Below are 60,948 nucleotides of genomic sequence, written 5' to 3'. Positions count from 1 at the left end.
GATATGCTGCTTTGTTCCCTATATTTGCACTGGTGGCGAACTTTGATGCCCAGTGGATGTAATATGTGTAATAGTCGTGATAGCCTAGCGTAAGTTGCTTGCTTATTTATTTCCTTGTTGTCTTGTTTATTTGTTTGCTTGTAGTCATTGCAGTTCTTTCTCCGCAGTTTGCTAGTGGCCGCAATAACCTATTTTTTAAAACTAGGCCACAATAACCATGGGCTACATATTTACTGTAGTTACCATGGGCCTCCTACGGGCCGTTGAAACAATGGGCCTTCTTAGGGCCGTGGAAAGAATGGGACTTCTACGGGCCGTAGCATCAGTGGGCCTTCTACGTGTCGTATGATCGATAGGCCAAACATGGGCCAATAACAGACTGCATTATGGGTCATAAACGGGCTAGATTTGGAATTGTCCGTTCATGGGCCGACAATAACAGGCCGTCGTTAATAGGCCGTATTTGATGACATTAGGAAAACAGCCCAACAAAGTAACGGGCCGCAAACGGGCCGATTGTAACCGCGCGCTGAATTTGGCCCACAGACAGAAAAGGCCAATGACGGGCCGTAAGTAACCGAATGCTGGAAATGAGCCCAAGAATAAATGGGCCCTGAGAAGGCTGAAAGATAACACGGGTTGGAAACGGCCCAATGGAATAATGGGCCGTTAATGGGTATAAAGGGGTACACTGTTCATTGCGGGCCAGATTCACCACGGGCCGTTAATGGGCCAAGAGTTACAAATGGTCTCGTATGGGCCGAAAGACATCATGGACCATACATGGGCCAGAAGTTACAACAGGCTGGAATCGTATTGTAAGGCCCAGATGAAGCTACTAGGCTTAATTCGGATAGGCTGTAACGGGTCGTGAGTTAGCGGGGCGTAAATGGGCTATATACGAATAGGTCGTTAACAGGCTTTCCGTGGGCCGGCCCGTTACCTTTTGGCCAAGTCAAACGGGCCGGCCTTTTCACCGGAATGGGCCTCTGTTGGGCCGTGCCATGTGTCGATGTATTATAGGCGCCTCCTGCCTAATGAATGGATGACATCTGTCCCAGCGGTGAGCCAACACGTGTTTCCTCCGGCCAATGAGAATTTTACACGTGGAAAATCCTCATTGGTCCGGGCTGTTAGCGGGTTATCAGATCCAAAACCGGACCCGATAGCTTAACGGTGTTCCGTTATGGTGGATGCCACGTGTCGGTCACCCTTGACGAAAGCACTTCCATGATGCGTGATTTATCATCATGGAAGTGGACACTTCCGTGATGATAATTTTGGTAATGCCATGGAACACCTCTACGACAGCACAGGTATGACTATCTTGATTCTGTCATAAATTTGTCATGGATGTACATGCATCACAGAAAACATGACCTACTGTGAAAAACACGTATCATCACGAAAGTGTCTTTTTTTGTAGTGTCGGCACTCAATAGTAACTAAGGGGTGATGTGCAGTGTCAGGGCCTGGACGTCGATCACGTTGATCGAGTCATCGAACATAAAGCAGGGGCAACTGGGACAAGGTGGGTGTCATTGATGAATCTCTAACCAACCTATACTAAGCAGCAGGTAAGGTATGAAAGCAGGTAACAAAAACAGGCTATGCATCAGAATAGGATCATACAAAAAGCAGTAGCAGCTCTAATGCAAGCATGAGAGGGAAAGAAATGGGCGATATTGGAATGCTCAAGGGGGGTTTGCTTGCGTGGAAGCTCTGCTGAAAAGGAAGATGTGTCATCGACGTAGTCGATCACAGGGGCAGCATCGGTCTCGGGGTCTACCGGAGAGAAGAGGGGGAAGAAACAGTAAATACAGAGCAGACAGATGCATCACTAAGCATGAAAAGATAATACGACGTGCCGGGTGTGACCTAACGTATGTCTACACGAATAGGTGAAGGGGGAATTCAACCGGGAATGTTTTCCTGGTTCCGGACCTGAGTCAGACAGATGACTGGAGGGGGAATGTTCCATGTTCACATAGTTAGAAGCATCTAATAGGTAAACGGACTGCATATTCAGATTAGTTGGATTTTTCTGAGCAACTTTCATGTAGAAAACATTTTCATCCGAGTTACGGTTTATTAGCTATGATTTTCTAAATATTTCAACATTTTTTGGAATTATCTAAATTAACAGAAATGGAATTATGACATCAGCATTGCATGGGGATGACGTCAGCAGTCAACAGACTCGCTGACCAGGGTCAAACATGACCTGTGGGTCTAATGGGACCCACATGTCATAGTCAGAGGGCTTAACTAAGTTTAACTAAGACAAAACAAGGTTAATTCACACCTGGACCCCACCTATGAGTGTCTTAACTAAATAACTAATTAATTTTAATTATAAAACCGGTTTAGTTAAACTAATTACGCGATGGGGCCCGCACGTCGGCGTCACAGAGAAGCCCAGTCAGCATGTTGAATGGTCAAACCAGTCAACGGGGACCCGTGAGGCCCAGCGTCAGTGGCATAGAACGCCCACCTGCCAGGCCACGTTGGCAACGGCGCCAGAGACAGCTCCGGCGACCCAAAACATGGCGACGCGTGCGGGAGGAGCTCGGGTTTTGTCGTCCGGTGAACAAATCAATGGCGGTTGGTCGCGTTCGAACGGGAACAACGTTCCGCGTCGATCTATGGCTTTAGCGCGACGCTGGAATCAGGCGTTGGTGGCTATGGCGATGTGGGGCACGATGAGCGATGCGAAGAGCGTCGTTGGGCTCCTACGAGCCCTAGGAGCTCGAGTACGAGCTCGGACGCGAGCTCTGGCCACGGTAGCCATGACGGTGGGGTGGTCTGCGGCGATGAGCTCACGGCAACGGCGACGAGCTAGCTAGGGGGAAACACGCGGTGCGAGGAGAAGAATGGAGGGAGGGAGGAGCTCACCGAGCGGCTATGAAAAGCCTGCGACAGCTTAGGAGCGCAAAGGTGGCTGGAGACTACGGCGGTCACCGGCGACAGAGAAGATGGGGACGAGCTCGATCCCGTCCGTGCGGCCATCCCCAAGCTCGATGGCGAGGCGTAGTCGAGGTAGAGGTCAACGGCGTGTCTCGTGGACGTGCTGGCGAGGCGCGGGGTGGGCAGTGGCCGCGACTACGGCACAGCCATGGTGACGGTGGCGCTCGATTGAGGTGGGGAGCGAGAGGGAGAGCGAGGAGGGATCTTGTGGGGAGAGGGAGAGGCGGAGTGGGCGAGGGGAATTGGGAGTGGCAGGGAGGAGGGGACCGAGGCGTCGGACGGTGGAGGCCTCATCCTCTCGCGGGGGTCGTCGCCGGCGAGGTGGTTCGGCGGCGACTAGCCTCCTGTAGCGACGCGCACCGGGGGAACAGTGGGGAGACGATCGGGGCGGGGAGCTGGGCCTGGCCGGTTGGGCCTGTCTCTGTGTCCTTAGGCCCAGGGGCAGGGGTTTCCCTTTTCTTTTTATTTTCTATTTTTTTGTTTCTTTTTCTTTTTCCAGCAGCTTTTGCATTTTCTTTTTAGCCAATAATGACTTTGCAAAATCATGCCACTGGACAAAACAATTTCGAAGAATTAATGTGCACTGCCACAAAAAGATTGTGAGACTTTTGAAATAGTTTGCACATTTTATAAATTAAAAAGGCATTTAATTTATTGCTTAGGTCACTGTTTTAAGTAGTTTAGGCCACTTAAACACTTTATAAAAATGTTGGTTCACTACCAATATTAGTTATGGATTAATTGGCACATGATGAACATTTTAGCTTTCATGTTTGAGCAATTTTGAATTTCATTCAGAATTTGAAATTGAATTCAACTTGAATTTAAAAAGAGAGAGAACCAAGGATGATCAAACACTTGTTTAGCAAAATGATTAACTTAACCCCAAGGGTTACTGTAGCGTCATTACACCGGGGTGTTACACATCATCACAAATAAGAGAAAAATACCGGAAGCTGAAATCTCCACTATGCTTGCTAATTATACTTTTAAAGATGGAGTATGAAGAAGTACCTAAAAACTTGGAGATCTGGGAATGCCAACTATACCTTGCTCTATCAAAAAGAATTATGTGAAAACTGCTTAATGTGATTTAGGAGCTGGTGTTAGTGTTATGCCTTTCTCTTTATATAAAAGACTTGACTTGAATAAACTCACACCTACTGAAATATCTTTGCAAATGGCTGACAAATCAACTGCCATACCTATCGGTATCTATGAGCATGTGCCCGTTGTTGTTGCTAATGTTACTATTTTGACTGACTTTGTTATACTTGAGATGCCCGAGGACGACAACATGTCGATTATCCATGGTAGACCCTTCTTGAATACTGCAGGGGCTATTATTGATTGCAATAAAATCAAGGTCACTTTTCATATTAATGGCAATGAGCATACGGTGCACTTTCTGAAGAAACAATTCCAAGTGAATGGTATTAATGTTATTGAAAAATCTCCAACAATCACTATTGGAAGTTTTCAAATACCTCTACCTACTGTCAAAAAGAAATATGAAATGCTTATTGTTGAGGAAATGCATATCCCCATTGAGGTAACCTAGTGATTTACGAAAGTTCTTCGCTTTCATGCTAATCGAAAGTGGTTGTTAATAAGACTTGATCAACCTTACTAATGGATCATTTTTGAACGGTATGAAGTTAATGAATTTAGTAAGCACTACTTTCGGTCCCTACTTTTTATTCTCTGTCTTTTAGTTAAATAAAATAAAATGCCATGTTTTGTCTGTTTTCTGAATTTCCCGTGCAATAAAAAATGACCCAAAAATGAAAGTTCTCAGAATGCCCTAAAAATTTAATACGAACTTTTTCTGAATATTTAAGAATTTTTGGTGCAATAAACATCAGAGGGAGGTGCACCAGGTGGGCACAACCCACCTGGGCGCGCCAGCACCCCTAGGCACGCCCTGGTGGGTTGTGGTCCCCACGTGGGCCCCCTCACTTACCTCTTTATCCCAAATCATCACTTACCTCTAGAAAAAATCTCCATTGCTCTCTCTCCCGTGTTCTTGAGCTCAAACCCGTGGATTTCGATCTCTTTGCTCGAAGCTCCATTTCCAAAACTGTTTCGAGGGATTGTTGCTTGGTATATGACTCCATCGTTTGTCCAATTAGTTTTTGCATTAGTGGTTTATATTTTGAATAATTAGCTACTCTTGGTGCTGCTGTAGATGTGCTTGCATGTTAAATTCTTAGTGTTATAAGTAGTTTGAATGCTTGCTATGGCTTCTATGTATCCCTATGAGTAGTTGCTACCAATCTTATAAAGATTTGTTGACAAATTTTTGTCACCCCCAAAAATTTTATTTCCAGAAAATTGTACGCGGACATGATGGACCTATTTGGAAGGAGTTCTTCGAGGAGACGATCCTCGGGGGCATCCTCTAGTGACAGTTCTGCTCGCCGTTCTTATGTTGAACCAAGTGAAAATTCCACACGAGATGCTGCCACCAAAATATTCTTATGGCCTTGCGACAAATATATGGTGCGTGTGGGCATTAAGGAGGAATTTGAGCAATATGTTCAAAATGCCGGCCTCGATCCCTACATTTCAGATAAGTGTGAACAACGCCAACTTCTCACTAAATCATTTGTCAAAGGATTAACATTTTTCCCTCGTGAGTCTAGGGTGTCTTTTATGCTTTATGATAAACCATTTACTGTTCCACTAGAGAATTTTGGTTACCATTGAAAACTTCCATTTTGGGGTTCTCTTGATGAGCCATCCAGGGTTGAGTTCGAATCCTTCTTGACTAGCCTTTGTTACGGTGAAAATAGGGGGTGAGACAAGGAAGAATAAAGAGCATTCACTTTCCCGCAATTCAGTATTTTGCATTATTTACGGAAAATGCATAGTAGGCAAGCAATACTGCAGCATACTTTGTGCGCCAGACTTGAGCCTCATTCGCACCGCTCTCACTGGTGAAAGGAATTATAACCTTGGAGCGATTATTGCATGCAGACTCCAGCATAATGCTAACAGTGGCTGGTTCTATGGTGAAATTTATGCCACGTGTTTAGCATGAGGGCTGGGTGTTTCACCTTTGCCCTTTGATCCTATCCTACCCACGTAATATTTAGATTTTGAAACTTTAAAAGAACATAAGATCCTTAGGGGAAAAGTTGATAATTTCACTTACAATCTAATGTTTAACCAAACATCTGTTGTGCACACATATTTGCCTGCGCCTACTCTTTTTGATTATCACAGTAAAGAAAGATATTTTGTTCTTGAGAGCGAGGCCCGAGCTCACAACGCAGCAGTGGAGGCAGCACGGTGGGCCGAGACATCCGCACCAAGAGCCTCCGTGAGCTACCACGCCAACTAATGTCCAGATTATTGATCGACTACCAAGTTAGGCCAAAATCCTAAGCTTGGGGGAGTACGTGTTTCTCACCGACATTACATTCATGCCCACTTATTCATCTTGTCTGTGTTGCTTAGATTTATTTTTCTTACTTTCTTCTTGTGTGTTTGAAAAACTTTAGAATACCCAAAAAATTAGTTGTAGCTAGTTTACTTTCCATGCATGCTTAGTTGTAATATTAATATTAAAAAGAAAACCCAAAAAGATTTTCTTGTTCTTCTTTTGCTTGTTGGGAGCTTTCCCGCGTAAATAGTTTTTCTTGTTTTTGCTTTTTATTTGCTTGTTCAAGAAAACCAAAAACTCAAAAATTATTTTAGTGTATTTCTCTGAATTTCTTTTCTTTTTATTCGAGTTGTACCGAGGAGAAGACCACGATGAAAATGTTGAGTGGCTCTCATTTGAGTAATTGTTGAACTAATAGAGAGCGCATTTTACCTTGTCTTCTTCTGTTGAATAAAATGTTTGTAGATTCCAGCTTAGTCCACGGCACTCATGCACTATTATTATTTTCGTATCATTCGGTCGTGCAAGTGAAAGGCAATAATGACGACATTTGATGAACTGGCTGTGGCAGAGAGAAACTGGTATGAACTCGACTTGTTCTGTCTGTGTAAATATGTTTAACCTATTATCTATGATTCAACCCATTATGATTAAACATGTTTGCAATGAAAATTAGAGATTATAGTTTCTCATGCCATGCATAAGTAGCTGGGAGTTGATAATGATTTATCTTGGATATCAACATTGTGTTAAAATGATTGTGATGTAGTATGATGATATGGTATCCTCCTCTGAATGTTCGAGTGGCTTGACTTGGCGCATGTTCATGCATGTAGTTGAATCAAAACCAACATAGCCTCTATGATATTTATGTTCATGGTGTTCATATCCTACTCATGCTACTGTCCAATGTTACTTATGCATAATGTACGGTTATGATCGTTGTTGCTTTATAGTTGGCCGCTTCTCAATCTAATTGCTAGCCTTCGCCTGTACTAAGTGGGAATTCTTCTTGTACATCAAAAACCTTGAACCCAAAGTTATTCCAGATGAGTCCATCATACCTACCTATATACGGTATTACCCTGTCGTCCTAAGTAAATTTGCATGTGCCACCTCTAAAAACTTCTAAAAAATTTATCCGTTTTGTGTGCCTGGATCGTTCATGGAACGACAGGAGGTGGTCGGTATCTTCCATGCTAAGCGGGTTATTCTCAGGTCGAGTGTTTATTCACTCGCCATCGCACGAGAAAAGGGCGGTATTAGGGATGCCCAGTCCCAAACTGCAAAATACAAAAGGAGTTAATCGCTCGAATAATCAAACAAAAACTCCCAATGGAGTCAAAACCTTTACTTTTATCGCTTGGGAACCGCCACTAGCTTGTTTAGCATGGGAGATATTGATAACTGATAGTCGTGAAGTAAATGAGAAGGGTGCATGCCTCAAAATATCATTTAACTCTGTTTTAAAAATTGAGCTCTGGCACCTCTACAAATCATTGCTTCCCTCTGCGAAGGGACTATATATTTACTTTTATGTTGTGTCACCACCTTCTAAAACAAGCGCCGGAAACTGAGGGAGCGCAACTGTCATGATTTATGCATTATGTGTAGCTAATGTTGGGTGCATCATGATTGGATCTTTTCTACCATGAATTACAATGTATATTCGCTGCTTGAACTTTGGAGGTCCTCTGCATTTATGTTTTGCGGTCTCAGAAAGGGCTAGCGAGATACCACTATTATCATATTATATCATGGTTGTTTTGACAATGTGTTGCTGTTTGAGATATCTTATTATTGCTCGCTAGCTGATTATGTCATTGATATGAGTTATTATAATCTTTAAGAGTTATTGTTGACATGGTTAGTTATAATGTTGGCTGAAAACCTGGGTGGGGCAAACAAGAGCAAAATAGTTCGTAAAAGTTTTTCTTTTTCACTTTCAGTTTATTAACTGAATTGCTTAAGGACAAGAAAAGGTTTAAACTTGGGGGAGTTGATACGTCTCCAACGTATCTACTTTTCCTAACGATTTTCCTCTTGGTTTGGACTCTAATTTGCATGATTTGAATGAAACTAACCCCTGACTGACGCTGTATTCAGCAGAACTACCATGGCGTTGTTTTTGTGCAGAAATAAAAGTTCTCGAAATGGAATGAAACTTTGCGAGGATTTTTATATCAATAATAAGAATTTATGGAGCCAAGACCTGCCGGAGAGGGGCACCTGGGTGGGCACAACCCACCAGGGTGCGCCCAGGTGGGTTGTCCCCACCTGGTGGCCCCACTGACCTTGAAACCAACGCTATAAAATCCTATTTTCGGAGAGAAAAATCAGGAAGAAAGAATTATCGCGATTCACGAGACGAAGCCGCCGCCAAGCCCTATTCTTCCTCGGGAGGGTAGATCTGGAGTCTATTTGGGGCTCCGGGGAGGGGATCTTCGTTCTTCGTCGTCACCAACCCTTCTCCATCGCCAATTCCATGATGCTCCCCACCGGGAGTGAGTAATTCCTTCGTAGGCTCGCTGATCGGTGAGGAGTTGGATGAGATTCATCGTGTAATCGAGTTAGTTTTGTTAGGGCTTGATCCCTAGTATCCACTATGTTCTTAGAATGATGTTGCTATGACTTTGCCATGCTTAATGCTTGTCACTTTGGGCCCGGGTGCCATGACTTCAGATCTGAACGGTTTATGTTATCATCATTATATCCATGTTCTAGATCCGATCTTGCAAGTTATAGTCACCTACTACGTGTTATGATCCGGTAACCCCGGAGTGACAATAATCGAGACTTCTTCCGGTGATTACCGTAGTTTGAGGAGTTCATGTATTCACTATGTGTTAATGCTTTGTTTCGGTTCTCTATTAAAAGGAGGCCTTAATATCTCTTAGTTTTCAATATGGACCCCGCTGCCACGGGAGGGTAGGACAAAAGATGTCATGCAAGTTCTTTTAATAAAGCACATATGACTATTTACGGAATACATGCCTACATTATATCGATGAACTGGAGCTAGTGTCGAATAGCCCTAGGTTATAACTGTCACATGATGAATATCATCCAACAAGTCACCGATCCAATGCCTACGAATTTATCTTATATGTTTCTGCTAAGTTACTACTGCTATCATCATTGTTACACTTGATACAAAATTACTGCTATCACTGTTACGGTTACTATTGCTGTTGTCACTACTATCAAAACTATCATATTACTATGCTACTGATTACTTGCTGCAAATAATTAATTTCCAGATGTGGTTGAATGGACAACTCAACCGCTAATACCTTCAAATATTCTTTGGCTCCCCTTGTGTCAAATATATAAATTTGGGTTCAATACTCTACCCTCGAAAACTGTTGCAATCCCCTATACTTGTGGGTTATCAGTATGGTGGATCATATGAAATAACTTTGGGTTTAAGGAAGTGGATGCACAAGCGGTATTCCTGCTTAGTACAAGTGATGGCTAGCAAATAGATTGAGGAGCGACCAACTAGAGAGCGACAATTGACATAAATATGCATTGAGATTAATCAACATTGAATACAAGCATGGGTATGATATAAAACACCATGAACATAAATATCATAGAGGCTTTGTTAGTTTTGATTCAACGACATGCGTGAACATGTGCCAAGTTAAGCCACTTGAATCATTCAGAGAAGGATACCATCCTATCATACTACATTATAACTATTTTAAATGCATGTTAACACACATGATAAACCATTATCCACTCCTAGATATTAACCATTATCCGGAGAAGAAGGGGCAGTCGACATGCTTACCACAGCGGAGAAGGAGCACGCCTACGCCCACGCTTGCCGCGGGTCAGTGGAGGCATTCCTCCTCGTCGTCAACAACTAAGCCACTGCCTCCCTATCTATTAGATCTAAATTTATCTATGTATGAACCCTGGTGTGTTGTGATGAACTTTGTAGCGCCAGGAGCTATGTATGATGTATATTTTTAAATTTGCAGTTTGCGATAGCAGATCTGTTATGTCAGGGCGCATCAATTCCTGCAAAATCGTTTTAGAAGGAACCGTAAAATGATTTTGCGGGACGAGAATATAGTGCCTAGAGTTGCGAGAGGGCACCCCTGCACCCATGGGCATATGTACCCATTTTTTTTTAAATGCATTTTAAGCATGTTTTAAAGCGTCGAAAAATTAAAAAAAAATCACGCATACATGTTCACAAATATATGCACACGGCACAAAGTTTTATGAAAAATGTCTTTTTGTTTTGTCTCCACAAAAAAGACGAATTTCAGTGCTTCTAAATAGTGTTACACAACACAATTTATTGTCTTTTTTGCACAGGTCACAAAAAAAGTTATTTTTCCATGAAACTTTATGCATGCACATAGAACATGGAGACATACCCGTGCAACTTTTTCCAGATTTTTTTAGCATTTAGAAATGTGTTTTTCAAAGTGGATTCATATGTATCCGGGTTCATCCATGCACTTCCCCTAGAGTTGCTCCAATACGAAACACAAGTGGACTATCAATTATACAAGTGGTTCTCGAATAGCTTTACACGGATGCAAAATTCATCCACTGATTTTTCTTGGCTAAAGCTGGCCCTCCCAACTATCCTAAAAATGTAGCCCTACGTTCTCGTATGATATGTTACAAGCAGCCACACCTCCCTACCTATGGCCAAAACCGAAGGGACCTACTACATCTCCTACAAAAATATATGGTTGTAAGCCAGGGAACTACTCCAGAACACGGACACAAAAGAATGGCCGATGTCAGAAAAAAATTGTGGCCTGTCAATTGTGATCAGAAACCATCCGCGAGAAGCTCTCTGGCTCCTCTTTCATGGATGTTCTCAAACTTGCCGTTAGATGCCAGCAAGCAGTAGCCATCAGAACATAGAAGATCGTTCACCCTTACTCGTTGCAACAGTTTCCTCGCTTTGTTTTCTGGAATTTGTCCCAGAGGCACATCATCTGCCTTGGCTCCTGGTAGTGGGCAACCACATACCCATCCTCACAGCCTTCCACCAAGATCCTTCCGTCGTTCTGGTACGTGACATCAATGCCTTCCTTCCTCATCTCATTGATCCATATTCCCATCGCCACATCCTCCAGCTTGAACATCTGCAAGTCAAAATCGCCGGTTAATATTCCGCACCACAGCAGGGACAAACGGCTGGAGAGCATGGTGTTTTCTCTAAGCTGCCTTCAAGTTTCAGACTGAAGCAACTGAAGAGAATTAATTATCTCTGCTGGAAAAGAGGGTGCCCTTTTACAAATTTTAGAAGGGTGCATACCTTTAGCTCCCCTCTTTTGTGTTTCCTGTAAACTTCTTTTGCTATGTCCTCAGATACAATGTACCCTGGTCCATGTGCCCATGGGGGATAACTTTCTTCAGGCCATTCCTACATAAAGGCAGGTAACAGCGGAAACATTTGCTAAGCATCTGCTACATGATAAATGATAATGCACAATATACATGGCCGTCCAAAACACAGTAGTGGTGAAGTTTCCATCATTGGTTTGAACAAAAACTAAATTTCCATCGCGCAGATAAAGACTTTCCCTGTGCTAAAAACACGCTTGCATAATTGTGCAATAGAAAAAAATATAATTTAAAATGTTACCTCTGAAGTTATGTACCACTTGCTATACGGATCTCGGTGAGGCTGAGAATCAGAATTGACACGACCATACAGCAGTCCATGGCTGATATTTACTTGATGTAGGGACGAAAGTATCTCATCTACACGAACAAAAGCGTCATCATCGGTTTTCATAACATACTTGGCTGAAAGTACATTTGTCTGCACAAGAAAAGTGATGTCAGAAAATGCAGGCTGCAGGCAGAGTTCCCAGGGTTCCACTGTACTCCCAAATAAAAATCTACCCGCAAAGAAATTAAAGAAATTCTCCTCAAAAAGTATATACATACCCCATATATGCAAATGGCAATCGTCTTCCAAAGAATCAAGCTGTAATAATCAACAAATGGCATCAATTGGATGTCTCCATATGTCCGTGCTTCGTTCCAGAGCTCCTCGTTCACCACCTCATTTTTATGCTTTTATTTATCAAAGAAGCCAAAGGGGTACATGAGTATTGACCATGAAGTGAAGAGCGGTAATTCTAGTATACAACAGGACACAAGAAGAGTTTTGACAAAATTTCAAAGATTGTTTCTTGTGATGAGGGCTAAGCAAGTACACAGTGAACGCAAATGCAATCAACAAAGGAGAAAGATCTTCAATAAGGTGGTCACTGCACAGGCATGATACCCCCCACCCCAACCACGCACAAAGTGAGGACTAAGCATGTTTGTTTGTGAGGAAAAACATGAATGGAGCCTTGTGGTATGCAGCTCTACACCTATTATTTGACAAATGTACACATATTGCATTTATGTAGGTATAACTACTATATGGCATACAAATTACTGTAAGATATAATATTATGTGCCTTTCATCCTTACCAGGCCAACAAAGAACCGAACTGCGACTTTTCCTGAACGGACAGCATCGTACTGCATCCACGTTCTTCGAACCGCCATTCTGCGTTTAAAATTATTTGCTGTAGAGAATATCCCAATAAAAAGATCAATGGATTTATTCGTAGGGACAGGTGGAGCCTTCAATATTTCCAAGTCAGTGACATGCTCAAAGTCCTCTGTTGTAGGCAAGCCACTCGCTAGCACAGACAGCAATTTAATATCTCCTTCAATCCTTACTTCCCCAACAAACCCAGGCTCCAAATCCTGGTCAAAATGTGGTAGATTAGTAATAAGAACATACTTTGAAACATGGACAGAAAATAGTTCGATAATGAGAGTATGGAACAATAACTTTCACAGACCATCCGAAGACACAACAACAAAATTGTTACCCTGGCAAAATCAGTTTGTCTAGACACTGTTACAAAATGCAATAGCAAAACAAATATCTTATACACAACTCACCTCTCGAAATGCAAAGGAAGTGACATGTTTCCCATCTACAGTCATATGGATCCCCTCTGCTCCAACACGAAGAATTGCTATAGCAAGATATCCTTGTTTGAAGGGATAATATTTTTTAGGTTCTGCAGTTGTTTTCCTTGTAGGTTGCATGCTTGAAAAATTAGAATGTGACTTTGAGGCCAAGATCTGTTTGTGGGCTTTGCCCACCATGCTGCTACATTTTTCCAAATCGTCCACTGAAAAACAACAGAAAACAAAACTATATGTCAAGCCTGCCATCAAAAGAAAATACATATTGTTTACCAAGACCCAAATCCATTTTGTTCAACAGGTCTTAAGGGTACAAATAAGAAGTGTGCAAAAAAATAGACAGACATAGTGATATCAGATAATACAATACCTCGACACAGTACATATTTATGGTGGTACATACAGGGGCAAGTAACTTTTAACAAGGTGGATAAAATTTGCTGATTACAGAACCAGATTCTAGAAGGAATAACTCACATGCAATGCCAATACCATGCCATGGGTATTCACCATGATCCTACTATTGCTGATATGTCGTCTTTTTTATATTCTTTCAATTTGTTTTTGTTTGGCTATGTGCATCTTAGTTATGCAGAGGCCGGGTGATGCTCATTATGTTTTGTATCCGCTTGATGCTACATTTTGAGTCAATAAAAATGCCCTTTATCAAAAAAAAGAAATAATGTAAGATATGGACCAGAGAAAGAATGGATACCTTTTACACTGTCCTTAGCATCCGAATCAGAAGATGGGCAACGGTCTTCAGAACCCCAATCATCAGCTATAGTCCATGTATTTTGGACAATTACAGGATCTTCTGTAAGTTTATCACCAAGAAGACGGACATTGTAATGAAGCACAATTGGAGGGTCTGGTTCACCAGGGACTGCAGCTCCAGTTAAGTCTATCTTAAAATTACCCAGAAGACCACCAGGAGTGCCAATAATAGTTATCGAAGAGCCCTGAATAAGCCCACACGGAATTCTTAAGACAAATCTATCACCCACCCTTGTAACATTCATTCTTCTAATGGAATATGGGCATTGCTTCTCTTTGTCCTTATGCTGTGTGCTACCATTGAATGAAACAACTGAGTCATCATATTCAAGGGCTGCATTTAGCTTCCTCCATGCAACTCCAGCTTCCTTGATTGCATCCAATCCATCTGGTAGGATGTGGGCATTATTTACAAGGTCCCTCAGATGATTCCAAGAATGCAATGTCTGTATTTCTCTATCAGAGAGATTTCTTGTTATGGAAAGGTTGGAAGCTAGCAATTCAGTTGATATGACTTGAGAGAAGTTCTGTGGATTCTGAAGTGCAGGTGGGTTTGGAACATCTAACCAGTGTAGCTGTGCCGTGCTATTTTGTTGGAAGACATACTGAAGAGATCTTTCAGCAAGCGGGCTATCCAATATCACATATCTTAACATCAAGATTAGGAACAAACATACTATGACAGAACCACCGTGCCATTTCTTCATCACTCAAAACTGATATGACAAGTTGGTATGAGGGTCACATTCACTGTATTTTCAGCCTAAAATATCACGCATCCATAGAATCTCAGTTCACAACTAACCCATCTAACTCAGCCAGTCAAGTCAATTCCTGCTGAACTGCCACCGTTGTTCAGTGCTCATCAACGCCTTGAAGGTCACACAAACGTTCCAGAGGTGTGATGAAAGCTTTATAACCGCATTAGCACACAGAAGTGTATCAGCGAAACTGAGGCGAGTCACTGTGTCCTGCAAAGGTAAAGGAGCGGTATAAAAAATGGACTCTATCCAGTAAAAGAACTAATGTGGTACTTAACCGCATTTGTATCCCCTTGTTGCTCCCTTTTGAGCTAATAAAATCCGGCCTTTATCGGGAAAAAAAAAACCGCACTGAGAAGTGAATTGCATCAACGGCGTCACATAACACAGCTACACAAGGCTTGGAGTATATGATCATCCATGTTGCAAATACTATGGCATAAATAACAACATGATTACAGACATGTATGTTATGTTTTTTTGTGTGAAAAGTATGTATGTACAATTAGGATGTCAGAATCGATCTCACGTGGCAAACAAGCCTCATCTACTTGTAAAATACTCCAGCATCCTAAAATGGCTACAATAGATATTTGCCTTCATGTCACGGTGCCGCCAACCGAGACTAGGACATCCCCTCGCCATAACATGATTACGAACTGGAATTTAAATAGCCGTATCTGAAATTAATACTAGCTCCCAGCCGATCTAACCAAATTATCCCCTTTCAAGGGGGGGGCGCAATTAAGTGCGAACCGGCAGCAGAAAACAGTTTCAAAACGAGGCTGCCAAACCATTTCTCACCGAGGAAATTCAGAGGAGACAACAATTTTATTTAGGAAAACGCGAAAAAGGAACTGCGTCAAACACTAGCTAGTTCCAATTATTACTGATTAAAAAGTAGACGCGACACGTAAATTAAGCAAGGCCCAATAAAGAAGTGCACTAGTGAGATCGCGAAAAGTCGAAAGAAATTGCAGCAAAAAAATAAAAGAAAGAAATTGCAGCAGCCAAAGAAATAATCCGACTGCGTATTTAGGAAAAGCTACCGCACGAAATAGGCAACGCGAATCTCGCGACAGCCCCCACTTACACCCACCGACAGTTCCCTTTCGACGGGGAAAAGAGAGAGAGAGAGAGAGAGATACTCACCGCCGGATACTGTCCAGCAGAGCAAATGCGCAGATCACCGGAACGGCGACGAATCTGGGGGCGCGAGATCAGGCGCAGCACGAGGACACTCCACCGCCGCCGCGCCGCGCCGCGCTGGCACCACCCGAGCGATCCCCGCCCGTCTCACAATGCGACCGGAAATCCACGAGGCGCAGCCGCAATGCGAGGGCCGCTCGGCAGGGGACGGCTCGGGCTGCCCGTCTGGCCTCTGCCGCCGCTGGAGCGAGCGAGCGAGGCGGACGGCGGAGGTAGCTCGGCGCGCCGCAGCAAGCGAGCGAGCGCAAGGTGGCGGGAGAGGGAGCGACGGGGAGGGGGGGAGAGAAGCTCGGTCTCAGCAAGCGGGCTTTGGAGCTTGGAGTTGGGAGAGGGATGGGGGTCTGACGGTCTGTAGGGACGAAGCGGAGCGAAGGAAAGGGAAGGATGCCTGCTGAGCGAGGCTTCGAGTCCACGCGACGAGCTGACCGACCGAGCGAGGGAGCGAATAGGCGCCGTGCAGGGAGGGGAGGGGGGCTCTCATTGATTATTTCTTTTCCTTTCGGGCGTGGCGGAGAAAGGGTCGCGGTCGTGGGTGGTGATGGTGGGTGGGGCTCGATTCGATGGGCTGCACCGCCAGCGGGGGGAGAGGAGATCTCACTGCTCGAGGAGGAGACTGGAGACCTCGTGCCGCGCGGCTGGCTTGGGTCGGCTCGGGGTTTTGGACGGTTTGGACGAGCACGAGCAGAGACAAATTCAAAACTAGGCCGCCACATTTTTTACGGTTTGGTACTACTACGGGGCAGGCACGTTGGTTCGCTGGACCGGACTGGAGGGAGGGGCGCGGGAGACCGGCAGAGGCAACCAAATCGGGTCTTTACGATAAGCACAAAGCTGATGCCGGTCCAAACCCGCTACCATACGGGACGCTTTGCTTTCAAACAAACCCGGTCATTTTCTCGGGTGGGCCCCGCTGTACTCCTGCGGACGCACATGTACGGTGCCGGTTGGTTGGTTGCGAGACCGCGATGTCCTCCGTATGACGTCGCGGATTTGCACAATCGACTCCACATTTGGCCATCGTTCAAAATTGACTTGTCGCTGGGCAAACAAGCCACGGTCACAATAGTTTTCCACAGGCACCCGCGCCGTTGGACGGCACAATGGACTATAGGGAAGTTATTAAGATACATCTGGCATTGAGATAGCTTATGATGATCCGGTTCCTTTGATCCATACGCTTTGTCGATCTTTTTCCGGCCGGCTAACTATTTTCATGACAAAGATGTGCGTGCCCGGCGTCGTGTTGACCCGGGTGACAAATGTGCAGCACATAGCAACACCGTGCAGTATGTGAACCCGTTCCATCCTACGAGAAATGATGCGCATACGCGTCCCTTTCTCGCTTACCAAACGGACGAGAAAAAATGAAGCCTCGGTCGCGGTTCCCGTTGGGAGATTGCGTCTTGTAAACCTAGTCTTTCCTGGGGCGGCTCGGCTGGTCCACCGGAGGGAGCTCCCAGGCCCCGAGCAAAGCCACGCGTGCTCTTTTGCTTTGCCTTTTTCTTTCTGCAAAGCTATTATCTAAGTAAAACAGACAGCGTCAGAGGAGGAAAATTCAAACTTGAAGCTCTCCATTCACGACGCACACACCCCACTGCCACATGCATGACACGAAACCATTTGACATGGCCGGTGGTTTTGATTTGAGCACGTCAAACTGCGCACTCGGCAAATTATTTGGAAAGAAAGAAAAAGGAACACACTGGGCCTCGTATTTGTCCGAACCCCGTGATGAGCATCGGATGTTCCAGCAAAGGTCATCATTGGCCGATTAGGTGTGCGTGGATAGTCTTTTCCGCGATGGTGAAATTCTGGTTCGCGTTAGGTGCACCAATCTGCGCATTTCGTGAAGTCTCTTCTTTTCTTTCGGTGCGGGCGGGGGAATGCGTGCGTACCAACTTCATATGCTGACACCTCTTAAAACATCTGCATCAGCTGCCGTTTTGCCTGAAGAATTAAACTGGAATCTATGGGGCCTAGCTCACCAGCAGCCAACTAATCTGATGTTTATGGTGCATCTTGTATTTCCTCGCAATGGATTAGAAGCACCAATCTCTATTGGGTCACATGATCTATACAAGAAACAATATACTATCCTCTTTCTAGAAGTACCATGGAATACTTTTTCCACAGAGTGCGTGGACCGTCAGAACTGACTTCTGCCGTTGCTCTGACATTGCGTAACTGAGAGACGACCTTTTTTACATGTAGACAAGTGTGCAAATTGCACCGGAAGTCAGCCCAACAGATTTGAATACGAGCCACGCCTTCTTTTTAAACAAGAACAGTATACGCTATTTTCACGTATATTAAAAAACATGTTTACAATCTACAAAAAAGAATAAGAAAATACAAAAGAGACTATACGATTCTCGTTCTGGATAGCATGAAGCAAAATTATCGGTGGCTCACAAAAAATTATCAACACATAGAACATCTCCAACAGCAGACCAAAAACGCAGCTGTGACCAAAAGATTGTTTCCACCTTGAACTCCGCCCCTCGGCGCCGTCTGTATCGTCCGCCCCGAACACCACCAAGCTCCCCATGCCGCCGCCCGGTCCCATCGACGTAAGTCCTTCCCCAACTGTCACTGTCGCCGCTCCACCCCAAGGTGATCACTCTCGGCACATGGGCGAGTTCCCATCGTCAAAATTGGTCGTCGCGTCGGATCCCTTGGCCTTCGGCCTCCTTCCCGTCACCATCCCCCACTGATTGGCATCCCTCTCGTCCCCGTTGAACTCAATTGGCCAGAAGTGAGCTCATCGCACCCAACATGTTCGGCGAGATGCTGCAAAGGAAATTATAATTTTTTTTGAGCATCAGTACAGACACAAGCGCTCATATACACGCGCATACACTCACCCCTATGAACGCACGCACGCACATCCTACCCCTATGAGCATCTCCGAGAGACTGAGCCGGCATATCATCTTGAGATTTACGAAGTCACCGTAGGCGCCTCGTCGTCGACGGGAACGTCTCCTCCCACTGAAAGCGCATCGCCGGAAATCCTGAAATAAATCTAGGAATACTGCGAGCACCAGGATTTGAACCCTAGTGGGTTAGGGATATCACTGTCCACCTAACCAACTCAACCACAGGTTGATTCGCAAGAAAATTATATTTTTGTATCCATTTTTATTGAATGTGATATTGCTAGGAATGTAGTGAATATAACATCTAAGATACATAATTTTACGTTGAATTCTTCTGATTTGCCATGAATATGAGCCAAATTTGACATATTACCTTCTCTCTCGGCACCTAAAATCAGTTTTTGGTCTTTAACTTTTTGGTCTATTGTTGGAGATGCTCTTAGCGAACTATCTTAGCGAACTTTTTGGTCAATCTAGTTCTCGAGGCAATTGACGTTCTTTTGTTTCACTCTATACCCCACAATCTTTTAAGTCATTCTTGAGTAGAATTCTCCATGATCAGACACCTAGGGATTCACTATCGAAGATTCTCATGCTACTTTGCATCTAGATGTTCCAACAACCAATGATACAATGTCGAGAACATTTTTTTTTTGCATCCAAATGTTCCAATAACCCATGATATAATGTCCAGAGCAATATTTATTTGGCAGATCCCTGCTACCGTGCAGAATTTCATCAAAGATGGAGATAGAGGTACCTAGATTCTTATGCGGCAAAACATTGTTCAACACTGTAAAGAAAACAAGCAGTTTTCTGGCAGATCCCAGCTACCAAGCATAATTCCATCAAAGGCCGAGGTACCCGTATTCTCCTGCAGAAAAATAGTGGCCGACATTGTAAAGAAAAGAAGCAGTTTTCTGATAGATCCACGCTAATCTGTAGGCCGAATTAATTGTCTGCCGCATTAATGATTTAGTTTTTAAATTGATTTGGACAAAAAAAATCCCTATTAAATGTACCTAATTAATTGCACATGTAATTAACTGCCTGACTAATTGATTGTATTAATAGTTTGATTTTCAAATTGATTTTACGCTATATTTTAAAAAATTCACACTAATGTCTGGGTGGTTGATTTGGTGTGACTAATTTCCTGCCTAATTAACTTGGCATACAGTTTTATGTCGATTCTGATAGTATGCTGAGTACAAAATAATAGTTTGGTCATAGAAAAAATGAAACAAAAAAGAAACATAAAAAAGAAACGAAAACTAAAAACGCGTGCACGCGTCAATTGGGCCGGTCAACTTTGATTATAGTTAATGTTTTGGTAAGATTTTATTTGAATATGAATAGTGGAAGGCAATTTTAGATTAGTTGAGATATTCATAAGATTTGATTTGACTGAATTAATGCACAACGTTGTTTTAGGAAAATGCCGATTTGATTGAGTTAATGCACGCGTCAAATTGGGCGGCCCATATTGACTGCTCTTGAGCGAAAGGTCGCCTGTAAGACGCTCATGAGCATAATATATGGTTGGTGGGAGGTGAGGCGACGTTACCAACTCCCCTTTAAAAGTAAAGACTGATAAATGTGTACGTGCAATGCATGCTATTATTAGGCAATTCAAGTTGACATTAGGCAAATAATACTTGCACGTTGATATTAGACAAACATTAATTGCACATAAATATTAATGTAATTATCATTGACATCAATATTTGGTGTGTAATTATTTGCACACTAAACATGTTGAGTGTTCACCATTGGAACAATGTAGGTCGTTGGATTGACCTGGTTTGATGCCCGTGATTAGTTGGATCTGCTCCTCTAGGTCTTTTTATATTGGTAAAGATATAAATAATTATTATTGATGTCAATATTTGATAGCATGCTAAACATATTTAGTGCTCATCATTGAAGCAATGTAGGTCGTCGGATTGACCTGGTTTGATGGCCTGCCCCATTGGGATCATCTTATATTTGTATATAGTATATAGATGATTGAAAAAAAAACTGAAAAACATTATGGGTTAATTAACTTTTGTTTCGTTTTTAATAAATTTTAAATGGTTTTTTTAACTTATCCAAATCAGTTTTTTCCGGAGATATCATAAGTAAAAAAAAATCAGTAAACTGCATTCTTTGGAGACTGAAATATGAGGAACACCTTCAAAAGAAAAGACTGAAATATCACGCATGACTTATATTTCAGAAAAAGAGGAAATGCTACGCAGCACTATAAATTATGTCGATGCTAGTCTAGAAATTTTTCTAGGAGAAGGGCCTTTTTCCTACTGTGAGTGTAGTACTTTTCCTAAAGAAAACACCTAGCTACCTTTAATCGTCCGGTAATCATGCTCAAATAGTCAAATATGCACTCCCTTCGTTTATAAATATAAGTCTTTGTAGAGATTCCACTATGAACCATATACGGATGTATATAAATGCATTTTAGAATATAGATTCATTCATTTTGCTCAGTATATAGTCCATAGTGGAATTTTTATGAAAGCTTATATTTAGAAACGGAGGGAGTAACTGTTTCATCTATTAACGCACCGCCCTGTGCGTGCCAATACCGGGTCCGGAGAAGAAGAACGAGACCCACGAGTCTATACGGAAAGCAACATGATGTTGTCTCCCTGCTCAGAAAGAAGAAAAATAAGAAAATTACACTACTGTCGTAGTACCCGTGTTGGGTGAGATTTTTTCTGTTTGTTTGTTTTGAGAACAATGGCATGGCCTATTGAACGCTCAATGCGTCCAACTGCGCCGCGACGCACAAGGACCCTCCATATTCGACCCGGCCCATGTAGCAGAAGACATTGTAGCAATGCGCATTTTACTGTATGATTCGGTTTATTCTTGAGCCTTCATTCTAAAAAAAACATCATATGATTTGGTTTACTGTAGGGATCGCTACACTGTAGCAGCCGGTTTCTTCTTAAAATAATGAATACTTTTAGAAATGTGAACGAATTTTGAAATTTCTGGACATTTTTTGGATTGCAGGAATCAAAATTGAAATTGCAAACATTTGTAAGCATTCCCAAATATTCTTTAAATTGTGAAAAAAAATTGAACATGCAAACATTTTTTTGAATTTGTAAATAATTTTATTAAACAGGAACAATTGTTTGATATTCCAAATAAATTTCGAAACCGCAAGCATTTTCTGAAATTCCTGAACTTTTTTTGAATTTGTGAGAAATTCATAAAATACAAATATTTTTTGAATTTTTAAAACATTTTAAAAATGGGAACATTTATTAAAATTCCTACAGATGAAACCCAGGCATTTTTTAAATTCGGAACAACTTTAAAAGTTTTGAACATTTTTTAAAAGGGAACTTTTTCAAAAAACAAAAAAGGAAGGGAAATATTAAAAGGAACAACATAACAGAGGTAAAAGCGAAAAAGCGAAACCGAACCGGAACCAACTAAGATGGGCCGACTTGTTTGGGTGCTAGCTCGAGGCTGCGCTTTTCACCGGCATTTCGCGATAATGTGCGGCGAATAGGAATTTGCTAGCCTGATGGTGGCACTCCATTTCCTTTTTCACTAATAACGGGCCGAATCAAGCCTTATGGGCTAAATCGCTTGATTTGCGCTGCGTGTTACAGGTGCTTCCTGGGTGCCCCTATTTCTCGTTGTAAGTGAGACAGAGGACAGCCCGAAATCATTAATTAATGAGTCTTTCAAAGATCACTCTCACATTTCTTGGTTGTGACAAGTGGTGTGCTGCATGTTTACCATTTGTCGTAACTTGTGAGTTTTTTCTTTTTTCGTAGATCCGTTTATTCAAAATGTTTTATCTCTTAAACCGTATATTCAAATCTTGAAATTGTTTTCAAAGTTGGATTCCTCGTGTCGAGATCTTCAAATATAGATCACATGTTAATATGTTTTGCTGAAGTCATGAAAAAATCGGATGAAAACACCAAACCGGAAGCACTTTTTTCCCTTTTCGGAAGCTGTTTCCGAGAGGCACCTCTCATGGAAATAAAACCGCGCCTCTCACGAAAGAAAAAATAAAATAAAAATGTATTTTTTAGTTTATGAGAGACACTCGCGGAAGCAAAACCGTGCCTCTCACAAAAAAACCCAGAGAAAACGCGTTTTTTTCCATTTCCGAGAGGCACGGGTCGTGCCTCTCGCAGAAGCAACTCCATGCCTCTCACAGAAAAAAAAAAGAGAAAACTTGTTTTTTTCATTCCCGAAAGGCACGGCCATGCCTCTCGCGAAAGCAAAACCGTGCCTCTCACGAAAAAACGTGTTTTTTTGGCACAATTTGTTTTTCTAATATTTTTTTGTCGAAAAGTTAAGAAACACCGGTGGAAAACCGAAAAGTCGAAAAAAAACCTGAATATAATCATTTAAAAAGCAGAAAATGTGTGGAAAAAAAATCCGGAGAAAGCGCCTAGAGCGCGACACTTGGCGGCGGCTGAGAGCGCGCCAAGTGATGCGCTCTCAGCCCACCCAATATGATCGTTGGGAGGCTTCCAAAGGAGCGCTCCTCAAATAGTGCTCTCAGGGCAGCCTCTCCTGTTGAGGGAGCTCTACATGGGCCGTGGTCTAGCCACGCGGAAAGCTCCAACCTCCTTTTTCTGTTTTTCTGTCTGTTCTCTGTTTTTGTTTTCTTTTTTTGTTCACTTTTGTTTATACTTCAATATATTCTAAATATATATATCAGAAAGAAACTCTATAAAACATTTGAAAAAGATTGAAAAAGTATTTGAGAAATGTTGAATATGAATTCCAAAAATGTTAAATAAGTATTTGAAAATGTTGAATAAGTATTAAAAATGTTGAACGAGTATATGAAAAATGTTGAACAAATATTTGAAAAATATTGAATAAGTATTAAAAATGTTTAACAAGTATTCTAAAATGTTTAATAAGTATTTAAAACTGTTAAATGAGTATTTAAAAATATTTAACAAGTATTTGAAAAATGTGAATAAGTATTGAATTGTTGAACGAGTATTTGAAAAAATATTGAATAAGCGCTCGGGCAATGTTGAACGTGTATGAAAAAATGTTGATCACTTATTAAAAAATTTACCATATACAAAAATATACAGTGAAAACGAAATAAAATATAAGAAAAAAGAAAACAAAACAAAAAAATGAAGAAGAAAAAGAAAATCAAACAAAAAAATGTGTAATTTGTATTGAAAAGCTATTAGTCGTGTATTAGAAAAATGTTGTTGACATATATAAAAATATAGAATACTAATAAAAAAGAACAAAGAAATCCGAAAAGAGAAAAAAAGATACAAAATGCAAAAAAGAACGAAAAAGGGAGAGGAATAAAAGAAAACCAAGAAAACCGAGTCGGATCGCGTCAAGTAGTACGTGCCCCTATCACTTTCCACGAATGGCATTCTGGTGAAGTGGCTAGCAGCGCTAGCGCTATCCATGAAGACAAGCGTTTGAACCTGATTCTCCCATTTGCTCAGTTTGCTACAATCTCGCTTTTTTTTTTGCGGGTGGATCAATCTCGCTTAATGCGAGACATAGCACTCACGGTAATTCCTATTTGCCGCATAGCTTTCGTAGAGGGGCAAGCGATTTGGAGTGGCTCATTTTGTACAGGAAATCTGGTTTTAGGAACGTTGTTGTTCTATTTTCTATCTGTCTTGGGACACTTCCGAATATTCTTGTCCGGGTTTTTCTTCTTTTCCTATTCTTTTCTTACCATTTTGTTTAGTTTTCATTTTTGGAAATTAGAAAAAAAATATGGAATTCAAACAATTGTTTGTGTTTTTTAAAAATTGTTCACATTTTCAAAAAAATAATGCTTCCAAAAAATATTTGCATTTAAAAAATGTTCTCCGCGTTTTCAAATAATTAAATGAATTTTAAAATTATTGTTTTTGTTTTTATAATGTATATTGTTTTAAAAAATAACAAAGAAAGAGCCATCCAAAAACCAAATAATCGCTCACTACTGCATCAGGTTGAGCTGCTACAGTACCCAGCTTAAAATGAAAGTCGCTACAAAAACCAAAAACCAAATAACTTATCTTTTGTTGTCAAAAGAAAATGTATAACCTATCTTGTTGATTTAATCATTCGAAAATTTTAAATCTCTACTATTAAAGGGGGATCGAACGTCGTGATGGTTCGACCTCGTTCGATCCCCCACCCCCTTTGTACGACTACCATCAGGCGATGGGCCACGCCCGCAGCATCCCAAAAATCAAAGGCCAACTCAGCCCACGTACAAGATCCACAGCCAAAAAAAAACGGCTCAACCCACGAACGAGGTCCATCGATCAACAAACCAGCCTAAAAAACAGTTCAGCTCAACCCACGAACGAGGTCCATCGGCAAAAAATAAAACCACCTGCGAGCTCCATCGACCCACGAACGCACGTCTGCAGGGAGAGAAACGCCAGTTCTTCCTCGCGTACGAGCTCCATTGACCCACGGACGCACTACGTCAAGGAGAGAATCGCCAGTTCACTCCCCGTCCGGCCACATCGTTCTCACGCGAGCGGCGAGCTGCCTCTGCTGAACCGCAACCTCGGCGCCCCCGAACCAGAACCTGCGCTCGACGGCTGTTGCTGCGTCTATATCTCCTGATGCCGTCGCTACATCCTCCTGCCATCATCTTCACAGTTCTTCACCTACCGTCTTTTGCCTCTCCGACGGCAAAGGACTGAGGTCCACCTTTGTTATGTTCGATGGTGCCCACCATGCCCTAGGTTTGCAATCCTCAACTGTTTCAGCAAAGTTTTTTACATCAGAAAGATACTAAACTCCTGTTCCGAACTTCATGATGTGACCTCAAAAATATAGTGGTACTCAGATTGCATCTTTAAGTACCTACTCCAAGTACATTGAACAAAGCATGCAGGATTTTAAGCTATGTACCAGCTACCAAATTGTGAAGGAGTACTACTCCAAGTAAATTGAACAAAGCATGCAGGATTTAAGCTATGTACCAGCTACCAAATTGTGAAGGTGCTTCATTAGGCTCATCAACTTCTGGGAATTAATACATGAAACAAATGTATAATGTGTGCTAATGTGGACGGGTGCGACATGGCATCTCAAACTTGTCTTTACAGCAAGTCTACTCTATGCAAACGAATGAAAGCAAATGTAACAAACTAAAAAATTTAAGAATTGATGTCGTGAGATTGACATGCTTTTCACCCAATTTCATATTATAGACACCTGTTCAGTTCCCAAACTCAAGTTCATATTGAAGACCCCTTTTCCATAAAGAATCTTGCTAAAGTCCTCTTAATCACAGTACAATACAGTTACAAATATTTCTCTCACAGTCAGCTCTACATTGCATTGTCTAGAGCCAACGCGAAGAGGAACATTAAGATTCTCGCCATCAAGGACAATGGCAAGGGTAAAGGGAAGGGTAAGGGCAAGGGCAAGGAACAAAGCAAGATTTCAAATAAGCGAAAAAGATTTGAACCCTTATTAACGACCATGAAAAACATAGCCTACAAGGAAGTCCTTAGCACATGAAGTCGCCAGATCAAATTATAACAACTCAGGTAAAGTATGTTCAATTCTGCATTACTATTGTAGATCTTAATGCACACTAACCTGAGTTTGTGAGCATAATCAGTCTTCAGAAACCATGAGTATTCCTTTCGCAACATCTCCCCGTTCTATTCTTAGTCGAATATGCACCTGTTTAAGCTGGAAATAACAAGAGACAACGTGAAATTGCAAACAGATTAAGGATGAAGATGCTTGGACAGTGACTTGCTATAGAAGAAAAAAAATACTAAGGTGTCGTATTTCTTTCTAAGGCATACGCTTTTTAATATGGTAAAAACCTGAGGCATCTAATATCATATACTCCCTCCTTCCCAAAATCTTAGGCGCGTAAGTTTTTGCATGAAGTCCCAAAATCTAAGGCGCAGATGCCTTTCTCTCTCTCATTCAGTTACAACAACCACTCACGGTCGCTATTTTTTTGGAAACAAAAACAAATCTCTGGCTGGGTCTTTCGTTGATGCTTACATCTATACAGCATGTATGATGGTTCAAGTAACAATTAAACTGCGCTGATTTTCATGCTGGCTACTAATACGCCTAAGAATATGGGAAGGAGGGAGTAGCAATTAAAAAACTGACTTAAACTTCAGTTCCGTACAATCTCTCGTTGAAAATACATGGATAAGGAACTATGTATCTGATAATTTACAAAGAACCCAAATTCGAGCTGAGTTTGCCATCAGTGAGCTCATCATATCTCTACTATCTCTACTATTAAAGGATGAGTCTTTCAAGACAATAGATGCCTCGATATGAACAAAAGGAACATAATCTGTTCGTCTGCTTTTTTTTCTGTAGCTCTGTGATAAGATTTAGCACACATGTATCCTTAAATTCAGGCCTCAAAATTCGTTGCAGACGGTGATTCCAAAGTGCCAAGTACAGGATTAGAAAAACCAACCCTTAAGCTATTCAGCAAGAGCATTGTGGTGACTGGAGAATGAGTCATATTAGACCCTGAATACAAGCATCGCTAACCTGCAAAATGGCAAGGACCTCGGAATGGAAGCTTTGGCAATACCACAATAGCGCGTTATGCTGAGCTCATTTGCCAAAAGATGCAGACCGAGCTTTGCGTTCGTTTTTTACAATTGGTACATCAGTATGAATGTGACCATTGGACAGTGCTGACTTTTATGTCAGGTTACCTTGCATAAATCTGTATGATTCCCCGTTGTGTTTTGCTTTGTTGAAATGCATTGTGTGTTTGTGTACAATTAGAATTTGGTCAATATTGGAAGGTTGACTCTCCAGGAAGAGGAAGCTAAGCCTCCTTGACCAGAGTTTTTTTCTTTTTCTGAAGCATGCCTTTTTGAATAGGAACGGCTAAAATTATTTATAGAAAAACTATTAAGACCCACTTTTCTTGTTGTACTAAAACGAAGTTTTACTTATTTCTGCCCCTAAAAAAACTATATTTTTGGTACGCTAACTCATTTTGGGTGGTTAGACCGTTAAACGAGTTTATGGGAAACAGAACTGGCAAAAAACTCCGTATCCAGACAACCCAAAAAAGGTTTTATCCTCATCTCATAAAATAAACTTAATCATAACCGTATTCTGATTACTACACATCTACTCTTAGCTATCTTTCAAACTGAGTATATATAAGATAGATTCAATCTACCTCCAGATTTTTGCTTACCTCTAAGATCGAATTTCAACGGCGGTGCCAATCCAACAGAGCTACCAAACGCGGAGGGAGAGACGAGAGCCGACCGTGACAAGGTAAGATCCGTGGGCACCCTGATCCTGACGCATAGGGAGGGAAGCAGAGCACGGTGGCGAAGAGAAGCCGTCGGCGTCGTGCTGCACCACGGAATCCACTCCTCGTTGATCTCCGCCCATCCGGCCGAGCACAGCTTGCGGCAGGGTCTCCAAAATGAGGAGCCCGATCCCGCCGGTGGATGCAGATCGAGCCCACCTCGTGCTGCACGGCGCGCGCCAGTCGCCGGGCGTTACCGCCCGATGATTCGGACCAACGTGGCGTCATCGCGGCGGGGGCGCGGGGCAGGGAGCGCCGCGCGGTGGATGCCGCCGCCCAGACTGCGCGCGCGTCTGCCTGCCCCCCGGATCTCGCCGGACAGCAGGGAGTGATGGGGGCGCCGTGTGGGAGGCTCTGTCACAGCCCCAGTTCAGCCCTTACTTGTCTTTGCATCATCATCTTGCATCATGATTAAATTCCATTAAAATTTGGAAATGGGGATTGCCTAAACCCTAGCATTAAAGGAATTAACTAGGTTCAAACTTAAAACTTTTCAATGAACCCAAAATGTCCTTCATAAATGTCCACCATCTTTGGTCCTGGCTAAACCCTCTGCCAAAAATGGTTTCATATTTTTGGAGGCTATTCTGGATTTTTGAATTAAATCATAAGTATTTGAATTTGGACATTTAAATTCTATAAAATATTTTAAATGTCCAAATAATCTTGAAAGCATTTGAGGGCTATTGGAAATAGTTTCAAAAGTGCCCACAATTATTTTCAGGATTTTACAAAATGAATTAGTATTTTTACTAATTCAAAACAGAAAAGAAAAAAATAGAAAACAGAAACTAAATTAAGAGAGAGAGAGAGAGTAACCTCACTTGCAGCCCACCTGGCCAAAGCCAGCCCGGCCCACCAGGGGCAGCACTGTCTTCTTCCTCCTGCCAGGAGGAGAAGCAGCTGCGTGCCCGATGGCCGGCGAGCCGCGCTGGCTCCTCCCTGCCTGCGTGCCCCCCCCCCCTCGACTGCCTGGTCGCCACCACGACACCCCTGACCCCCTCTCACTCCCCCTCTCTCGCTCTGGACTCCCTCCCCCTCCTCTGCTTCCTCTCCCGCGTTCGACCACGGGCACCCGAGAGCGCCGACGAGCACCACCGGGGCCATCGTCCACCCCGCACCTCGCTGTTGCTTCCAGAGGAACCGCCATCGCCTTCTGCGTCATCTACACCAACCCATTCGACCACGGGAGCCCTGTAGCGTCGTCCCCGAGCTCGTCTTCTACCTTCGGCCGCCGGCAACCTCACCTTCGATTCGCCGCCGTCTCCGCGTCCCCGAGCTCGCCGACTTGCTCGTCTGACTCGCCGTGAGCCACTGACCCTAACCCCCCTCCTTTGCGCTCCATTTGCACGCTATAGCCGTTGCTCCGCCGGAGACCGAACCGCTCCGCCGCCCGAGCTTCTCGCCGCCGTGGCCACAGTCGTCGAAGCTCTCAACTGAGCACACCCACGTGCTCACCGCGCCGCATAGGTGCCGTAGGAGCTAAGCACACCACTCCACGACCATCGCAGCCCCGTTCCCGAGTGTGCCCGAACTCCGGCCGCCGCCGAGGTCGACGCCGCGCACAACCCCGGCCACCCTAGCTGCTGCTGCTTGCTGCGCTGGATGCGGTAGAGCTCCAGCTCCCCGCGGATGCCCTCCGCCGCTCGTTTCATCGCCTGTGCTGCGTTTCCGAGCCGCGCCGCCGTCTCGGGCCTCGCCGGCGTCATGTCGCCGGTGGGGTTGACCCATTTGACCACGTGGGCCCTGCCCCCTGGTCAAACCTAGATTAGGAGTTAAACTAACACTAATTTAGTTAGGTTAGCCGCTGACATGTGGGCCCTGACCCCACTGACATTTTAGTTAGGCTTAATTTAAGGTTAATTAACCATATTAATTAGCTGAGTCAATGACATATGGGTCCTGTTGGAAATATGCCCTAGAGGCAATAATAAATTAGTTATTATTATATTTCCTTGTTCATGATAATCGTTTATTATCCATGCTAGAATTGTATTGATAGGAAACTCAGATACATGTGTGGATACATAGACAACACCATGTCCCTAGTAAGCCTCTATTGACTAGCCCGTTGATCAATAGATGGTTACAGTTTCCTAACCATGGACATTGGATGTCATTGATAACGGGATCACATCATTAGGAGAATGATGTGATGGACAAGACCCAATCCTAAGCCTAGCACAAGATCATGTAGTTCGTATGCTAAAGCTTTTCTAATGTCAAGTATCATTTCCTTAGACCATGAGATTGTGCAACTCCTGGATACCGTAGGAGTGCTTTGGGTGTGCCAAACGTCACAACATAACTGGGTGGCTATAAAGGTACACTACAGGTATCTCCGAAAGTGTCTGTTGGGTTGGAACGAATCGGGACTGGGATTTGTCACTCCGTGTAAACGGAGAGGTATCTCTGGGCCCACTCAGTAGGACATCATCATAATGTGCACAATGTGATCAAGGAGTTTATCACGGGATGATGTGTTACGGAACGAGTAAAGAGACTTGCCGGTAACGAGATTGAACAAGGTATCAGGATACCGACGATCGAATCTCGGGCAAGTATCATACCGATAGACAAAGGGAATTGTATACGGGATTGATTAAGTCCTTGACATCGTCGTTCATCCGATGAGATCATCATGAAACATGTGGGAGCCAACATGGGTATCCAGATCCCGCTGTTGGTTATTGACCGGAGAGTCATCTCGGTCATGTCTGCATGTCTCCCAAACCCGTAGGGTCTACACACTTAAGGTTCGGTGACGCTAGGGTTATAGAGATATAAGTATGCGGTAACCCGAAAGTTGTTCGGAGTCCCGGATGAGATCCCGGACGTCACGAGGAGTTCCGGAATGGTCCGGAGGTAAAGAATTATATATAGGAAGTGCTATTTCGGCTATCGGGACAAGTTACGGGGTCACCGGTATTGTACCGGGACCACCGGAAGGGTCCCGGGGGTCCACCGGGTGGGGCCACCTGCCCCGGGGGGGCACATGGGCTGTAGGGGGTGCGCCTTGGCCTGTATGGGCCAAGGGCACCAGCCCCAAGAGGCCCATGCGCCAAGAGATAAGGGAGAGGAAGAGTCCTAAAAGGGGAAGGCACCTCCGAGGTGCCTTGGGGAGGATGGACTCCTCCCTGGCCGCACCCTTCCTTGGAGGAAGGGCCAAGGCTGCGCCCCCCCCTCTCCCTTGGCCCTATATATAGTGGGGGGAAGGGAGGGCAACCATACCTAAGCCCTGGCGCCTCCCTCTCCCTCCCATGACACATCTCCCTCCTCCTGCAGCGCTTGGCGAAGCCCTGTTGGAATCCCGCTACTTCCACCACCACGCCGTCGTGCTACTGGATCTCCATCAGCCTCTCCTCCCCCCTTGCTGTATCAAGAAGGAGGAGACGTCGCTGCTCCGTACGTGTGTTGAACGCGGAGGTGCCGTCCGTTCGGCGCTAGGATCATCGGTGATTTGGATCACGACGAGTACGACTCCATCAACCCCGTTCTCTTGAACGCTTCCGCGCGCGATCTACAAGGTTATGTAGATCCACTCCTCCCTCGTTGCTAGATGACTCCATAGATTGATCTTGGTGACACGTAGGAAAATTTTGAATTTCTGCTACGTTCCCCAACAGTGGCATCATGAGCTAGGTCTATGCGTAGTTACAATGCACGAGTAGAACACAAAGTAGTTGCGGGCGTTGATTTTGTTCAATATGCTTACCGTTACTAGTCCAATCTTGATTCGGCGGCATTGTGGGATGAAGCGGCCCGGACCGACCTTACACGTACTCTTACGTTAGACTGGTTCCACCGACTGACATGCACTAGTTGCATAAGGTGGCTAGCGGGTGTCTGTCTCTCCCACTTTAGTCGGATCGGATTCGATGAAAAGGGTCCTTATGAAGGGTAAATAGCAATTGGCATATCACGTTGTGGTTTTTGCATAGGTAAGAAACGTTCTTGCTAGAAACCCATAGCAGCCACGTAAAACATGCAAACAACAATTAGAGGACGTCTAACTTGTTTTTGCAGGGTATGCTATGTGATGTGATATGGCCAAAAGGATGTGATGAATGATATATGTGATGTATGAGATGATCATGTTCTTGTAATAGGAATCACGACTTGCATGTCGATGAGTATGACAACCAGCAGGAGCCATAGGAGTTGTCTTAATTTATTTATGACCTGCGTGTCAACATAAACGTCATGTAATTACTTTACTTTATTGCTAACCGTTAGCTGTAGTAGTAGAAGTAATAGTTGACGAGACAACTTCATGAAGACACGATGATAGAGATCATGATGATGGAGATCATGGTGTCATGCCGGTGACGATGATGATCATGGAGCCCCGAAGATGGAGATCAAAAGGAGCAAAGTGATGATGGCCATATCATGTCACTATTTGATTTCATGTGATGTTTATCATGTTTATACATCTTATTTGCTTAGAACGACGGTAGTAAATAAGATGATCCCTCATTAAAATTTCAAGAAAGTGTTCCCCCTAACTGTGCACCGTTGCGAAAGTTCGTCGTTTCGAAGCACCACGTGATGATCGGGTTGTTGGGGAACGTTGCAGAAAACAAAAAATTTCCTACTCGTTTCACCAAGATCCATCTAGGAGTTCATCTAGCAACGAGTCATCGGATGCATCTACATACCTTTGTAGATCGCGTGCGGAAGCGTTCAAAGAACGGTGATGATGTAGTCGAACATGACGTGATTCAAATCACCGATGACCAAGCGCCGAACGGACGGCACCTCCGCGTTCAACACACGTACGGGACGGGAGACGTCTCCTCCTTCTTGATCCAGCAAGGGGGAAGGAGAGGTTGATGAAGATCCAGCAGCACGACGGCGTGGTGATGGATGCAGGGCGTCACAGTAGCAGGGCTTCGCCTATACTACGAGAAAGAGACGTAACGGGGAGAGAGGGAGGCGCCAGGGGCTGGTGTGTCATGTCCCTCCTCTCCCCCACTATATATAGGGGTGCTTGGGGGGGCGCCGGCCCTAGTAGATGGAATCTACTAGGGGGGCGGCGGCCAAGGGTGGGGGGCTTGCCCCCCAAGCAAGGGGGCGCCCCCCTTTAGGGTTTCCCCCAAACCCTAGCCGCATGGGCCCTAGGGGGGTGGCGCCCCAGCCCACTTTGGGCTGGGTTCCCTCCCACTTCAGCCCATGGGCCCCCCCCGGGATAGGTGGCCCCACCCGGTGGACCCCCGGGACCCTTCCGGTGGTCCCGGTACAATACCGGTGACCCCGAAACTTATCCCGATGGCCGAAACAGCACTTCCTATATATAATTCTTTACCTCCGGACCATTCCGGAACTCCTCGTGATGTCCGGGATCTCATCCGGGACTCCGAACAACATTCGGGTTACTGCATATACATATCTTCACAACCCTAGCGTCACCGAACCTTAAGTGTGTAGACCCTACGGGTTCGGGAGACAAGCAGACATGACCGAGACGACTCTCTGGTCAATAACCAACAGCGGGATCTGGATACCCATGTTGGCTCCCACATGCTCCACGATGATCTCATCGGATGAACCACGATGTCGAGGATTCAATCAACCCCGTATGCAATTCCCTTTGTCAATCGATATGTTACTTGCCCGAGATTCGATCGTCGGTATCCCAATACCTCGTTCAATCTCGTTACCGGCAAGTCACTTTACTCGTACCATAATGCATGATCCCGTGACCAGACACTTGGTCACTTTGAGCTCATTATGATCATGCATTACCGAGTGGGCCCGGTGATACCTCTCCGTCATACGGAGTGACAAATCCCAGTCTTGATCCGTCTCAACCCAACAGACACTTTCGGAGATACCCATAGTCTACCTTTATAGTCACCCAGTTATGTTGTGACGTTTGGTATACCCAAAGCACTCCTACGGTATCCGGGAGTTACACGATCTCATGGTCTAAGGAAAAGATACTTGACATTGGAAAAACTCTAGCAAACGAACTATACGATCTTGTGCTATGTTTAGGATTGGGTCTTGTCCATCACATCATTCTCCTAATGATGTGATCTCGTTATCAATGACATCCAATGTCCATAGTCAGGAAACCATGACTATCTGTTGATTAACGAGCTAGTCAACTAGAGGCTTACTAGGGACATGTTGGTGTCTGTTATTCACACATGTATTACGATTTCCGGATAACATAATTATAGCATGAATAAAGACAATTATCATGAACAAGGAAATATAATAATAATGCTTTTATTATTGCCTCTAGGGCATATTTCCAACACGGGTGTGATAGATTCTTACGTTCGAATACAACAGGTGTTGACGAGCCTAGCATGTACAGACATGGCCTCGGAACACATGCGAAACACTTAGGTTAACTTGACGAGCCTAGCATGTACAGACATGGCCTCGGAACACAAGAGACCGAAAGGTCGAGCATGAGTCGTATGGTAGATACGATCAACATGAAGATGTTCACCGATGTTGACTAGTCCGTCTCACATGATGATCGGACACGGCCTAGTTGACTCGGATCATGTAATCACTTAGATGACTGGAGGGATGTCTATCTGAGTGGGAGTTCATAAGATGAACTTAATTATCCTGAACATAGTCAAAAGGTCTTCGCAAATTACGTCATAGCTCGCGCTTCAGTTCTACGTTTTAGATATGTTCCTAGAGAAAATTTAGTTGAAAGTTGATAGCAGCAATTATGCGAACTAGGTCCGTAAACTGAGGATTGTCCTCATTGCTTCATAGAAGGCTTATGTCCTTAATGCACCGCTCAGTGTGCTGAACCTCGAACGTCGTCTGTGGATGTTGCGAACATCTGACATACACGTTTTGATAACTACGTGATAGTTCAGTTAAACGGTTTAGAGTTGAGGCACCGAAGACGTTTTGAAACGTCACGAAACATATGAGATGTTTTGAGGGCTGAAATTGGGATTTCAGGCTCGTGCCCACGACAAGAGGTATAAGACCTCCGATGATTTTCTTAGCCTGCAAACTAAGGGAGAAAAGCTCAATTGTTGAGCTTGTGCTCAGATTGTCTGAGTACAACAATCATTTGAATCAAGTGGGAGTTGATCTTCCAGATGAGAAAGTGATGTTTCTCCGAAGTGATTACCACCAAGCTGCTAGAGCTTCGTGATGAACTATAATATATGAGGGACATATATGATGATCCTTGAGATATTCGCGATGTTTGACACCACAAAAGTAGAGATCAAGAAGGAGCATCAATTGTTGATGGTTGGTGAAACCACTAGTTTCAAGAAGGGCAAGGGCAAGAAAGGGATACTTCATGAAACGACAAGTCAGTTGCTGCTCAAGTGAAGAAACCCAAAGTTGAACCCAAGCCCGAGACTAAGTGCTTCTGTAATAAAGGGGAACAGCCACTGGAGCAGAATTACCCTAGATACTTGGTAGATGAGAAGGCTGGCAAGGTCGATAGAAGTATATTGGATATACATTGTGTTAATGTGTACTTTACTAGTACTCCTAGTAGCACCAGGGTATTAGATACCGGTTCGGTTGCTAAGTGTTAGTAACTCGAAATAAAAGCTACGGAATAAACCGAGACTAGCTAAAGGTGAGCTGACGATATGTGTTGGAAGTGATTCCAATGTTGATATGATCAAGCATCGCACGCTCCCTCTACCATCAAGATTGGTGTTTGCGTTGAGCAGAGACATGATTGGATTATGTCTATCACAATACGGTTATTCATTTAAGGAGAATAATGGTTACTCTGTTTATTTGAATAATACCTTCAATGGTCTTACACCTAAAATGAATGGTTCATTGAATCTCGATCATAGTGATACACATGTTCATGCCAAAAGATATAAGATAGTAATGATAGTACCACCTACTTGTGGCACTGCCACTTAAGTCATATCGGTATAAAACGCATGAAGAAGCTCCATGTTGATGGATCTTTGGAATCACTCGTTTTTGAAAAGTTTGAGACATGCGAACCATGTCTATTGGTGTATATGCATAAAGAAACTCCATGCAAATGGACCGTTTGGACTCACTTGATTTTGAATCACTTGAGACATGCAAATCATACCACATGGGCAAGATGACTGAAAGCCTCGTTTTCAGTAAAATGGAACTAGAAAGCAACTTGTTGGAAGAAATACATTTTGATGTGTGCAGTCCAATGAGTGCTGAGGCGTGTAGTGGATATCATTATGTTCTTACTTCACAGATGATTTGAGTAGATGTTGAGTACATTTACTTGATAAATCACGAGTCTGAATTATTGAAAGGTTCAAATAATTTCAGGGTGAAGTTGAAAGATCATCGTGACAAGAGGATACAATATCTATGATATGATCATAGAGATGAATATCTGAATTATGAGTTTGGCACAGAATTAAGACATTGTGGAAATTGTTTCACAACTAATACAGCCTGGAACACCATAGTGTGATGGTGTGTCCGAACATCATAACTGCACCCTATTGGATATGATGCATACCATGATGTCTCTTATCGAATTACCACGATAGTTTATGGGTAGGCATTAAAGACAACCACATTCACTTTAAATAGGGCGCCACGTAATTCCGATGAGATGACACCGTATGAACTATGGTTTAGAGAAATCTAAGCTGTCATTTCTTAAAGGTTTGGGGCTGCGACGCTTATGTGAAAAAGTTTCAGGCTGATAAGCTCGAACCCAAAGCGGATAAATGCATCTTCATAGGACACCCAAAACAGTTGGGTATACCTCCTGTCTCAGATCCAAAAGCAATAAGGGATTGTTTCTAGAATCGGGTCCTTTCTCGAGGAAAAGTTTCTCTCGAAAGAATTGAGTGGGAGGATGGTGGAGACTTGATGAGGTTATTGAACCGTCTCTTCAACTAGTGTGTGGCAGGGCACAGGAAGTTGTTCCTGTGGCACCTACACCAATTGAAGTGGAAGCTTATGATAGTGATCATGAAACTTCAGATCAAGTCACTACCAAACCTCGTGGGATGACAAGGATGCGTACTACTTCAGAGTGGTACGTGATCCTGTCTTGGAAGTCATGTTGCTAGACAACAATGAACCTACGAGCCATGGAGAAGCGATGGTGGGCCCGGATTCCGATAAATGGCTTGAGGCCATGAAATCCGAGATAGGATCCATGTATGAAAACAAAGTGTAGACTTTGGAAGAACTACTTGATGGTTGTAAGGCTGTTAGGTACATATGGATTTTAAAAGGAAGACGGACAATGATGGTAAGTATCACCATTAAGAAAGCTCGACTTGTCGTTAAGATTTTTTCCGACAAGTTCAAGGAGTTGACTATGATGAGACTTTCTCACTCGTAGTGATGCTAAGAGTCTGTTGGAATTATATTAGCAATTACTGCATTATTTGTGAAATCTTGCAGATAGGATGCCAAAAACCATTGTTTCCTCGACGATTTTTGAGGAAAGGTTGTATGTGATACAACCGGAAGGTTTTGTCAATCCTGAAAGATGCTAAATAAGTATGCAAAGCTCCAGCAATCCTTCTAAGGACTGGAGTAAGCATCTCGGAGTTGGAATGTATGCTTTGATGAGATGATCAAAGATTTTGGGTGTATACAAAGTTTATGAGAAACTTGTATTTCCAAAGAAGTGAGTGGGAGCACTATAGAATTTCTGATAAATATATGTTGACATATTGTTGATCAGAAATGACGTAGAATTTATGGAAAGCATATAGGGTTATTTGGAAAGTTTTTCAATGGAAAGCCTGGATTAAGCTACTTGAACATTGAGCATCAAGATCTATAAGGATAGATCAAAACGCTTAATGGTACTTTCAAATGAGCACATACCTTGACATGATCTTGAAGGTGTTCAAGATGGATAGTCAAAGAAGGAGTTCTTGCCTGAGTTGTAAGGTATGAAGTTAAGACTTAAAGCTCGACCACGGCAGAATAGAGAGAAAGGACGAAGGTCGTCCCCTATGCTTAAGACATAGGCTCTACAGTATGCTATGCTGTGTACCAGCACCTGAATGTTGCCTTGCCATGAGTCAGTCAAGGGGTACAAGAGTGATCCAAGAATGGATCACAGGACAGCGGTCAAAGTTATCCTTAGTAACTAGTGGACTAAGGAATTTTCTCGATTATGGAGGTGGTAAAAGAGTTCGTCGTAAAGGGTTACGCCGATGCAAACTTTGACACTAATCCAGATTATTCTGAGTAGTAAACTGGATTCGTATAGTAGAACAGTTATTTGGAATAGCTCCAAATAGAACGTGGTAGCTGCATCTAGGAGATGACATAGAGATTTGTAAAGCACACACGGATCTGAAAGATTCAGACCCGTTGACTATAACATCTCTCACAAGCATAACATGATCAAACCCAGAACTCATCGAGTGTTAATCACATGGTAATGTGAACTAGATTATTGACTCTAGTAAACTCTTTGGGTGTTAGTCACATGGGGATGTGACCTTGAGTGTTAATCACATATCGATGTGAACTGGATTATTGACTCTAGTGCAAGTGGGAGACTGTTGGAAATATGCCCTAGAGGCAATAATAAATTAGTTATTATTATATTTCCTTGTTCATGATAATCGTTTATTATCCATGCTAGAATTGTATTGATAGGAAACTCAGATACATGTGTGGATACATAGACAACACCATGTCCCTAGTAAGCCTCTAGTTGACTAGCTCGTTGATCAATAGATGGTTACGGTTTCCTGACCATGGACATTGGATGTCGTTGATAACGGGATCACATCATTAGGAGAATGATGTGATGGACAAGACCCAATCCTAAGCCTAGCACAAAGATCGTAGTTCGTATGCTAAAGCTTTTCTAATGTCAAGTATCATTTCCTTAGACCATGAGATTGTGCAACTCCCGGATACCGTAGGAGTGCTTTGGGTGTGCCAAACGTCACAACATAACTGGGTGGCTATAAAGGTACACTACAGGTATCTCCGAAAGTGTCTGTTGGGTTGGCACGAATCGAGACTGGGATTTGTCACTCCGTGTAAACGGAGAGGTATCTCTGGGCCCACTCGGTAGGACATCATCATAATGTGCACAATGTGATCAAGGAGTTGATCACGGGATGATGTGTTACGGAACGAGTAAAGAGACTTGCCGGTAACGAGATTGAACAAGGTATCGGGATACCGACGATCGAATCTCGGGCAAGTATCGTACCGATAGACAAAGGGAATTGTATACGGGATTGATTAAGTCCTTGACATCGTGGTTCATCCGATGAGATCATCGTGGAACATGTGGGAGCCAACATGGGTATCCAGATCCCGCTGTTGGTTATTGACCGGAGAGTCATCTCGGTCATGTCTGCATGTCTCCCGAACCCGTAGGGTCTACACACTTAAGGTTCGGTGACGCTAGGGTTAGAGAGATATTAGTATGCGGTAACCCGAAAGTTGTTCGGAGTCCCGGATGAGATCCCGGACGTCACGAGGAGTTCCGGAATGGTCCGGAGGTAAAGAATTATATATAGGAAGTGCTATTTCGGCCATCGGGACAAGTTTCGGGGTCACCGGTATTGTACCGGGACCACCGGAAGGGTCCCGGGGGTCCACCGGGTGGGGCCACCTGCCCGGGGGGGCCACATGGGCTGTAGGGGGTGCGCCTTGGCCTATATGGGCCAAGGGCACCAGCCCCAAGAGGCCCATGCGCCAAGAGATAAGGGAAAGGAAGAGTCCTAAAGGGGAAGGCACCTCCGAGGTGCCTTGGGGAGGATGGACTCCTCCCTGGCCGCACCCTTCCTTGGAGGAAGGGCCAAGGCTGCGCCCCCCCCTCTCCCTTGGCCCTATATATAGTGGGGGGAAGGGAGGGCAACCATACCTAAGCCCTGGCGCCTCCCTCTCCCTCCCATGACACATCTCCCTCCTCCCGCAGCGCTTGGCGAAGCCCTGTTGGAATCCCGCTACTTCCACCACCACGCCGTCGTGCTGCTGGATCTCCATCAACCTCTCCTCCCCCCTTGCTGGATCAAGAAGGAGGAGACGTCGCTGCTCCGTACGTGTGTTGAACGCGGAGGTGCCGTCCGTTCGGCGCTAGGATCATCGGTGATTTGGATCACGACGAGTACGACTCCATCAACCCCGTTCTCTTGAACGCTTCCGCGCGCGATCTACAAGGGTATGTAGATCCACTCCTCCCTCGTTGCTAGATGACTCCATAGATTGATCTTGGTGACACGTAGGAAAATTTTGAATTTGCTACGTTCCCCAACAGTGGCATCATGAGCTAGGTCTAGAGTTTGACTGCCGAACCAGTTGACCCGCTGACATCACCCTTGCGCAATGCTGACGCAGTAAAGCTTTTCTGGGATTTTAAATAAATCAGAAATGATTTATTTATTTCAGAAAATAGCTAAAACTTCTAAAAATCATAGAAAATAATCTATAACTCCAAATGAAATAAATTATATATGAAAAATTATCAGAAAAATCCAAGGAATCTGAATATGGCATTTTCATGCATGTTTGAACAACTTAACCTCACTGTTTAGTCCAAAACATGATAATGCACTATTTGAATTCATAGTTTGAATTTGAATTTGAACCTAGTGTTCAAACCAACTCCATTTAAACTTTCTGTTGCATTAGCTCAAACACATCATATTGCCATGTCATGATCATGCATCATATTGTTGCATTGCATTGATTGTGTTCCTTCTTTGCTAGTCGGTGGTTGTTCCCCCTCAGTAGACGTATGTTCCGACGATGAGTTTGATGACACCGATGAAGAGCTTCTATCTTCAGAAGTGCCAGGCAAGCAAAACCCCCTTGTTCATTCTGATATAGTCCCACTCTCTCGCTCCAGCTCTCTTTTACTGCATTAGGACAACAACGTTTCAACTGTTACATGCTGCGGTAGTTGAACCCCTTTCCTCTGCATGACCTGTCATTGCCATAGTAAATAGATGAAACCCACTAGCATGAGTAGGAGTTGTTTGAGCCCTGATGTGCCTACTCATTCATGCTTGTTGTCATGCCTGCTACTGCTTAGAGTTGAGTCGGGTCTGTTTCATCGGGAATGAATTGGAATATGGTGAACATGTCCTACTATTGAGAGCTAAGTGTGTGAACACGATTTGGTAAAGGTAGCGGTGAGAGGCCATGTAGGAGTACGTGGTGGGTTGTCTCATTGAAACCGCCCTCGGGAACTGAGTTCTGTGTTTGTGATCCATGAACAGTTACTACCACACATTGGGCTCCGGGCGCTCCAAGCTCTCTCGACTTATTAATCAACTTGATCTCTGTCCAGGAGTTGCAACTATTTTATGGTGTTTGTAGGTAGTGTTAGTAGTCTACCAAGTGGCACCCGGTACAGGTGGGCTTGGGACAGACTAGGCATAGTGGCACGGTGTACCAAGTGGCACCCGGTAGGTGGGCTTGGGAACCCTGCACACATCGTTTGGGGCCGTGAGCGACATCCCGGCCGGATCTCCTTGCGGATGGAACCCGAATAGGCGATAAACCTGGACTAGAGACTTGTGTGGTTAGTCAGGTCGTGGCCGACTCCCTCGCTAGGCTTCCACTTGAAGGTTGCCGAGGTACATGATGTGTACATGGTGGTAAGTGGCGAAAGCATGTGTGAAGAAGTACACCCCTACAGGGTTATCATTATCTATTCGAATAGCCGGATTCCTCGGATATGGAAACTTCGACCCCTTGCATAGTTCCATAGACAAGTGAAAGTGGATACTCTAAAATGCACAAGATAAGCATGAGTGCTATGGATGACGTTCTCGCAGGGAGACGGGAGTGGATCCATAGTGGTGTATTGGTATGGTGAATTTGTGGACTCGTGTGCGCCACCTCAAAAGAGTTACTTGCAGTCGTAGTTCAGGGTAGCCACCGAGTCAAAGGTGGCTTGCTGCAGTTGAACTCCACCACCCCCTTTGTTGATACCGATGCATATGTAGTTAGTTCTCATGTAAGTCTTGCTGGGTACATTTGTACTCACGTTAGCTTAATTTATGTTTTGCAGAGAGACTCCAGTCTCGCTAGTAGTTCCGCGTGGACTTCGACGTTTAGCTTGTTACCTCAGCTACGATCTTGTGCCCTTGGCAGGACCTGGTAGATAGTCAGGCTTCTCAGCCTTCTTCATTTGTAGTTGTCTGTACTCAGACATGTTAAGCTTCCGCATGTGCTTGTTGCTTGTATGCTCTGTATGTTGGGTCATGAGACCCATGTTTGTAATATCTCGCTCCTCGGAGCCTAATGAATAAATACTTGAGTCGTAGAGTCTTGTTGTGATGCCATGTTGTATGTACTCATATTGGGCATATTGTGTGTATGATTGAAATGCTTGTTATGAGTGGGATCCGACAATCTAGTTGTTTATCCTTGGCAGCCTATCATATGGGGAAATGTAGTCTAGTGCTTTCTGAGCGATAGTAGTCCGCTACAGCCCGGTTCACCAGAGTCCTGCTAGCCCAGCACTACTGCTCGGAACACTTGACTGGCCGGCATGTGTTTCACTTCGTTCCTGTGTCTGTCCCTTCGGGGAAATGTCATGCGGTGACATCCGGAGTCCTGCCTAGCCTGCTACAGCCCGGGTTACCGGAGTCCTGTTAGCCCAGTGCTATAGCCCGGATTCACACGCTGCTGACCGACATGCTCGAAGTTTATTCATGTATGCCTGTCCCCATGGGTTAGTGCCGCTTTGGGTTCACGACTAGCCATGTCGGCCCGGGTTCTCTGTCATATGGATGCTAGCGACACTATCATATACGTGAGCCAAAAGGCGCAAACGGTCCCGGGCCAGGTAAGGTGGCACCCGTGGGAATACCGTGCGTGAGGCCGCAAAGTGATATGATGTGTTACATGCTAGATCGGTGTGACTTAGGATCGGGGTCCTGACAGCTTTGGTATCAGAGCCTGACTGCCTGTAGGATTACCAAGCCAAGCTGGTCGAAGTCGTGTCTAGAAATGCTTTAGTTATATAAGGGAATGGATTGTGGAAGGGAACGTAAGGCTCTTTTTACTCCTTATCCTCATGACCTTCTGATCTAAGTCATCTTATCTTTTCTACGGGGTTAAGAGCTAGGCTTCTCTTCTATCTCTCAGGATGACGTGTTACTAAACCGTAGTTGCCTAGGATTGTTGAGTTTAAGCCTCAGTTCAGCTCCTACTACTTCTGTATGTTGACAGTTGATCTCAGAACCTCGATATTGTGATGTAGAGTGGCTATGCTACCATATTGCATAATGTCTCAAATCTTTTGAGCATTTACAGCCGTTATGCTGTCCGAGTCATCCCAGGTTTCTAAACAATATGATGCATTTGCAAATCCCTTTCTCCTATGTTCGATGTCTTTTGGGCCAGTCTAACCACACTATCCGGTGCGTTGAGGTAATTTTTCGCCTCGACATTTAAGTTGGAGTTATTATTATGACCCTAAGTGTCTTAGAAGATTACCTAGTAATCTAGCCATGATTTGTGTTCCGGTGTGATGATTCTGGCCATCATTCTTGAAAGCATCCTGTGATGCCACTTAGTAGTAGGTATTCTACTCCTGTGTTCTTGACCCAAGAATCACTCTGTTCACTTCGTGTTGATATTGCTGCTAGTTCCTTTAGGATATTAGTAACCTTTGCGATAGTCCTCGAGGTCCATGGTATTTCCTTCTTCCAAATACCATGAACCATTAAGGCATAAGTTCTTTGAACCAAAATATCACCATTAGAGCACTCCTGAGGAGTTCTCCATTCATAATTGTGACTCTGCCAGTCCTACCTCTTAGCATGGGTTATCCGGAAGAAATATGTTGAACTTGTTCGACATACTAACCTATGCATCCACAACTCAGAAAGTTAATATATTCCTTGAGTTGTCCCCCTTTAGTTGTATTCCGACCTTAGCCTATCAGTTGATAGTCAAGAGTATGTGTGCATTCGTGTTTATCGGTGCCTTTTACTCTTGTGGTCCGTCAAGCCATTCTATTCCAGAATGACTAGGAGAAACAAACTCCAGTACCTCATCCATTTCTAAGATTGGGTCAAAGCAGTTGTATTCCGCAGATCGAAATGCCAATCCAGCTTTTGTTCTGTTCTACCTTGGAGTATTGCCCTCTTGATGCTAGGAATGTCATGATAATTGCACCAACTCTTATAAATTCTTGTTACAGTGATACTTCTCGCCATCATTATTCATTCCTCGGGGTCATGTTGTCGCAACCAGAATGCTGACAAGTGAATCGTGATGTGTGACATCAATACTCCTAGAAACTCCGTTGCTTGATAGTTAATGGACAATAATTTCATTATTAGCATGATGGTTATTGAATCATCATTCTAAGATTGATCGTGCTACCTAGTCCATTTTTCCTGGTGCACTCCTCGATCAATGAGATAGGATTGTGTCAATTCCTCACTCTTTTTTGATCATATCATCTTGCCCTAAAAAGCAAGGTTGATCTCGAGCTTAGTAACATATCGGTGGTTCATGATTTTCCAAATATCTTCTTGGAAGTATTACCTGGTTGTCACCTGACCGCTATGTTGAGTTCGTGATCAAGTTGATTTTCTTATAAATCACTCCTTCTCCAGGAATCTGTGTTGGATATCCCTGAGCTAGTTGGTTGAGCTAGACAACAACTTGGAGAGTTGGAAGATAAAAGCTTGTCTGACTTAGTTCATGTCAAGGGATATCTTTTTGTGTGTGTGTGTGTTGAAGAAAGATGATATCTCCATCGATTGGTCCTCGTGATCAGTTGTTGGATCTATTGCCTTGTCAAAACTTTGACTTGAGTATGGGCTATCGTCAAGTCAAATCAGAGCCAACGATGTTCGTAATGGTGTCTTACCCGTGGTTGATCCCTCGGGCATACACCATTATATCTTTTGGTCTGACCAATGCTATCACCGTGTTCACATGATGGTGGAAGTCCAGTGATATGGAAATTCTGATGAGTTGTTGTTGAGCCCATCAGCAGCATTTTGTCTCCCCCATGATTCATGCTGAACATCAACCTAGTGTTGAAAATTTTATAAGCAATGCCTTCGTGTTCCGTTCATGAAGCTTATGCTTGGATGGAAGAAGTGACTTCCTCGAATTCATGTGCATTTGGTGCAAGTTACCACCGTGAGTTCGAGAAAGATTGTTTTTGTTTTCCCTGGAATCATCCCAAGTCAGTCATGCATATGTGCGAAGTATTCTGTGGTCTGGAGACTTGCAACCTTCATTCTGTATGTATCCCTAGCACACCAAGCCACTGATTGCATTGTTCAAGGAGAAGAAGTTCCTTCTTAAGGCATGCCTTATACAAGGACTTCAATATCCTCGTTGATGGTTCCCAACCAGAATTCGGTAGTGTTTCATTGTAAGACTACCATGTGGTCATGCTTGTCTAGGACAGCGTGTTCACATGTTTGTAGCGGAACCCGCTCATGTTTTGGAGCATGCTATCGTAGTTCATCTCCCGAGATTCTCGCAATATCATCTCGTCGATTTGTGTTGCAAACTTTCTTTCCAGACATGCCGATGTTTGAAGTGTCCTGTTACCAACCAGGTCTGAATCTCAAGCAGATATGATGGTTGGAAAAATCCCCAACATTTGCATTTTGTTCCCAGCTTGCACCACCATTGTGCCATTTTTCCCATGGACTACCTTCTCGGTAATTCCTGGTCAGGATCATCTTCAACAGTGGTACTACCATGGGTTCCATCCATTTCCGATGATAAGCAAAATCATCCATTGCGTTGTCTTCAACAAGGGAGTCCACATCATCCATCCTAGTCCGGGTATGCAATTTCTTCGAGCTCTTTCAAACAATCAATTGTAATTTGCCTTAAGCTGGTATGAAGAGCTTCAATGATCTATGGATCAAAAGTAATTCTTTTTGCCACTTAAGGGAATAGTTCTTCGAGTCACCTTTTCCAAAGTGCCTCGTTACGGGATCATGGCAATCAATCTCCTCGCTACCTTAAAACCTATGCACCATCCTACTTAAGCGTGGGAGTGTTTTCTACCAAATTGAACTTTCATCATTTGTTCTTTCCATCCCTTTTGATGTGTGTTTGTGTCTTGGATCAAGAGATGATTCAACGTCTCATTTCCATGAGTTGATCGTGTATCGCCTGATCTTTGAGAAGATCATTTTCTATAGAGTTTCCTTCTGTCGTCATCATGTTGGATGAAGATCTCGAAAGCAAAGACGTCAAGATCAATTTGAAGCAATGAACCAACATCTTCGAGAAGCATAATTGGATCATGAAGATTGTGTTAGTTTGTGTTCCCCTTTGACCTCTTACCTCACGTCTTGAATCTCGAGACGAGATTCTTGTTTAGTGGGGGTGAGCTGTCACAGCCCCAGTTCAGCCCTTGCTTGTCTTTGCATCATCATCTTGCATCATGATTAAATTCCATTAAAATTTGGAAATGGGGATTGCCTAAACCCTAGAATTAAAGGAATTAACTAGGTTCAAACTTAAAACTTTTCAATGAACCCAAAATGTCCTTCATAAATGTCCACCATCTTTGGTCCTGGCTAAACCCTCTGCCAAAAATGGTTTCATATTTTTGGAGGCTATTCTGGATTTTTGAATTAAATCATAAGTATTTGAATTTGGACATTTAAATTCTATAAAATATTTTAAATGTCCAAATAATCTTGAAAGCATTTGAGGGCTATTGGAAATAGTTTCAAAAGTGCCCACAATTATTTTCAGGATTTTACAAAATGAATTAGTATTTTTACTAATTCAAAACAGAAAAGAAAAAAATAGAAAACAGAAACTAAATTAAGAGAGAGAGTAACCTCACCTGCAGCCCACCTGGCCAAAGCCAGCCCGGCCCACCAGGGGCAGCATTGTCTTCTTCCTCCTGCCAGGAGGAGAAGCAGCTGCGTGCCCGATGGCCAGCGAGCCGCGCTGGCTCCTCCCTGCCTGTGTGCCCCCCCTCGACTGCCTGGTCGCCACCACGACACCCCTGACCCCCTCTCACTCCCCCTCTCTCGCTTTGGACTCCCTCCCCCTCCTCTGCTTCCTCTCCCGTGTTCGACCACGGGCACCCGAGAGCGCCGACGAGCACCACCGGGGCCATCGTCCACCCCGCACCTCGCTGTTGCTTCCAGAGGAACCGCCATCGCCTTCTGCGTCATCTACACCAACCTATTCGACCGCGGGAGCCCTGTAGCGTCGTCCCCGAGCTCGTCTTCTACCTTCGGCCGCCGGCAACCTCACCTTCGATTCGCCGCCGTCTCCGCATCCCCGAGCTCGCCGACTTGCTCGTCCGACTCGCCGTGAGCCACTGACCCTAACCCCCCTCCTTTGCGCTCCATTTGCACGTTGTAGCCGTTGCTCCGCCGGAGACCGAACCGCTCCGTCGCCCGAGCTTCTCGCCGCCGTGGCCACAGTCATCGAAGCTCTCAACTGAGCACACCCACGTGCTCACCGCGCCGCGTAGGTGCCGTAGGAGCTAAGCACACCACTCCACGGCCACCGCAGCCCCGTTCCCGAGTGTGCTCGAACTCCGGCCGCCGCCGAGGTCGACGCCACGCACAACGCCGGCCACCCTAGCTGCTGCTGCTTGCTGCGCTGGATGCGGGAGAGCTCCAGCTCCCCGCGGATGCCCTCCGTCGCTCGTTTCGTCGCCTGTGCTGCGTTTCCGAGCCGCGCCGCCGTCTCGGGCCTTGCCGGCGTCATGTCGCCGGTGGGGTTGACCCATTTGACCACGTGGGCGCCGCCCCCTGGTCAAACCTAGATTAGGAGTTAAACTAACACTAATTTAGTTAGGTTAGCCGCTGACATGTGGGCTCCGACCCCACTGACATTTTAGTTAGGCTTAATTTAAGGTTAATTAACCATATTAATTAGCTGAGTCAATGACATATGGGTCCCGCAGGTCAGGTTTGACCTGGCCGACCAGTTGACCCGCTGACATCACCCTTGCGCAATGCTGACGCAGTAAAGCTTTTCTGGGATTTTAAATAAATCAGAAATGATTTATTTATTTCAGAAAATAGCTAAAAATTCTAAAAATCATAGAAAATAATCTATAACTCCAAATGAAATAAATTATATATGAAAAATTATCAGAAAAATCCAAGGAATCCGAATATGGCATTTTCATGCATGTTTGAACAACTTAACCTCACTGTTTAGTCCAAAACATGATAATGCACTATTTGAATTCATAGTTTGAATTTGAATTTGAACCTTGAGTTCAAATCAACCCAAAACCTTTCTGTTACTAGTTGCATTAGCCCAAAACACATTCATATTGCCATGTCATGATCATGCATCATATTGTTGCATTGCATTTATTGTATTCTTCCTTGTTTGCCGGTAATTGTTCCCTCTCGGTAGACGCTGCTCCGACGTTGTGATCGTTGACACTGATGAAGACTCAATGCTATCTTCAGAAGTGCCAGGCAAGCAAAACCCCCTTGTTCATCCCGATACAACCCCACTCTCTCGCTCCTGCTCTCTTTTACTGCATTAGGACAACAACGTTTCAACTGTTACATGCTGCGGTAGCTGAACCCCTTTCCTCTGCATGACCTGTAATTGCCTCAGTAAATAGATGAAACCCACTAGCATGAGTAGGAGTTGTTTGAGCCCTGATGTGCCTACACATTCATGCTTGTTTGTCATGCCTGCTACTGCTTAGAGTTGAGTCAGGTCTGATTCATCGGGGATGAATTGGAATGTGGTGAACATGTCCTACCGTTGAGAGCTAAGTGTGTGAACACGATTTGGTAAAGGTAGCGGTGAGAGGCCATGTAGGAGTACATGGTGGGTTGTCTCATTGCAGCCGTACTCAGGAACTGAGTTCTGTGTTTGTGATCCATGAACAGTTACTACCACGCATTGGAATGCTTAAGTGCCCCTCTCGACTTATTAATCCACTTGATCTTTGTCCAGGAGTTGCAACTAGTTTCTGGTGTTTGTAGGTAGTGTTAGTAGTCTACCAAGTGGTACTCTGTACAGGTGGGCTTGGGACAGACTAGGCACCGTGGCACGGTGTACCAAGCGTAGATCCACCCGTCGAGGTGGGCTTGGGAACCCTGCACACATCGTTTGGGGCTGTGAGCGACACCCCGGCCGGATCTCCTTGCGGATGGAACCCAAATAGGCGATAAACCTGGACTAGAGACTTGTGTGGTTAGTCAGGTCGTGGCCGACTCCCTCGCCAGGCTTCCGCTTGAAGGTTGCCGAGGTACATGACATGTACATGGTGGTAAGTGGCGAAAGCGTGTGTGAAGAAGTACACCCCTGCAGGGTTATCATTATCTATTCGAATAGCCGGATTCCTCGGATATGGAAACTTGGACCCCTTGCATAGTTCATAGACAAGTGAAAGTGGATACTCTAAAATGCACAAGATAAGTGTGAGTGCTTTGGATGGCGTTCTCGCAGGGAGACGGGAGCGGATCCATAGTGGTGTATTGGTATGGTGAATTTGTGGACTCGTGTGCGCCACCTTAAAAGAGTTACTTGCAGTCGTAGTTCAGGGTAGCCACCGAGTCAAAGCTGGCTTGCTGCAGTTAAACCCCACCACCCCCTTTGTTGATACCGATGCATATGTAGTTAGTTCTGATGTAAGTCTTGCTGGGTACATTTGTACTCACGTTTGCTTAATTTATGTTTTGCAGAGAGACTCCAGTCTCGCTAGTAGTTCCGCGTGGACTTCGACGTTTAGCTTGTTACCTCAGCTACGATCTTGTGCCCTTGGCAGGATCTGGTAGATAGTCAGGCTTCTCAGCCTTCTTCATTTGTAGTTGTCTATACTCAGACAAGTTAAGCTTCCGCATGTGCTTGTTGCTTGTATGCTCTGTATGTTGGGTCATGAGACCCATGTTTGTAATATCTCGCTCCTCGGAGCCTAATGAATAAATACTTGAGTCATAGAGTCTTGTTGTGATGCCATGTTATATTTACACATATCGAGCATATTGTGTGTATGATTGAAATGCTTGGTATGTGTGGGATCCGACAATCTAGTTGTTTATCCTTGGCAGCCTCTCTTATGAGGAAATGTAGTCTAGTGCTTCCATGAGCCATAGTAGTCCGCTACAGCCCGGTTCACCGGAGTCCTGCTAGCCCAGCACTACTGCTCAGGACACTTGACTGGTCGGCATGTGTTTCACTTCGTTTCTGTGTCTGTCCCTTCGGGGAAATGTCACGCGGTGACATCCGGAGTCCTGCCTAGCCTACTACAGCCCGGGTTACCGGAGTCCTGTTAGCCCAGTGCTACAGCCCAGATTCACACGCTGTTGACCGACATGCTCGAAGTTGATTCATGTATGCCTGTCCCCATGGGTTAGTGCCGCTTTGGGTTCACGACTAGCCATGTCGGCCCGGGTTCTCTGTCATATAGATGCTAGCGACACTATCATATACGTGAGCCAAAAGGCGCAAACGGTCCCGGGCCAGGTAAGGTGGCACCCGTGGGAATACCATGCATGAGGCTGCAAAGTGATATGATGTGTTACATGCTAGATCGGTGTGACTTAGGATCGGGGTCCTGACAGGCTCGCGATGCCGCAGGTAGGCTGTAGGGACGGTTTGGAGGTGCGGGGTGGGAGGTTGGGCCGGGATGGGTGCCGTGCGCCATGACGCGCCGGCGGCTGCACAGGGGAGCAGGGTGGGTCATGGGTGGCTAGCTGAATGGGAAAGGGGTGAGCAGCGAGGAGAAGAGACTGAAAGTGCTGGCTTTAACAGAATTGTTTTTGTCCCACGACTCTATAATTTTTTTATTTATATTAGTGCATATTATGCGCAATTGCTTTGGGAGGCCGAGCTCTATGGAGATCTCCAAATCCAAAATTCAAAATTCTTGAAAAATCATATTTTTACATTCAAACAAATTCTGAAAAAGATATGGAAATAGATGAAGGCATAGTGCACAAGAGTGTAAATTTTGAGAACAAAATATGTTGAAATGTGGGCTGTGCAAAAACTACAAATTTGTGATTTTTTAACACATGATACAATTCATCCTCCCCGATCATCAATTTGTCCTTTTTGTGCAGGTAGTGTTTTAACATATTTCATCCTTAAATTTTACACACATACGCCTCACATCATTGTTTACTTGTACGAAAAAGTTTAGAACTGAAATTTTTGAATTTTGTTTTTTTTTTCAAAAAAAAGGCCTCCATGGAGGCCGAGAGCTAAAACGCCATTCTCTGTATATTATAGCATAAGAACTGAGGTATTTGGACGGTCTGTCGGGGCTACCAAATATCTTGGCTAGACTAGAACAAATCTTGTTTTGCATATTCTAGATGTCTGTCTTTTTAACCTTTTTAGTTTGCATGTTGTATATGAATATATGATAGTACTCCCCGCAAAGAAAAAGAATAAATGATAGTAATATATTTAGTATATACATTTCACTTTTTCAGACGGTGTCCATGATAGATATGGATATTATTGACCATCAAAAAGAACCTACCAACAAGAGTCCGAAGGTGATGTTGTTGGAAGAGATAAAAAAACTCAGCAAATTCTATACAACCTACCAACAAGAATTCGAAATGACTAAAGAATCTTAGGGAAATAAACATAAAATTGAAGAGACAAAAATTATAAAACTTAAGTCTAGGGCGGCATATAGGGGTTCTTCTTTGATCAAGCCATCGGTGCTGAATGGTGCTTTTTCGGTGAAGCCCTGGTTGCCGCACGGAGCTTGAAAACTTAGTCACCCCGTGTGTCTTTTTTTAAAACTATGTATCAAAAACCAATAAGTGAGAGCTGATGGCAATGTACAAACGGTGGATCTGAAGCTCTCAATTTCATGGGGTTGGTCCCCTACCAATATGTCACATCGTGCTTCGCTGTTTACATTTTTCATCATGTTCTCTCCAAATAAAATTCTGGCAAATGAAAAGTCTAATCAAAGTCTACAATGCGTTGGCTAGAAAATATGACCATGTTCATAAATTTCTAATTAACGTTGACATTGTTTTATTGTTGAAATGTACTTCATAAAAAGCACTCATATAAAATGTCCACTATCAAAAATCTTTTCACATTATATTTCATATTCCCGTGGCAATGCACGGGCATTCAACTAGTCTATAATACTTTGAGAATGTTTTGGTCTGACCAAACCACCTCAACGTCACCGGACAATCGCACAGTTGAACTCACCACGTACCCAGAGTCCCGGACCGCCGGATCCTTTGAATCCTGATGCGGAGATGGCCGCCTCCCATCCAAGGCGTCGCCCCCCGCCGCGCGGCGGCCGCGGCCACGGTTGCACCCCCCACCAGCGAGCTGGTCCGGCAACACAACCGCTCCCTCGCGGCTCTTCTCCGCCGCGGCCGCCTCGCCGCAGCTTGGCGCCTCTTCGACGCTCTCCCAGTCCGCAACGTCGTGACCTGGAACTCGCTCTTAGCGGCGCTAGCCCGCCGCAGCGACGTAAGCGCTGCCAGCGCCTTTTTCGCCTCCATGCCCGTCCGGGACGTTGTGTCATGGAACACTCTCCTCGCCGCCTACTCCCGCTCGTCGCACTCCCACCACCTCGCCGCCGCGCGCCGCCTGTTCGACGAAATGCCGCAGCGCGACGGCGTCACGTGGAACACCCTCCTCAGCGCCTATGTGCGCCGCGGGCTCATGGGCGAGGCCGGGAAGCTGTTCGACGAGATGCCGCAGAGGAGCGTCACTTCTTGGAACACGATGGTCACCGGGTTCTTTGCTGCTGGTCAGGTGAGCAAGGCCCTCGACATGTTCAATGCGATGCCTGTGAAGGACTCTGCGTCGCTGGGCACACTGGTGTCTGGGTTAGCCAAGAATGGCCGGTTGCATGAGGCAGAGGAGCTGTTGACAAAGCGCTTGACGGTGACAGACATGGGCAAGGCTGTTGATGCTTACAACACACTCATCGCTGCGTATGGGCAAGTTGGGAGGGTGGATGATGCCAGAAGATTATTTGATATGATACCCAGAGGTCAGAATCAGCACCAGATGAGCAATATGAGGGTGTTTCAGAGAAATGTTGTGTCATGGAACACAATGATGATGTGCTATACCAGAACTGGAGATGTTTGCTCAGCTAGGATGCTGTTTGATGAGATGCCGGCTAAGAACTTGGAATCGTGGAACACTATGGTTGCTGGGTATGCCAAGGTGTCCAATATGCAGGAAGCAGAGAAGCTGTTTTGGGAAATGCCAGACCCTGATATGGTGTCCTGGAATTTAATAATACGAGGATTCACACAGATAGGAGAGGTTGAGCATGCCCGTGGATTTTTTGATAGGATGCCAGAGCGTGCAATCATCTCCTGGAATACAATGATATCAGGTTATGAACAAAATGGGGACTATGATGGTACAATTGAGCTATTTTCAAAGATGCTAGAAGTTGGTGGGACGCCTGACCGGCACACCTTCTCTTCAGTTCTAGCAGCATGTGCGTCGATCCCTATGTTGCCCCTTGGAGCTCAGCTCCACCAACTTATTGAGAAGTCGTTTCTGCCAGATACTGCAACTAGCAATGCCCTTATAACAATGTACTCCAGAGGCGGGGCAATAACTGATGCGGAAGCCATCTTCAATCAGATGCGTACGCAAAAATGTTTAGTGTCTTGGAATGCACTGATTGGAGGTTATGAACACCATGGTCGTGCTACAGAAGCCTTGCAGCTGTTCGAAGAAATGAGGAGAGCCGGGGTTATGCCAACACACATAACTTTCATTTCTCTTTTGAGTGCATGTGGAAATGCTGGCCTTGTCTCTGAAGGATGGAGGGTTTTCCACACCATGGTCCATGAGTATGGCATTGCTGCTAGGATTGAGCACTACTCAGCACTTGTAAATCTCATAGGTCGACATGGTAAGCTTGATGATGCATTGGAGGTAATCAATAGCATGCCAATTGCTCCGGACCGATCTGTGTGGGGATCTTTCCTCGGAGCATGTACGGCGAAGAAGAATGAACCACTGGCTCACATGGCTGCAAAGGAATTATCCAAGATTGATCCCGAGAGTTCTGCTCCATATGTTCTGATTCATAACTTACATGCTCGTGAGGGAAGGTGGGGAAGTGCATCTCTGGCAAGGGAAGAGATGGAACGGCAAGGTGTTCACAAGCATGCCGGGTACAGCTGGATTGATTTGCACGACCAGGTGCATGTCTTCAACGCAGGAGATACCTCACATCCCTTTATCCAGGAGATATATTCAGTCCTAGAATGTTTTGACATGTCATCCAGAGATTGGAGCTAGACGGTACGGTGAGATTGTTGTAGTATTTATATGGAACAAAGAAAAATATTTTGCAGTGTAGAAACAAACACATGTTTTCTGTCTTTGATTCTTGTTGACTTGTACATATCTCATTCATGTACTGTTTGTACCCTACCCAAATCAGCTATTTACAAAGTCTGTTAATTGAGCTCTTATAGCCATATGTTACACTTGTTGATCTGTGTGCAATCTCTAATCAAAATAATCAAAAATTTGTGAGTTGATGCATGAACAGCTAAAGTAGACTATTTAAATGATTTATTTTTTCGACAGTGGGCTTATTTTGCTGGCTTTGTAAGGCGGCAGTTGCACAAGCCAAAAAACATGGGGATAAGCCAGGCAACTCAAGTGAGTTTGTATTACTCCCACTTATCTGGTACACATGTGTTTTGATACTTACTTTTAAGTGTTGTTTCACATCTAATCACGAACCACGTTGTCACATTATCTCTCTCAAAAACACGTGTGCAAGGCCTGGTTGAACAGATCCCACAACAGGTGCATTCAAAGATTGGCACATAAGTTACTCTTCTAGTATCATCATTTTGTTTATGCCTTCTAAATAAGCATATAATGTTGTGTGCTTGATTACCTGTTTATGAATCATCTCTCCTCTGACATAACACTCGCTCCCCAAATTCTAATTTTTTTTTTTCAAAAACGGAGGCAAAAGATTTGCCTCATATATTAATTAAGGAGATAATAGAGTTTTACAGATAGCCCTCAACTAAACAGTATTTGACTTTGGTTAAAATCCCATATTGTAGATCGTCACTTGTAATTTCAACATGCTATTCTGAAACAGAGACATGCTTCCGTCGCACCCCACGCCAGCTTTGATCTTTTCTTATCCGCTCGTCTACCACCGCTTTGTCTCCCTTCCATTTCATGTCTCCATCTATCTTCTCTGGTGCTACGGAAGGACAGAGCGCTCACCTCGGTTGGGCGAGTAGTAACCGGAGGCGAGGACCGGGTGCTTGACTCGTTCAATGGTGGGGATGATGGATGTGTTTTCTTCTCACCTGCTTGAGGTCGCCATGGCCAGCTGCGATGATTGGGCACCAAGATTCAGTCAATTACGCAGAGTACGGAGGTGATGACTGCACATCCGACTCGCTCGAGGATGCCATGCCTAGAAGCGAGGCCTGGGCGCTCAACTTAGTTGAAGACGAGGATGACGAATGTGATGACTACACGGCCACACTAACGGTGGCATGGCCAGAGGCGAGGTCTAGGTGCCACCGAATGAGTCGGGCGCCCAGGAGTAACATACTCCCCACTATGGCTAGTCTAAAGCTGAACAGGAGCGAAAACAAATTTCATGAATATCAATTCGATTAAATGTTATCTACTCCATGAAAGTCTTACAGTTCCAAGAAGTATAAATATTATCTCTGGAAAACAAAACATGCAGACTCTAGCTGAAAACTTTTGATTAGCCATACTCAGTGCACGGACCCCCAGGCATGTTCCGCCATTACCAAAACTAATTATTAATTACTCCCTTTTCTGTAACTCCCGATCCATTAGCTACTCTTGGAATTAATTTCTTGCATGATTTCCAATATTATTAGCCGTTTCCATCTACCTAGTGATACAAGCATTTAAGAGCTGGGTTTGCCTTTCATCCGCTCCATATATACTCCTTCCGTCTCCCATAAGAGTATTTGGCTGCCCATGTTCTAGATCTCTCTAGAAAGAATGGATTCCAGTGGAGAACATAGGTAACTTTTTTTCTCTGATTTCATACATCATATGGTTTGACAAAGTAAGATAGTGCACGGGCGTACATCAGAAAGTAGTGCCTTTGTTATTGCTATAAGTTGATCCAGTTCTTCTTTCCATGCACCAGCTTCTGGCCTTATGGGCCAAGTGTTTGGCATGATAGTTACCTGCTTGAAGAGGAGGCGCTCCTCTGCACTCTACCCTTCCCGAGCTACGGCTGCCAACCATTGTGCTCTATCAGCCCCGCTGTTGCGCAGAGCAGCAGTCTGCAAGGTACGTTACGCAGAGCAACTTCTGGAGTACTGTATTTGATTTTAGTGCTACTTTCTGAAGTTGCAGAGCTCGCATGCAGCTCCCTGTCTTGTTCCTTGCGACACAGACGAGCTGGATACAAGCTTTGATGATGATCTGCTGAGGTGCTGGGAGGCTATAGAGCAATCTGATGACAGCACAGAAGAGAGTGGGAAGGGGTTGCCACTACTGTGTTATGGCGAGGTGAACGGAGCAGCTTCGAACGCCATGAGAGCAGACCGCGTTAGATCAGAGAGGGTGCTGACATTCGAGCTCGTGTCACAGTACTTCTACATGCCGATCACGCAGGCGGCTCGAGAGCTGAACGTCGGGCTCACCGTCCTGAAGAAGAGGTGCAGGGAGCTTGGGATTCCCAGGTGGCCGCATCGCAAGCTGAAGAGCTTGCAGACCCTCATCAACGACGTCGAGGTCCCCTCTTTATCCATACTAGTTTTCCCATCTCTGATTCTGAATCTGCCAGCATTTTACATCCGTTGTTTCTCCATGTAAATGCTGTGTGATGTCGGTCATGGTCGCAGGTCCTGCAGGAGGCAGGCAAGGCGAACGACGACGGGCAGCTGAGGGCGATGGTGGAGATGCTGGAGCAGGAGAGGCGGCTCCTGGAGCAGAGGCCGTACGTTGAGCTCGAGGAGAAGACGAAGAGGCTTCGGCAGGCCTGCTTCAAGGCCAGCTACAAAAAGAGACGGCTCTTGGCTCTTGAACCTGGGGAGGCATCCAAGTACTATTGATGCAGAGCGTCTCGCATATAGTAGTAGTATAGCCCAGCCCAAGTGTTTCTTCCATGTTTTATTAGAGTCTGGTGCTTTTCAGTTTCTACTATGCATCCCTGTGCTCTGGGAGAAGAACACAAATTGTGATGGCAGAAGAATTATGGCAAAAATTACTAGTTCTATCAAGCATGTGAGGCACTATATATACATGGAAAATGATTCAGATCAGACGGCCGATCCAGCGCGAGCATCCGCCGCCTCTCCCGTGCGATGTGCGTGTTGCGTGGGACCCGCCCAGCATTATCTGTATGGAGTAGTTTCCTTCATCTTTATCTCACCCACACCAACCGCTCAACCTTTTCCTTTCTTCCATGACGTTTTGTCTCTCTCAAGCCTTCTCTCAATCTCCCACCCAAATCTCCTACTAGATGATGTTGTTTTTTGCAGCTAGTGCGTGGTTCAAGGAACTGCGACTGCATGCAAGACCTCGTCCATGCCGCCCTTGACCATCACCGGCCGTGCGAATAGCGACGGTGTTGAAGTGTTTCTGAAACATCATCTTTGTTGCAATTTTTTCTGCAATATCCTGTGTGTTGCAAAAGCTCCTTCTTCAATAACATGGCAAAAGAATTCTGCAACAAAATCTCTGATGCGAAAAAATTCTGCAACAAGGCTTGTGTTGCAATAATGGAGGACGTTGCTAGTTGCAAAAAATAAAATCTGCAACAAGATCTCGGTTGCAAAAAAAATTCCGCAACAAAGCTTGTGTTGCAATAATGGAGGGTGTAAAAAAAATGTGCAACAAGGCATGCGTTGCAATAATGGAGGGCGATGCTGGTTGCAAAATATTTCCGCAACAAGGCTTGTGTTGCAATAATGAAGAGTGCCGCTGGCCACTCGATGCACCAAATCCCATGGCTGGCGACCCGACCGATCTTTTAAAACGATCGGCCGGCGGACGCGTAGCTGCCCCTTTTGAAGTTTTGAAATTTACATCACGCTATATATGCCATCGTCCCACAGTCTTGCACTACACAATTCTACACTTTTGAAGTTTCAAGCAGTGACCATGTCTGTCCTCGCGGCCGTGTCCCTCTGCTCTCTGCCGATGTCGACGTACCCCGACAGGATCGCCCTGAACTCATCGCCGGTGAGCGTCTCCTTCTCCATGAGCACGTCGACCAGCTGGTCGATGGCGGGCCGCGTCCTCCTCACGTGCGCCTTGGCGACCTCGTACGCCTCGTCAACGATGGCCTTCACCGTCCTGTCGATGTCGGCGGCGAGCTTCTCCGACATGGAGTTCCTGGCCAGCATACGCAGCACCACGTCCCCGCTCTGCGCCGCCTGTTCCGTCAGCGCCCACGGCCCGATCTCCGACATGCCGAACGTGGTCACCATCTGCCGTGCCACCTGCGTCACCTGCTGCAGGTCCCCCGCCGCGCCCGTCGTCACCTCCGGCTCGCCGAAGATCACCTCCTCCGCGGCACGGCCGCCGAGCCCGCCGACGATCCTCGCGAAGATCTGCCGCTTGGACACCAGCGTCGGGTCGTCGCCCGGCAGGAACCACGTCAGGCCCCGCGCCTGCCCCCGCGGGATCAGCGTCACCTTCTGCACCTCGTCGTGCCCCGGCGTCAGCGTCCTGCGGTAGAATCGATCAGTCTTCAGTGCAATCGAGAGAAATAATGGCGTCAAACGAGGAGAGGGATGATGATGCGTGTGTGCTTACGCGCAGACGGCGTGGCCGATCTCGTGGTAGGCGACGAGCATCTTGCTCTTGCCGTCGATCATGCTGGCGCCCTCCAGGCCGGCGACGATGCGGTCGATGGAGTCGTCGATCTCCTTGACGGAGACGCGGTCCTTGCCGCGGCGGCCGGCGAGGATGGCGGCCTCGTTCATGAGGTTGGCGAGGTCGGCGCCGCTGAACCCGGGCGTGCGCATGGCCACCACGCCGAGGGACACGCCGGGGTCCAGCTTCTTGTTGGCGCTGTGCACCCTGAGGATCTCCTCGCGGCCGCGCACGTCCGGCAGCCCCACGGACACCTGCCGGTCGAAGCGGCCCGGGCGGAGCAGCGCCGCGTCGAGGATCTCCGGCCGGTTCGTGGCGGCGATGACGATGACGCCGCTGTCGCCGCGGAAGCCGTCCATCTCGGTGAGCAGCTGGTTCAGCGTCTGCTCGCGCTCGTCGTTGCCCCCGCCGATGCCCGTGCCGCGCTGCCGGCCGACGGCGTCGATCTCGTCGATGAACACCAGGCACGGCGCGTTGTCCTTGGCCTTGTTGAACAGGTCCCGCACCCGCGACGCGCCCACGCCCACGAACATCTCGATGAACTCCGACCCGGACAGCGAGAAGAACGGCACGCCGGCCTCGCCCGCGATCGCCTTGGCCAGTAGCGTCTTCCCCGTTCCCGGCGGGCCGACCAGCAGCACCCCCTTGGGGATCCTCGCCCCCACCGCCGTGAACTTGTCCGGGAACTTGAGGAACTGCACGATCTCCTGGAAGTCCTGCTTCGCCTCGTCCACGCCGGCGATGTCGTCGAACGTGACGCCCGTGTTGGGCTCCATCTGGAACTTGGCCTTGGACCGGCCGAGCCCGAAGGGCAGGCCCGGCCCGCCGCCGGGCGCGTTCATGCCGCCCGACGACCGCAGGAAGAGCGAGGCGAGGAAGAGGAGCGGGAAGCCGAGGTTAAGCAGGAGGCCGAGGACGTCCAGCCCGACGTTGGGCTCCGCCGGCTGGGCCGCGAGGTCGACGCCCTTCTCACGCATCTTCCGGACCAGCTCGGCGGGGAGCCCCGGGAGCTGCACCTTGACGCGGTGCGCCCTCGCCAGCGCCGGCTCGTCCACCTCGGCCACGGCCACCGTGCCGTTCTGGAACAGGTCCACCTTCTTGACCGCGCCGGCGTTGAGGTACTCCAGGAACCTGGAGTAGGACATCCGGCTCGACGTCAGCTCCTCCGGCGCCAGCACCGGCGGTTGATCAGCCCGTGCCGGCCTTGCCACGGCGAGCCCGAGCCCCAGCCCCAGGCCGGCGGACTGGAGCAGCCCCCGCCTGCCGAGGAGCCCGGCAGCGTCCGGCGACGGGGGCGTGATCTTGGCGGGAGAGGCCCGTCTCTGCGGCGCTTGCTTGGCGACGTCCTGCGCCTTGCAGACGGGCAGGTGGCTCGTCGTCGTCGTCGTCAGCGACATTGCCGTGGGCGACATGCCAAGCTTACTGCCACTGATCGATCAGGCTACTACTCTACTTGGCTAGTGGCAACTGAGCAGAGCAAAATGTGAGTGTGGTGCTGTTGCTCACGGGTTTTGGAGGGAACGTAGTATGGCGATTCCTCCTGTGTTTAAATAGATTGAGGTCACAACACTGACGCGGTGGTGCTCGTGTGGATGAGAGATCGCTGCAGTTTGGGGTTTCTCCGGTGGTTTCGTGAGCGTCTTGGTGAGGTTGTCGTGTTCGGCTTCTCGTAGGATCCAGAGACGGCGGTCGGATGGAGAATTCTGGCGCGCAATCCAGGCGGAGGCGGGGCAGCCAGTTGGGTGGCCCGCGTCCGGTCGCCAGACGCCGCCCGGTGCCGGTGGCGCTATCCACGTCGCGATGCAGTCGCACGCACACTTGTTGGGCTCGGCGCGCTCATGGGCTGTACACATGCCCGATGGCTGCTGACACAACATGTTCAAGTGGCCTTATCCTAGAAAAAAAAAGATGTTCAAGTGGCCTTTTCTATTCAAAGGATTTTCACAAAAGA

At 45.4% G+C, this 60,948-nt stretch overlaps 3 protein-coding genes across 5 annotated transcripts; 1 reads left to right on the top strand and 2 right to left on the bottom strand.

Annotated features, from left to right (window-relative positions):
• Positions 1 to 10,858: 10,858 nt before the first annotated feature.
• On the bottom strand, positions 10,859 to 16,544 carry LOC125520969 (beta-1,3-galactosyltransferase GALT1-like). The gene is made up of 8 exons (XM_048686010.1): positions 16,027 to 16,544; positions 14,052 to 15,084; positions 13,307 to 13,542; positions 12,824 to 13,105; positions 12,287 to 12,415; positions 11,979 to 12,158; positions 11,649 to 11,756; positions 10,859 to 11,475 (listed from the first exon to the last, which is right to left on the bottom strand). The coding sequence occupies exons 2-8, from the start codon at positions 14,818 to 14,820 to the stop codon at positions 11,266 to 11,268; spliced, it is 1,914 nt and encodes a 637-aa protein (XP_048541967.1). The 5' UTR covers positions 14,821 to 15,084; positions 16,027 to 16,544; the 3' UTR covers positions 10,859 to 11,265.
• A 35,798-nt stretch (positions 16,545 to 52,342) lies between these two features.
• On the top strand, positions 52,343 to 57,397 carry LOC125521232 (pentatricopeptide repeat-containing protein At1g62260, mitochondrial-like). Of its 3 annotated transcripts, XM_048686295.1 has the most exons (4): positions 54,739 to 56,188; positions 56,317 to 56,462; positions 56,542 to 56,909; positions 57,020 to 57,397. In XM_048686295.1, exons 1-4 carry the CDS (start codon positions 56,166 to 56,168, stop codon positions 57,227 to 57,229), a joined length of 747 nt encoding a protein of 248 aa, XP_048542252.1. In that variant the 5' UTR covers positions 54,739 to 56,165; the 3' UTR covers positions 57,230 to 57,397. The 3 variants fall into 3 exon arrangements, 2 of the variants coding, with proteins under 2 accessions (XP_048542251.1, XP_048542252.1); XR_007289096.1 differs by lacking the exons at positions 56,542 to 56,909; positions 57,020 to 57,397 and adding an exon at positions 52,343 to 54,446 and having other exon boundaries at positions 54,738 to 54,812; XM_048686294.1 differs by lacking the exons at positions 56,317 to 56,462; positions 56,542 to 56,909; positions 57,020 to 57,397 and adding an exon at positions 52,343 to 54,446 and having other exon boundaries at positions 54,738 to 56,165.
• A 532-nt stretch (positions 57,398 to 57,929) lies between these two features.
• LOC125524011 (ATP-dependent zinc metalloprotease FTSH 6, chloroplastic-like) lies at positions 57,930 to 60,702 on the bottom strand. The gene is made up of 2 exons (XM_048689090.1): positions 58,938 to 60,702; positions 57,930 to 58,850 (listed from the first exon to the last, which is right to left on the bottom strand). Exons 1-2 carry the CDS (start codon positions 60,407 to 60,409, stop codon positions 58,268 to 58,270), a joined length of 2,055 nt encoding a protein of 684 aa, XP_048545047.1. The 5' UTR covers positions 60,410 to 60,702; the 3' UTR covers positions 57,930 to 58,267.
• Positions 60,703 to 60,948: the final 246 nt, after the last annotated feature.

The sequence above is a fragment of the Triticum urartu genome, chromosome 7 (genome assembly GCF_003073215.2).
Source record: "Triticum urartu cultivar G1812 chromosome 7, Tu2.1, whole genome shotgun sequence".
In the NCBI taxonomy this organism is placed as follows: Eukaryota; Viridiplantae; Streptophyta; class Magnoliopsida; order Poales; family Poaceae; genus Triticum; species Triticum urartu.
The sequence above is the reverse complement of the archived record's forward strand: the minus strand, read 5'-3'. Positions and strand labels throughout refer to the sequence as shown.

Coding starts and splice junctions, on each gene's coding strand:
- LOC125520969 (XM_048686010.1), bottom strand. CDS start 14,820: ATGAAGAAATGGCACGGTGGTTCTGTCATAGTATGTTTGTTCCTAATC. Junction 12,159..12,286: donor TTGCCATTTGCATATATGGG/GTATGTATATAC, acceptor TTTCTTGTGCAG/ACAAATGTACTTTCAGCCAA. Junction 11,757..11,978: donor AGTGGTACATAACTTCAGAG/GTAACATTTTAA, acceptor GCCTTTATGTAG/GAATGGCCTGAAGAAAGTTA.
- LOC125521232 (XM_048686294.1), top strand. CDS start 52,410: ATGCGGAGATGGCCGCCTCCCATCCAAGGCGTCGCCCCCCGCCGCGCG.
- LOC125524011 (XM_048689090.1), bottom strand. CDS start 60,409: ATGTCGCCCACGGCAATGTCGCTGACGACGACGACGACGAGCCACCTG. Junction 58,851..58,937: donor ATCGGCCACGCCGTCTGCGC/GTAAGCACACAC, acceptor ATTCTACCGCAG/GACGCTGACGCCGGGGCACG.